Below are 72,089 nucleotides of genomic sequence, written 5' to 3'. Positions count from 1 at the left end.
AAGTCATACCTTTCATCACCTGGAAGGAAGCAAGTCATACCTTTCCTCACCTGGAAGGAAGGAAACAAGTCATACCTTTCCTCACCTGGAAGGAACAAGTCATACCTTTCCTCACCTGGATGGAAACAAGTCATACCTTTCCTCACCTGGAAGGAAGGAAACAAGTCATACCTTTCTTCACCTGGAAGCAAACAAGTCATACCTTTCCTCACCTGGAAGGAAACAAGTCATACCTTTCTTCACCTGGAAGGAAGCAAGTCAAACCCTTCTTCACCTGGAAGGAAGGAAACAAGTCAGAACTTTCCTCACCTGGTAGGAAGGAAACAAGTCATACCTTTCCTCACCTGGAAGGAAGGAAACAAGTCAGAACTTTCCTCACCTGGAAGGAAGGAAACAAGTCAGAACTTTCCTCACCTGGAAGGAAGGAAACAAGTCATACCTTTCCTCACCTGGAAGGAAGGAAACAAGTCAGAACTTTCCTCACCTGGAAGGAAGGAAACAAGTCAGAACTTTCCTCACCTTGAAGGAAACAAGTCACAATTTCCCTATCTGTTGGACAGGTGATTCATCACTGCCAGCATGGAGATTCTGGTATCAAGGTGGTAGAGCAGACCAAAAAAAAAAAAAAAAAATCATGGATACTATCAATCAATAAAAAGAATAATTCTGAAACAATCAAACCAACCAACCAACCAACAACAACACAACAAAAATCACCGAGGGAAAAGAGAAAAAAAGAGAATGACAAAAGCTGCAAAAAAAACAACAAATCCTTTCTTCTCGTTCGTAAGAAGAAAAAACAATCTCAAAGACCAATCTTACGCGGACAGGTCGAGGCGGGCAAAGTTGTGCAGCAGGCCATACTTGAAGTTCTTCCCCATGCCTCTGTCGTCGTCCCCCCCAGTTCCCCCCCTTGCCGATGCCTCTTCCTCCTCATCTTCCTCTGAAATGAGATGAAACACACAACTTTGATGGTCCATAAAAACGTGGACAAGTGTCTTTCAGCTGAATGTAGTACACGAAACATTTACACACACACACTTGAAATAAATATGCGTAATATAAAGTACCGGACTGAACTCACTCCTTTTTTCTTTCTTATTCCCCTTCCACCACCCAACAAACTAACCCTATGCAACCAACCCACCTCCCAAGCCCCTGTCTTCCCCTCCCCCTCTCTCCAATGCAGGAATAATACGGCATGCTCATCTAACCCTTCTTCTTCTTCTTCTTCTGTGTTCGTGGGCTTCAACTCCCACGTTCACTCGTATATACGCGAGTGGGCTTTTTACGTGTATGACTGTTTTTACCCCACCATGTAGGCAGCCATACTCCGTTTTCGGGGGTGTGCATGCTGGGTATGTTCTTGTTTCCATAACCCACCGAACGCTGACATGGATTACGGGATCTTTAACGTGCGTATTTGATCTTCTGCTTGCATATACACACGAAGGGGGTTCAGGCACTAGCAGGTCTGAACATATGTTGACCTGGGAGATCGTAAAAACCTCCACCCTTTACCCACCAGGCGCCGTCACCGTGATTCGAACCCGAGACCCTCAGATCGAAAGTCCAACGCTTTAACCATTCAGCTATGGCGCCCGTCTCATCTAACCCAATATGATCAAAGTGCACATTATGCAAGAACACCACTAAAAAAATATGCTGGTAAATACATTTAGTAATCATGAAAAATATGCAGTCCGTATCACATAAAATATAGTAGATAAATCAAATCATCACAATCTTGAAAAGAATACACACATAAATGCCAAGCAGCATCACAAAGTCGCTGGAAAATCTCTGACCCCACCCACATCTGTTTTTTCTTTCTTGATGTCTTCCATGTCTCTCTACAGCAGCCAGTTGCATTGCTCGGACTGAAGAGCCAAGTATGGTTGTAACCCGCTACTAACTGTGTGTAGTATGGGACTGACCAATGGTGTAGTTCGGTCAGCGTAGGCATTTAGTCATGTGTAACTGTCAAAAAGTTAGAACCAAGCAATGCAACTGACACCTGGTTGACTTCAGAGATTTGTTGTGTCCTTTGTGTACATCTGCTAGAGATGAACTGCACTTTGTAATTGTGTGCTCAGTGCATGCAGATATGAGGCAAAAATAGATTTCCTTTAAAATATTACAAACGTCAAGTGTTTTTTTTAGGTTTATCTTGCTTTTGATATAAAAAAAATTAATAATTTGATTTTTGATTTTGCATTGCAGAGACCTTTAAAAGAAAGTATACTTTGTTGAGAAATGACCGTGTTGAAATATGCATGCATGTATATGGTTAACATGTGGGGTCATGCCTTCTTCTTGAATAAATCATATCTCATCATCTTGTTCCATGTCAATTAGACCAGTCTCTACCATGCATACATCACAAAAAAAGATCACATATACCATGAAAACTGGTATATTTGTGGATAACCAAATCAATCTGGCATTGACACACGTTCAGCAGCTGAATTTTGAATTCATAAGGGATAAAATACAAGACAAGACCAAACATGCACACACACGCATATACACACACACACACACAAATCTCTCTCTCACACACACACACTAAAAACAGATAATTCAAACAGAAATCTCCCATGAAAACTTCCCAACCTGAATCAGCCTCGTCTGGTGCCTCAGATCGCTCTGGGGCGACTGGGCGTCGTAAGGGGCAGACAAGTCCATTCTTATCTCCCTTGCTCATGTACACTTGAATGAGACTGGAGAGGTCCGTGAACGATAAAGGCTGCATGTCTCCCTCAGACTAAAGGAAAGAAGAAAAAAATCAACAATATACTCTAGTGTAACTCAAACAACATAAAACTGATTTTTGACTCACTTGTGTAAACAAAGTGAGTCTATGTTTTAACCCGGTGTTCGGTTGTCTGTGTGTGTGTGTGTGTGTGTGTGTGTGTGTGTGTGTCTGTGTGTCCGTGGTAAACTTTAACATTGACATTTTCTCTGCAAATACTTTGTCAGTTGACACCAAATTAGGCATAAAAATAGGAAAAATTCAGTTCTTTCCAGTCATCTTGTTTAAAACAATATTGCACCTCTGGGATGGGCACAAAAAAATAAAAAATGAAGCCTAATTATATGCAAACTGCATTTACTGTTATATTTATATTTTTTGTATTCTCTAAACTTGGCACTTTGATCTGATATTCTGACACAACAAGAGCAGTCATTATTATAATTTTTTGTTCAAACAGGAACTTCTTCTGCTAAGCATGTAAGTTTAATTTATTTTGCAAACGTTTTGGTGCAGATAGTAAAGAAGGGAAATTACTCTGTAATTAATGATTGGGGACTTAATTTGCTTTAAACTGATCTTTCTCATCTTAAACATTACATTTTGAAATTATACTCAATACATAAAAAGCTTGGATTTAAAAAAAAAAAATTTTTTAAAGTGTATCACAAGTGAGTCTTGAAGGCCTTGCCTCTCTTGTTCATTTGTTGATTTTGCTTTTCTCTTCAGTCATTCCCGGTTCTAATCCCGCTCTCACCCTTTCTCCCAAGTTTGACTTGAAATCAAAATGAGCGTCTAGTCGTTCGGATGAGACAATTAACCAAGATCCCGTGTGCAGCACGCACTTCACGCACTGGAAAAGAACCATGGTAACAAAAGTGCTGTCCTCTGGCAAAATTCTGTCGAAGAAATCCACTCTGAGAAGTACACAAATATATGCACGCACTCAAGGCCTGACAAAGCGCATTGGTTTATGCTGCCGATGCAGTGATGTCTCCTTGAGAAACTGAAATTGAATCTTTCCTACATGGGAGCTAATGCAGTTTGATCGAGTCTATTATTGCAGCTTGTAACCATGTGCCAAGACCACACAGCCTTTTGCCCACAATCTCTGAGTAAATTGTATGACTCAGCGCAGAGTCCTGAAGACCAGTCTAGCTCTTGGTACTGAACTTTCTTTGAAACAGTATAAATTTTTTTTTAAACATTTGAATAAAATCCAAATGAAATCTCCCCTACCCCCCTCAACCTCCCCCCACCCCCACCCCCCAAAAAAGACAGAAAAAGAATCAAATGTACCTGAACTGAGAGGCGGCCATCTTTGTCCGGTAGAATTCGGTACTGGTGCACTCTCAGTTGATATCTGCACATCATTAAAACAAAAGAAAAATAAGGAAAAATTGCTTGTAAAATCTGCTATCAAAATACGAAAAAAAAAATTGTTACATTAGTAAGTGACTGTAGGGCCTCATGCTTCTGCACAAAAAAGCAGCAAACTAAATGGGCAGTGTCAATGTGAGCACACATGTGAATGTTTACAGTAGAGATTTCTCAACACACAACATTGTTGACAGTTCTCCAGAATTGTTCCCCACTTTTGAGAGCTGCTTCCTGCTTTGGCTACAGACACTGCTGTTGGAAATCAGAGATCGCAGTCATGTTGGATCGGCCATCACATGCTTTGGGTCCAAATGAACACTGCAACTGCCATGTGGAGGATGTAGAAAGAAACTGTGCTTATTCTGGAGCTATTTTGATTCTGACTTTGCCCTCTTTTATTACATAAAATGAAACAAGAAACAACTCTACTGTGTGTAAACTCACAGAAATGTATCTTTTGGCTCAAGGACATGCTATATTAAACATAAACAGCGCAATCACTCCTCGAACATGACCACTCATTTAAAATGTGTGCAACAATAACTTAATCAATAGAACTAATGCAAACGTGGTTAAGAAAACCACAACACATCATTTTTATTGAAGTATAATTGATAACAATAATAATAATGATATTTATACAGCGCTGAATCTTGTGCAGAGACAAATCAAAGCGCTTTCGCACCAGTTGTTCACACGCACGCATAACTCCAAAACTGGAGAAACTGAAAACAAGGAAGAGGCGGGGAAGGGAGGCTATTTTGGGAAGAGGTGGGTTTTAAGGCCGGACTTGAAAGAGCTGAGTGCGGAGACCTGATGAAGTGAAAGAGGAAGTTCATTCCAACTGCAAGGTCCAGAGACAGAGAAAGAATAGCGGCCAACAGTCAAGTGTTTGAATCTGGGTATGCGTAAACAGAGTGGATCCAAAGCCGATCGTAGAGAGCGATATGGAGTGCAGAGGTGAAGGCAGCCACAGAGATAGGAAGGTATCAATGTATAAATGACAAAAAATATATAAGCAAACAATCATTTCCTGCAACACATAAACTCACCCACTCACACACATACACAGCCAGTCACCTTAGTTTTCTTCCAAATCAAGTCCTCTCACTGTACCTTTTTACTTTCATGCTGTGCTTTTGGCTTGGTGGGAATTTTCACCTGACACACATGTGATTCTTCTTCTCTGTTCATGGGATACAACTCCCATGTTCATTCATGTGGGTCTTTATGTGTATGACCGTTTTCACCCTCCTATGCTGTCAACCACAGTCTGTTTCGGGGTGTGTGCATGCTTGGTATGTGCTTGTTTCCATCAACCACTGATTTCTGACATAGATCACAGGATCTTGAACCTGCGTCTTTGATCTTCTGCATGCATTTACACATGAAGGATGTTCAGGCACTAACAGGTCTGCATATCTGTTGACATGGAAGATCGGAAAAATCACCACCCTTAACCCACCAAACGATGCAGCTGGGATTTGAACATGGAAACCTCAGATTGAAAGTCCAACTCTTTGACCACTTGGCTGTTACACCCACTGACGAAGAGATGAAATCTGGTGAGAATTACAGGGTCAGACTCTACCAGTAATTTTTTTTCTTTTTTGTAGGGGTGGGTGGGTGGAGAAGGGAGGTGGGAAAGAGGGTGCCTGGGGTGGAGATGGTGAATGGTGGGAGTGGGTGGGGGTGGGGGAATCACTGATGGATTTCATAAGCAATCTCAGTAGCGCTGTGTTTACCCAGCATCAATAACTTCCATGTCTTGGAATTAGCACAGACTTTCAAAATACTTGATGCCAAGCAAGCTTAGCACCGCTACAATCACTTTACCCAGCCAACTGATATTCAACTGAAAATAAACAAAGAAGAGGCAACTGTTTTTTTAACGGATGTTTTACATAGCATTGTTTGTTTCCAGAATGTATCACACATATCTCTTACCAATATACACAATTACTCACATGATCTCTTAAAAAATAATGATAATAAAATAAAAGAAACAAGTTTAAATATTTAAGCAAATACTGACATAATGAAATCAAATGAAACAGAAAAACACAAAAAATGCCTCATAACTATAAAACATGATGAACTTCAAGCTGAGTTTTGACACACACACACACATACAAAAAAAGAAAAAAAAGAAAAAGAAGAAGAAAAAACAAACAAAAAACCCCACCCCAAAAATACTTACAGAACACACAGCACATAGGCGTTTTCGACAGTTTCACTGTCCCGAACCAAGAAACTCCCATCTTCCAGTGCAAGAAGCAAGAGTTCCTCAGATCGCAGACGGGAGATCCCCTTGTGGAAAAACGACGAGTTTGGCATTCTCCCCGAGTTCCCTGGCCCTCGCGCTCCTGCTAGCCTGCCATTGGATCTGTCAAGGACAAATACTTCATAATATTATAACATTAATAATGGTGAATCTGTCAATGACACCGACTTAAAATTATAACAAAAACAATAATGGTGAATCTGTCAATGACACTGACTTAAAAATCATAACAAAAATAATGGTGGATCTGTCAATGACACAGACTTCAAATTATGACAATAACAATGGTGGATCTATTAATGACACAGACTTCAAATCATAACAACAATAATAATGGTGAATCTGTCAATGACACAGACTTCATATCATAAGAATAATAATGGTTGTCCCTCCGTCTGAAGGAAGAAGTGACTGTGTTGCTATGCGCATGGGAATAGCCCTGCAGGCCAAGTCTGGATCTGCAGAGTCGTGAGCACACAGGTATTTCAAAGTAAACCAATAACAATAATAATGATAATTACAACAACAACATAATAACTATAATAACAACAACAATGAAAATTATGTTAATAATGTTAATTGCAACACAAATAATGATGATGACACTGATGATGAGAACCATAATAACGATAATGATAATAATAGCTATCGACAAAATCGTGAGAACATAAAAAGAACAGCCACGACAAAAACAATTACATCCTGTTATTGACAAAAACAAAACAGCATTATCCTGAACCCCATTCACTTTCTTCCTTTAACACTGCTGGAGAATAAATATTAAATACAGATGTAAAGCAAATACTCAGTCAAAAAACTTTAACACTTCTGGAGAATAAATATTAAATACAGATGTAAAGCAAATACTCAGTCAAAAAACTTTAACACTTCTGGAGAATAAATATTAAATACAGATGTAAAGCAAATACTCAGTCAAAAAACAGTCACCATCTGTGTTGCAGAATAAAAAACAATCTAAAATATTGGTATGATGAGACCATTAAGAATTTGTACACATTACATTTAATCGTTAGGTTTTATTTTGCCAGGTATTACAATACATTCTAATTGTAGTTCTGATTTGCATCAGTTTTAAAAGTGTCAGTGTAGAGTCAAACTATCTGCACATGAGGTATCATGAAAGAACTATTCTCATTATTTAGAAATGCTATTTTATTTATGTATTCTTACATATAATATCTGTCCTAACAGTCTGCTATGCGAGTCAAAAGACAAAGTTCTCTTCTTTTTTTTCTCCTTCAGAATATGAACTGTTCTCATTCCTCAAAACTCTCTGTCTCATTTCTGTGTGTGTGTGTCTTTCTCAGTCTACACAACACCTCCTCCGAAGGCTGCAATAATAACATGGTGTTAAAAGTTCATAATTCCTACAATGGATGCAATGAAAGGTTAAAGATCCCATAATCCATATGAGTGTTCAACTGATTATGGAAACACGAACAAACTGAGCATGCAAACTCCAAAAATGGAATACTGCTACTATTTTCATGAGAAAAAAGGGGTCCATAAGCAAAAGCCCACTCACAGAAATCTTTAAGAATGAATGTGGCAGTGACAAAAAACCACAGACTTTTTTTTACAGACTAATTTCTGCCATTTTTTTTTCTTTCTTTTTTTTCACAAAGTAATGATTTAAAAAACAACAACCTTGAACATAAACAAAGTTAAAAAAAAAAAAAAAAAAAAAAGAAAGAAAGAAAAGAAGCATTCTGTCAACAATCTGAAAATAATGAACAAAACAGATGTATGCATATGTGTATGTATACATATGCATGCTCACACACATGTACACACACGCAAAACACACACACATGTATGTACATGCACACAACACTCACATTAAAAATGTTGGGCTTCAGAAAATGGTCAGATACATGGAAAAAGAAAAAAAAAGGGATGGAGACACAATTAAGGAATGGAACTGAAACTGCAAATTACACAATGGAAATAGAAACAAGAATACATTTTCCTGGTGTCACACTAAAATTCAACTCAACTTGGTTTTTTGCCATTCACACACATGTATATGTTGAGGTTGACCATCACATATACCTTCAATCCCAAAGTCATTGCCACAATAGCAACAAACAAGTATACATATCTCAAATTCACTTCCACTCTCTCTCTCTCTCTCTCTTTTCTCTCTTTCCAATTTAATTTTTTCCTAGCGGAGGGAGAGTTGAAAAAAAAAAAAAAGAAGGAAGTGAGAGAACGAAGACTGCTTCAATCCTCCTATATGTCTTCATATCTATTCATTGATGTGTTTATTTATTTATTCCTTCAATATTTTTTTTGGTGGACGCGTATTTCATTTCTACCCATCCCTCCTTTCCTGTACTCATTTATGAATTCATCTACAAAGTCACTCATTTATTTTCTGCCTCTATCTGTCTGCGTTTCTTTTTGTTTTCCCCTTCCTTCATTATTTCTTCGTAATCTTTAAATCAGTAATATCACATCACACCTTGGAAAACTTTCTGCATTATCATTTTATCAGTAATATTTACGTTATACCTTGAAAAACATGCCCACGTCACTGTATCCTGCATCAGTCCAAAGTGACAAAGTCGACAGGGTGACAGCTAATTTTCATTCATTCATTCATTCATGGAACTACTGAAAGCACTGCATATGAGAATTTGCATGTACACATTCTCTGTACGTGTTCATAATCACACAAGAACACATCACTGCTTCCTCATCCAGGGCGCTTGCTTCCTACTTAATGTTATCTAATTGTCAGATGGGAACTGAAAATGTGTGTCCCACATTTCTGGCCTGTTGCTGTTCTTAGCTGATAAGACTGTGTGTAGGGCTGTCATTTTGCTTGAAATGTCCTTTCCAGTCATATTTCTTACGTGCATTTTTTTCAATGAAATACTGTTTTTGTGTTTTTTGTTTGTTAGAGATTGTTATTTTTTCTCCAAAGTTCAAATATAATATCATTTATCAGTCACTGGTTTGTATATATTTACAAACCAAACATATTTTTCATATAAGCCAAACATCTGTTATGTATATATCAGTCACATATTTTCTTTCTCAGTATTATTTTTTCCAAAGATGTAGTTCTATATCTTTACATTGTACAGTCAAAATATTTTATCAGTCACACATTTGTTTTTGTTTTCTTAAGAGCCAAACATTTGTATATCTTATTATTATTTGCATAATTTGTATAATTTGTGTATGTGTGTGTGTCTGTGTGTGTGTCTGTGTCTATCTGTGTGTGTGTCTATGTGTGTGTAATCTAAACATTACATATCAGTCATATATTTGTGAACATTTTTTTTCTCCATTTTCAGTCACGGTATAATTTTACACCTTAATTCCTTCAACCAAAATAAAAAAATGAAAAAAACACACAAAAAAACATGAGATAGAATATGAAAAAATTGCCAGGTTTATGCTTAAGTTCACAGGACTACTAGATAAGCCAGTAGAAGAGATCCGTGGAAAAAGCATTAGCAGAAAGGTGCTGGTGAGGTGGGGGTGTAGGGGTGTGGGAATGGTGAGAGGAGTCATCACAAGCTGTGGTGACTGTCGCTGGCTCTGGTTGCAGCCAAACACAATGCCTGTCTCTGTCTGTCTCCAGCACAATGTGTATCTATGTGTGTCTCAAACACAATGTGTATATCCATGTGTCTCAAACAAAATGTGCGTCTCAAACCACAATGTGTGTCACGTTTGTTGAGAAGCTGGGCTTGAGGCTGACAAGTCCTTTGGGGGTTGTTCCAAGTTTGTTTTGACCTCTGGAATTTGATCTCCCACCAAATTAAACAATTTCCTTTTCCTTTTTTTCCTCTTTTTTTAGCTGACCCTGGGACCCTGGGGTAGAGTCCAAAGCTAGTGAGAATCACAACAGCAGCCTCTGAATGATTCATTTTTTTTCTTCTTATTTCTTTTTATCATTAACTTATTCTCTTTGCATTTGACTCATTCAGAATATATCTTTCTGTTTTCTCAGATTTCCCCCTCAAACTTTCATATTTTTTTTATACTGCAATATGTTTCTTGAGTAGATTTTATGATGGTCTTTTAATGACTAACATATACAAGCCTGTTTCCAGAGAGACAATATCAACAAGAAACCTACTAAAATTGACACAAGTGTTTATGTATCGCAAAAGTGAATTAGATGAACTGCCAGTACTTTCAAAGACATTTCCTAGATGTTGGATCACTGTCAGCACTAGCACACACATTTTCAAACATGGAAATCCAACCCATGTTTACAACATCAATTGCACACACACACACACACACACACAATATACACGCATGCATGCATATACACACAAACATATGCTCACATGCATGCACACACACACACACACACACACACACACACACACACACACACACTTTTGATATTCACTCTTGAGAATAAAGCCCGAGACATTTTTTTTGGCATATTCATGAGCTGCATCTCTCAAGTTCATGTATTCCTGGTTGTTGGTTTTTTTTTTCTTCCAAGGAAGATTCTATTCTTTCAATCTTTCAAAAGTTTACAGCATGTTTCTTTATCCAACACAATGAAAGGACAAATTCAAATACAGATTTAAAGCACCGCATTATGATGAACTCTGAAAACAAGCAAAGATAAGAGGCATCATTAATGTATCTTTCCTTTCGTACATACAGAAACGAGGACTTTCAATATACCTTTCCTTATATGTATACAAAATTAGAAACAATGAACAAAGAAGACAAGGGTTCTGTGGTGTGTGTGTGTGTGTGTGTGTGTGTGTGTGTGTGTGTGTGTGTGTGTGTGTGTGTGTGTGTGTGTGTGTTTGTTTGTTGTTTTTTTGTGTTTTTTTTTATGAAAGGTTGTTCTTAATCCTTTCAATTAGGCATCTATACTCCGTGTTCAAGGGTGTACACAGGATGTGTTCACATTTTACTGGTTCACCAAAGATTAAGACGCAGGCATGCTACATGCTAATCTGGGTGACAGGAAAAATATCAGCTCTTGATCCATTCAGACTGGAACCAAAAATCTCAACACTCAAACTCGACTGTTGTCATACATAATAATATATGCATGCCATCTATGTTGAGCTCAGATGCACATACTATATCCTGGTATCAACCATGCCTTGGAGACAGATAACATATTCAGTGACAGGTGCAAGTTTATAAAACCAAAGACATACATGAAAAGGACAGACTGACATGCCCAGAAATAATCTAAATCAGAATTAACAATTGGAATGATAAAAACTCTTGACATAAAAAAAGCTACATTAATTTCCTTGTGATGGTTGTAAACATATGCACCATTAGCTTAACTAATAAGAAACTTGTTACACACAAATAAAAAAAAATGACATTAACATTTTGAGAAACTTTACACATATACATACACATCCATGATTACATTTACAAAAATCATGTTTATTCAAATCCAGTGCTATGCTCTCCATTCTCTCTCTATGACCTACACATCAAACCCCAACCAAACCAAGCCACATTCGAGAAGCATGAATGTTCCTCCCCTACTCCCTCACACACACACACACATACACACACACACACACACACACACAAACACGCACACCAAGTGCAAAACCTGCACTAGTTCCCACCAACACATTAAACACTTGGCTCACACAGCTGCTTGTAAAACAAATTGTTTCTGTTTACTCAGCACAACATGACAGCCTGTATAAGTGTGACACTCTTGAAATTCAAGTCTCATTCCATTTGAATTTTTATTCTCTCAACAGCAGTAAGTGACATTTACCATTACACTCCAAATGGTGCATTGAAACAAAGCAATTAAACTGAAAGTGAAAAGCAGACCAGACTGTATGGTTAAAACGAGTGTCATCAAAATGGTTCAACAAAAGGATAATTGCAGAGCCAGTGGTTTTTGTTTTGCCCCCCTGGGAACAGAACATTATCTGTTGTTTTATGTTGTTGGTTTTCTAGGTGTACAGGAGTATATAGCCAGTGATCTGTTGCTGTTTTTTCTTTTCTTGTTTCTTTTATTACTTTGGTTTTTTTCCCCACCCTATCTTGTATGTTGTTTTAGTGGCATTTCACCTGTGCCACTCTTCCCAAATCCCCTGCATACAACTACACCTATGATCATTCTGCCTCAGCTCCAACAGTGCACAATAAACTAGCTGTCAATGTTAGGCTGTCTTGTGGCTACACACCTTCACGTGGGTGTTGTTTTGTAGTGTCTGTGATTGGAAACTTTCTGATGCACCACCTTGAACAGGTGATGCACAGGCCATGGAAAAAAGCAAGTCTTACAGTTTCATCCAAGCATTAAAAAAGAAGAAGAAGAAGAAGAAGAAAAAAAAAGAGGTCATACCTCACAGACAAAAAGATGGCTTACACAAAGATCAATTATAAAATAAAAAAACCCGGGGTTTTGAATACATTCATGAGTTATATGACCACACACACACACACACACACCATCAGAACATGAGTTATATGACCACACACACACACACACACACACACACACACACACACACACACACACACAGAATTAATTGCTGCTCCACTGTTACATAGTTCAGTTGGAGTGTCCCTTAAGTGTGACACAGGCTACAGAATTATTGTGTTATTTTCTTACAATTTGTTTACTGATGTTATAATTAAACACTTACAGGATGTTGACTGCACTGCTCAAATTAATTCATATATTGCCTTTGTGTCAGTAAACAAGTCAACAATTTCCTTTCTTTTAGAAAATAAAGTATTCTTGTATTTGGTACTGGTCATTATAAAGTGTTTTTTTAAACAAGATATTTGTGATTTGGTTTGAACACAGGACTTTCCAGATTCCTAGGGGTTTTTTTGGCTTGCTTTTTTTTAAAGGATGAGGAGAAATGGTGTGTGTGTGTGTGTGTGTGTGTGTGTGTGTGTGTGTGTGTGTGTGTGTGTGTGTGTGTGTGTGCCAGAATTGAATATGGGATTATCTGATTTAGTTTTGAAGATTTTTTTTTTATACTAGGCCTGATTCATTTAGGTTAAGCTTTCAGTTTCAGTTTCACTTTCTCAAGGAGGCGTCACTGCGTTCGGACAAATCCATACACGCTACACCACATCTGTTGAGCAGATGCCTGACCAGCAGCATAACCCAACGCGCCTAGTCAGGCCTTGAGTGCATGCTTACACACTTGTGCACCCATGAAAGTGGATTTCATTTTACGTAATTTAGCCAGAGGACAACACTCTCGTTGCCATGGGTTCTTTTTCAGTGCGCCAAGTGCGTGCTGCACACGGGACCTCGGTTTATCGTCTCATCCGAAAGACTAGATGCTCAGTTTGATTTTCCAGTCAAACTTAGGAGAAAGGGCGAGAGCGGGATTCGAACCCACACCCTCACGGACTCTCTGTATTGGCAGCTGAGCGTCTTAACCATTCTGCCACCTTCCTCCTTAGGTTAAGCATGGCAGTACAATAGCAAACTGCCCTTCTACTGGAATCCTTGAAAGTTTAATACTGGAGCAGTAAAATCTTGTATTCTCAAAGCACAATAACATAAATAATGATTCCAAAATGTGTATGATTTAAAGTTAAAATTATTTCTTAATTAACAAACTCTGAGTTTTAACCTTTCATTTTTCACTTAAAAATAAAATGAAAATGAGTCAGCTTTCCAGCAATAAAAATAATATTTTTTTTTTTTTTGATCTTCAAGATCAAAACATTAAAGCTGAATCTTAAAAATGACCAAAAATTATCATCCCGTTTATTTTTTTGCATGTTCTTTTTTCCTTTCTTCCACTTAAAAATCAACAACTATCATTCATTTAGTACAATATAAGGCCAAAAATAAGAAACTGACAAACATACACAGGAAAAGATTTGTGAGAAGAAACTAAAGCACTGGACATATTGTATAAAATGTGCCAATGTTACTCTGGTAATAGCTTACTCTTTGAAAATTAAATACAAATGAACATGAAAAAAAAAAGACAAACAAAACCAAAATATCAATTCAACCATGAGCAACTGACTTGATATAAACAAAAACACAACATTTCCAAAAGTGAGAAAACACACCATCAACTCATGCCCTTTGTGCAAGGTTACAAGAGAATGACGCACTTCACATGCAAACTCACCAACAACAGTGTACAGACAAAAAACAGCAATAAAAAAAAAAAGAAAAAAAAAAAGTACCAGACAAATACCATGCATGTTAGTGCATGAGAAATGAGACAGATCTTCATTTCATGATAACAGCTGAAAGAGGAAGTAACGTGACTGAACTGAGCGCTAGAAGGAAGTAAAAACACTTAATCCAATAACAACAGAGTCTTTGGAAAGAAATGTACCCATATGCAGAACACCCTCACACAAGAGCAGCTAGGGTTCCCCACTCACAAAGCGCTAAAGCAGGGGAATAACTGTAACAGTTTAAAATAGTGTAGAAACATACACATCACCTCTCTGTCTCAAATCCAAACGTGCACTGAAAATATAACTAAAAAACCAAACCAAACAAAACAACAACAACAACAAAACTTCATAGTCTATTCGACAATATTTGAACTTTTGTACCATTCTCCACATGCAGCCTTGCACAAGATATGAAAGTTACTCAACATAGATTAAAACCATTGCATCACATAAAAAGAAATGAATATTAAGTCAAAAAGAACCACAACAACAACATATCAACAGAATGCCCAGAAATGCTTATTGCTCTGCTAAAGTCATTGAGAGCATGCAGATCTAACATTAAAGCAGCCTGGCTCGTAAGTTCTGTAACATTCAGTGAGTAAACTGACCATTGCTCTTGCATAACACAGACAAAACAAACTGTAAGCAATAGTCACAAACCCCATTTCTCTGGTCCATCGAGTGAAAGCTAAAAGCAGGAGAGAAAACAGCAAAGAAAATTATTGTTCTTTTACAACAATGTACAACCACAAGCTTTTGTAGTTTATGAAATGTTATTGTAAATTTTCTGTAATACACAACATGTTTACATATCAGTCAACATTGAGCTACAATGAAAAGAAGACAATTAAGATGATAACTTCAAGATACATCTTTTCATAGACTTTTTTTTTTTTGGTCACAGTTTGTAAGACATAAGTAAACTCACACTGCATAACCACGCTGTTGTCAACAACACTCAGTAAAGCTCAAAGTCACAAGAAAGGTTCAATGTCAATCAAATTTAATATTCATAAACATAAAACAAAAAACTATATATATATATATATATATATATATATATATATAAAGTCAATCAAGTTTACTATTCTATATCTACAATTAACAAAACACTCTGCTAAAACAGAAATTAAATCTATCTGAAATTAAAAGCAGCACATACACATAAAACATAAAAAAAAAAAATACACATAGCTCTGCTGCAATGTTTGTTTATCCATTTGTTTGTTTTTGACATTCCCCAACATCCCCCCCCCACCCCCCCCAAAAAAAAATGGCTCCACGCCTGTTGTTTTTTACGTTCAAACAGAAAGACACAAATGGCTCCACTCTTGTAAGTTCCCCCCCCCCCCCACCCCCACCCCCCCTGCTCACACAGACATACAGTTGTGACACTCATACATGGCTCTACTCCTTGAAGCTTAAATTTATTTTCTTCTAAATTTCAGGTCACACAGCCACACACACAGACACAAACACACATGTGATTCCATTCCTTTGAGTTTTTGTTAATTCAGTTTACACACCATGGCTCCACCTCTTTATTATTTTGTTGTTGTTGTTCATACAGACATAAGCACATACAAACACACATGCATAAAATATTTTAACAAATTCTGGCGTGAATAAAACCCCACATTTTGCTAAAAGGTCTGTGGTGTTACCTGCACCTGTATGGGAACTCCAAAGAGCACAATTTGATATCGATCATACTGATCTGACCAAAGATGACAACATAAATTTACTTACATCACATGTACGAATTCATTTCGAAGAGAAATACCCTAATCATCTAAATATATTTACAGACGGCTCTGTTTTAAACAATAGAGCTGGTGCTGTTTTCGTTATTCCAGACCTTAACTTTCAAAACTCATTTCATCTGGGAGAGAATAAGTCCACCTTCACAACTGAACTCATAGCAGTTCTAATGGCGTTAAATTTTATGATATCCTTTCCAAAAACTATACTTCAGATTCTATTTTGTGTTGATTCTAATCTAAATCAGTTCTTCACACTATCAAACTTTTAACAGAAATGGTTAGGTATGAAGTAATGAACTCATTGAAATCAACCATTTGGTTCACAAACTCTCACTAAGAGGCTCTTACATAACCTTTTGCTGGATTGTACTTGTATTTTCTCTTTTTGTCACAACAGATTTCTCTGTGTGAAATTCGGGCTGCTCTCCCCAGGGAGAGCGTATCGCTATACCACAGCGCCACCCATTTAAAAATTTTTTTTTCCTGCATGCACTTTTATTTGTTTTTCCTATCGAAGTGGATTTTCCTACAGAATTTTGCCAGGAACAACCCCTTTGTTGCCGTGGGTTCTTTTACGTGCACTAAGTGCATGCTGGACACGGGACCTCGGTTTATCGTCTCATCCGAATGACTAGCATCCAGACCACCACTCAAGGTCTAGTGGAGGGGGAGAAAATATCGGCGGTTGAGCCGTGATTCGAACTAGCGCGCTCAAATTCTATCGCTTCCTAGGCGGACGCGTTACCTCTAGGCCAGCACTCCACAGTGAGCAACGCATATGCAAGAAACATTACAGATATACTTGGTTTTAAAACAATTCATTTTCCATCTGCAGATCAGAGAAATGATTTCTCTCTTATGAAATTATTTTGGTAATACCGTAATGTTTTCCAATGAAACTGTACATTTTCTGTGTATATTTATGTAACTCTGAGTTACCAGTGTTTTTTTTCTTCAAGCTGAAATTTTGACCTTTGGACTTTTTCTACCATGGTGTAACATTCCTGTAGTGAAAGCAAAATATTTAAATCTAACTCCTTCATGGAACTTTTTAGCTCCTTTTTTTTTTATAGCCAAAATGGCAACTTTTTCTTCATAATAAAAACCACAATGAGAAGGAGTGATGGCCTAGAGGTAACGCGTCCGCCTAGGAAGCAAGAGAATCTGAGCGTACTAGTTTGAATCACGGCTCAGCCGCCGATATTTTCTCCCCCTCCGCCAGATCTTCAGTGGTGGTCTGGACGCTAGTCATTCGGATGAGACGATAAACCGAGGTCCTGTGTGCAGCATGCGCCTAGCGCACATAAAAGAACCCACAGCAACAAAAGGGTTGTTCCTGGCAAAAAATTCTGTAGAAAAATCCACTTCAATACGAAAAACAAATAAAACTGCATGCAGGAAAAAATACCCCAAAAATGGTATAGCGACGCGCTCTCCCTGGGGAGAGCAGCCCGAAAAGAAATACAAATACAAATATACATAACAGCCGATTATATACTAACTTGCCTTATGTTAAAGTCTCACATCCCTGAACTTAAATCATCTTCAGTGTTGACAATCTTCAGCAGTCCATTGCTAATGTATGACTTTTTCAAATCCTTGTTTCCATTCATGTTCATACCTTGTTATGTACTATCAACCCCCCCCCCACCCCCCCACCCCCCAAATACTCCTTGTGACCCCAGTACACTTGGTAATAAAAACACATTCTATTCTATTCCATTGTAAATAGCCCAGTTGGTTTGCTGTTATAGTTGTTAGTTTTTCATTAAAAAGATGTTATATTGTTATGCTTTTTTTTTCTTTCTCTCTCTCTCTCTCTTAGTTAAATCAATCATTTTCTATATGTAACACACACACACGCACGTGCACACACACACACAAATGCTTTCACTTACTCTTATGCGTACACAGTAATTTCTTTTCCCCCCTCGATTTTTTTCCTACACTCGTCTAATATCACTTACAGTGAAAAGACATTAAACTAAAGAATGAACAAATTCATAAAAAAATAATATACATTATACACACAGTTTTTCTGCCTTCTCTATTTTCTGTAAAGAAACAAAATATATTAACAAAGTATATTTTGGTATAACTGTGGTGTGTCAAGCCTTCCATAACTACACATCAGCTGGTCTGTCGCCTGATGAAAGTATTCAATATAAATTAAAAACTCAGACCAGCCACAATGGATGTTGGTATTTTTGTTTTTTATTTGTTTTCTCATTATACACATATGTTGTGCAGGTCTAGACTTACATGTATGCACAACACACACACACATACACACAGTTATATATATATACATATATATAATTATATATATATATATAATTATCATCTTACGTATATGTAATCCACACCCATATCATACACACACACACACACACACACATATATATATATATATATATACATATAATTATCATCATACGTATATGTAATCTACACCCATATCATCTATCTATCTATATATATATATATATATATATATATATATATATGTGTGTGTGAGTGTGTGTGTGTGCGTGTCTGTGTGTGTTATAAAAAAAGAAAACGAAAACATCGACACCCTTCACATTTGAGACCCAATATTGTGTTGGCCATTATGCCTACCAAGCCCATACTTAAGGTTAAAAAAAAAAAAAAATTATATATATATATATATGTTTCTTTGCGACTTATATATATGCTCTGCTTTATTTTCTTCTTCAGGGCTGGAACTGAATCAATACATACCAATATATCTGCCTGTACTTGTTTTTTTTTTCTTTCTAATATGTTGTTCTATACATTTGCACACATTTACATCTCTTTCTAACACACACACACACACACACACACACACACACACGCACTCATCTATAAATGAATTACTACCAAGCCACACACACTCATATTCAAACATTAATTAGATGGTAGATCTAAGATCATTTCATAAAGTGACAAAACACATGCAAACACATGTATAGACAATAAAGTTTGTGTATTGTGTATTGCATATTATATATTGCAAAGACATAGTCACACTGACAGAAAAAAAACAAAAAACAACTGAAACCATACTCACAACAGCGAAAAAAACCCCCAAAAACCCAAAACCGTGGATATGAGCTCCATAAGTATTAAGTGTTTCTCTGTGTGCGTGTGCGTGCGTGTGTGTGTGCGTGAGAGAGAGAGAGAGAGAGAGAGAGAGAGAGAGAGTCGTTCTGACACCATTAACTCTTGAACTGTACATCAGATGGGAAATGCATTTTGGTCATCGAAAAGCTGCTCGATTTACAACCGTTAACATTAAGCCTCGCTAGCAGATGAATGGATCAATGATGTCATTTTGATAGCATTGATTAGCATCCAAAAATCGATGCGTTTTCAACGATGCTGCTGTTCAAAGTAAAACTAGTAATGCATCTTTTGTGTGACTAACACCAAGATCAATGTATATTTCTAGAGTGATTGTAAGCAGAAGCGTTTGAGCTGTCAATATCCAAAGTATTGGAAGAAAACGCAACTTGCCTCACAACTTGCAGTCAACGATCTTTGTACAAATGCAGACGAGTCCCGACTTCCGTGTTGACAAAATTGGACAGAGAGCTAGTTCTACTCCACGGCCTTGACCTCCATATTTCCGTATTATGATTGTATTTCAACATGGTTCCTCTTTCTGATAAATGAATCAAAAGTTGTTACATAGATACGAAATATTTTCATACAGCATAAACGCTGTCTGTACAAAGTCAATTTTCTTCATACGAAAACATCACAAAAAGTTGACAGAGGCGTAAATATGGCGTCGAATGGGATACCTTGGAAAAGCGACATTCTACAGCAGCTTAGAAAACGAAATAAGCAACAGACAAGTTCTTATGCAAGCTTGATATTAGCAAGTATGTTTCATATTTTTCCTGTGGCTCTTTGAAACTTTTATTCATTTGCTGTTGTAAAGCCAACACCGTAACCGTGAAGAGCGAATGATTATGACTAATGTTTACGTGAAAGTGATGTTTGTGTTTGTAACAGCTTACATTAAAATCGATCAGCCGTATCATTGTAAACGTAATGGGTTCAGTTCCACGAAAGTAATGATTTTGAATGGAAATTAAACTGAAAAAAGTCTAAATCAGTGACTTAAGTGAGAATGTTCCTGCTTATTTTTTTCTCTAACATTACAAATAAGCTGATTATTTTATTTATTACTGGTTAACACACCACATTATGATTTTATGACACTAAAATATTCGTGTGGTTAAAACATCCTTTAAACACCACCATATACATTATGTAGAATTTAGAGAGAAACTGTGACAAAGTTAAAACATTAATGATTAACTATACCAAACAAACTTTTCTTTCAGTGTTTGTTATCTGCCACACTGACAGTGACCAGGGTGGATTGAGGAGACAGTATGGCTACAAATAAATCTGTACACTGCATGTATAGAATGTTAACAACATTTTTCAGGTGCTTACCTAACTCTTGGATTGGAAAGACTTCTTGTTATTATTTATTTATTATAAGTATTCTGTCCCCCTTACCAATACCATATTATGAACTTCTGTTTCATTTGCTTCATTATTGCCCTGTGACCGATTGGCTTAACACCCTTTAGGTCCAGTTGTTTGGGGCTGTGGTCTTGCTTTGTGGAGGGTGGTGTGTAGGGTCCTACATTTCAGGATTTTTCACAGCTCTATATTAAAGTTAATGTGTCCCAACATCCACCAGTCAGAAAGCTTATTGTTACTTTCATCTGTGAGGAGTCGATTGCACTCTTTATCATAATTACTGGATGTTTATTGACACTACTTCAAGAGGACGCTTTCAGAATGGCTGATAACAAAGCACAACTTGGTCTTTGTGACTTGAAACCGCACTTTGTCATGTTGCAAAAACTCTTTGTGATTTTGTCACCCAAGAGGCTGTTAAAGCTTTACAAGTCATTGAAGGCAGTGAAGTTGGTGCTTGTGGTGACAAAATCTTGTCAGATGGTTCACTTGATGAGAATGAAAGAGAGAGTGATGATTTTTAGAGAGGATGGGGTTAGTTGTGGGGCTCCTCAGCTAAATTCTGCAATAAAAGGAGATAAGGCCATGAATAGCTCTGTGGCTGACATTGAGTTTATTTATATTTAAAAAACAACAACAAAAAACCACCCATTATTCAGGGCAGGGACTGAGGGAGGGAGAGATTGACAAAAAGGGTGGAGCAGTGGAGCAGTTTCGTTTCACCATCCTAATCAGTCTCCCCCATACATGTTAGTATGTGCGTATCTATGTGTGTATGCATACATGTGTGTGCATGTGTTTGTACATGTTTGTATGCTGAGGTTTTGCATTGTCAGTAGTTGAAGGAATGGAACACACATTCACGGGCATACCCACACAGAACTAATTTTGAATGGAAAACAGACATATTCTCTCTCTCGATCTCTTTCTTTTTCTGTCTCTATCTGTATCTGTCTCTCACACACATACAGTGATATACATGTATACAAGTTCCCACTCTCACATGGAGTTGAAAACACACTTGTACACACACTCGCACACACACACGCACACACACACACATGTGCACGCATGCATGCACACACACGCGCACACACACACACACAGTGACACACACACAGTGACACACACACAAACCATCACTGATCACACTTGTACACACACACATGTACACACACACTTGCATTAAAAATAATCGACTTAGGGGGTGTCGGGGGGTGTTGATTTTGAACAGAATGAAGGTAGAATCAAATGTCGAAATGAACCAGAAATGGTACATAAAGAAAATGCTTAAAAAGTTTAAAATAACAGATTGTAAACCCAAATGTACTCCCTGTGACAAAAGCTTGGTTCAATGATTGCAGTGGTGATGATCCAGTTGATCCAAGAAAAGACTGTGAAATTGTTGGTAGTTTAATCTATGTGATGGTATGTACTAGACCAGATATTTGCTGGATGGTTCCCATAATATCTCAGAACCTATCTAAGCTGAAATACTGAGATATCCGAAAAGTACTCTGGACTATTAGTTGTGCAACAGAAAATATGCAGTTAAAGACACTTATACTGTAGTAATAGAATACAATGACTCCAGTTGGGCAAGATAGACGTGGTACTTCTGGTTACAATAACCAGTCTGACCAGAAATAAACATTTTATTTCCTGGAAATCAAGGAAATAGACTACTGTGGCATTTCGTCATGCGAGGCTGAGTACCTTGCTGTAGCAGCTACAGTCCATGAGAGCCATATCCGCCAGTTATTGAGTGACATTGACAGCAGACATCATTATGATCCTGCTTTGATCTTTGAAGATAACCGTCCATGGGACATTTGCCTTTTCAGACAACCTGATAAATCAGCAAAGGTCAAAGCGCACTGATGTCCAGTATCACTTCATTTGTTCAGAATTGAATAGGGGTAAAATTTATCCCGGTTGTAATTATTGTGATTAAGTGGGATTGTTGGATGAGTGATCTTATAATTAGGAATTTACTTGTTAGACTCAAGGGTTACACTCCTTTGTATTGAGATTTGGGATTGAATCAGCAGTGGGTGTGTTTTGCTAATTGTATGAATGAACATATTTTAATTTTTTTTAAACATTGATTTACATTGTCACAAGCACTTATAAATGGACTAAGCGGTTGACTCCTATGAGTACAGATTGTTCTGAACTTGACGCATACTATGAACAATGAAGGGACAGGGACTTCCCAGAAGCAGATGAGATCACCATAATTTTAGAGAGTGAACCACTTCCTGGTTTGCTGTTTTGGAGGGTGAAATGAATGCATGAAACTTGATTTTTTATTTCGTTTTATGTGAAATGTTTATAAAAGTGTGTGAATCACATTTCTTTTGTCAGGAGGAGCCCTGCGTGCGTGCGTGCATGTGTGTGTGTGTGTGTTACCTTACATTGATCAGTCAGGCGATACAACTGATGAATTTATTATAAAAAAAAAAAATAAAAATAATAATAATTTTAAAAATCAGTGACTGAATGAGGAACCATGCACAACAAATAGGACCAGCTGATGGTGGACACTGGCTGTATAGTGAATCCCAATTATTATATTTATAACCTGGTTTTATTGAATTTGGAAATGGAAGTGCTGGAATCTGGCAGAAACACACACACACACACACACACACACACACACACACACACAGACTGACAGAGTCACAAGACACACTTTATCTCAAATCTTTAAACATGCCATGATTTTGAAATGGTGTTTTAACAGAACTGAATGGGTAGGAACAATCAAGATGTGGTTAATCAGCATTCACATTCAGAAAGTTGAACTAGGACCTAGTTTGATTCATTCTTTGGAAATTTCCCTTTTTAGTATATGTAGAAAACTTTTGCTGTGAATGACTCAGTGAGTTAAGTTATAAATCGAATAAATGCAGTTTCAAGTTTTCAAATCACTGACTATCATTATGGGAATGCCAACACAGTGAAATAAGATAATTAGATATTACGGCAAATTAAGACAACTTTATTGTCAGTAAACTCACAATCACAGAAATCTCGATGATGAGTCAGTTGATAGGAATTATTATTATTATTAGAAATTAAGCATAGTGCCTGAAGGTATATCTGATATAACATATCTTTGTATTATTTCAGATAATAAACTTTTGGAGCTGTCAACCACACTGAAGGGAAAAAATTCACAGCTTCAGACCGACTATGAGCGCCTCAAGGCAGAAAATTTTCAGCTGGCTGTCAAGGCTGACTCTGGGTAGGTGACCTCTGGTGGCACCCTTTGATTCTCAGTTTTTTTTTTTGTTTGTTTTTTGCTTTCATGTTCTCTGGGTAGGTGATCCTGGTCGCACCATTTGACTTTCACAGATTCGATTCTTTTTCAGTTTTTGGTTTTAATATACTCAGGGTAAGTGATCTTTTATTGCGCCATTTGTCTTTCGATTCTTTTAGTTTGGGTCTAATGGGCTCTGGGTAGGTGATCTTTGTTCGCACCACTTGACTTCCAATGATAGAACAGGCTGGTCATGGAGAAGTCGCTCAGCTGTACAGTGTTATCACAGTTATGTCATGCACGCACTGAGGAAGGTCAGGGTGACCCTGGTTTTTACCCCATACCACTTGTTGATTTCACGCGGTTCCCTGGCAAACTCCACATCCCGTATCATCCTGCCGTCCCTTTAACATGGATTGGCAGGCTGTTTAATACCCCTTGACTGACGTAAACGTATTAGACTATGTATTAGACTATTACGTATGTGCATAGTGACGTCACTGATGACATCATCAGGAAAAGAGAAATAGCTCTGGAAGGCTGAAAATTCACACAGTTCATCTGGAGTGGGATATCTCCAGACCATTTTCTCAGTTTTAGGCTTATTGTTTTGGATAATGTTTTATGACCTGAAGCACCACTTTGTGCTGTTTTCCCCCTGGCACTGAAGGGGTTAAGACCGCAATTTTGCTGTGATGGGTTTGTGTGGGATTCGAGTCTCATGCATGAACCATGCAAGTACAATGAGAACTTCAAACACATTCACACACACACACACACACACACACACACACACACACACACACACACACACACACACATCCACAAGCATCCATACTCACACACACACACACACACACACACACACACACACACACACACATACCTTGCCCTTTCCCCCACATCCTACCACACACACACACACACACACCACTAGATTCAGAGATAAATTAAATGATATTCAGCCAAAGACAAACAACAGCTTGGTCAGCAGATTTACTTTAATAATTCAGAAAATTGAAGAGAAAAAAAACAACGTGTTTATATACTGCCAGCATCTGTCTCACCACACTACTACATGAGTGACATGCGCTACAGCTTCACTCAGACTAGATCACAAACTCTGTATTGTTACTGGGTAACTTGATTCACTTAAAAGTTCTGGTGTGTTCATCTGAGTTGTTAAGGTACAAAGGCTTATTCATGGGACTGTAACATATCGATTTCCTGATCATGGAAAGAAGAAGAAAGTAATTGAAAGTGAACTGAAAATCAGACTTTGCCAACACAGAGACATGCACTTTTGGGGAAGGGTTGTTAAGAAACATTGAGGGTAGCAGCTTTGTTAACACTGTCATTCACCGTTGTCTGAAATGTTGAACGTGGGAGGCTAATTGAAGTGTTATGACCTTCACCACTGGTTGTTGCTCTGTTGCTGCTGTTTGACTTTAGCCACCTGACTGGGCATGGTTGAGGGTGATAGCATAAAGCATTTCCTTAATTAATTAATTCACATCAGTCATTGAAATCACTTTGTTGATTTACATCAAACATTGAAATCGTTGTTATTTTTAGGCCAGTTTTCTTACATATGTCTGTCTTCAGTTTTGAAAGGTAAACTGACATAGACTAAATGCAAGCAGATGTGACAATTTTTCACAGTTCAAAGTGATAATGGATAAATCCAGTGAGTGAAAGTGAAAAGTTGTGGCAGCATCTATTCACTTGTTTTGCCAACAGTGCCTTGAGAACATGACAGAAACAATCAAACAAGACGCAGTCACTCTCAAAATATAACTCACAAAATGTATGTCAATCACGCCTCAGTGCAAGCGTTGTTGACACTTGTCCAGCAGTTTGCATTAATGTCATCACTAACTTTACGCACAAGTAAGCACAAGAAAATTGTTTCTGAAATGTCTTGAAACATTTTGCTGATAGTGTTATTTCTTTTAGATTTAATCCAAGAAGAAGAAGAAGAGAGAAAAAATAATATGATGGAGGCATTCGCAGACATTGAGGCTCCATCCACAAATGCTGCACAAGAGAAAACTTGAGAAGCTGAACCTGTGATGCTTTAAAGTTTATCTGCAGCTGGGGAGCCCTGGCCAGTGAGCTGCAGACAGACAGGAAAATTTTGAGACTGTCTCACAGAGATGAGAGAAATTAAATTGGAAACATTTTATGTAACGAAATAACTCCCCTTCAGATTCGTGATCTCTCTTCTTGGCCTCTTGTGGCCACAAATGACTGACTGTGAGATTGGAGGAAGTTATGAATGTTGTTTACTCTTCTTGGTGAAGATCTTTCTGTTGCCTCTCTTCCCCTTTTCTCTGTCCTTGTTGTACGGTCCCGACTTTGTACATGACTCATGAGTACCACTGTCACACCAAGGAGTTTTCCTGGGGTATTATTTCCTCTTTTTTTCTTTTTCTTTTTTTCAAAGGATGCATACTTTAGTTATGACTTCTTTGATATGATCAATAACACTGAGAAGTATGAAGGTGGTGGAGGTGGTGGTTTTGGATATATGCCCATGTGCAGGTATATGGGAGGGGGCAGGTGAGGGAGAAATAATGACTTTGTCTGAGTGTGTGAGAGACATTGTGGGTCTCTGAGCAAGTACTTCATTGCCAGTTGCCCTATATGAATGAGCACACTTGATCTTATGTTATGTACACATGTGTTGTGACATGTGTGTTTGATATTTATGTCAGAAACTCTTTGTGACTGTGTGTATACTTGTATATATGTGGTATATGTCTCTGTGGTTGTGCTGTGCTCTCTCTGTGTGTGTGTGTGTGTGTGTGTGTGTGTGTGTGTGTGTGTGTGATATCTATCGCTGTGTATACATGTGCTTAATATTTTGAGTGCTAGTTTGTCCCTCCTTTGTTTTAGGACAGTTGTGTGGTACTTGATGTATGCATGCATGCGTTTATCTCTGCTTCAAGTCACAAGATGACCACATGGGATCGTGAAAGCTGAGAGCCACGGCATGTCTGATTGATGAATTGTGCCTGTCACAATGAGTGACGAATTGTCTCTGTCACAATGAATGATAAAAGGTTTTCCCCAGTGGATACTGAAGACACAGAGGTGTAGGGACAAGCTTTGCATGTTAGGGTTGTGACTGGGCAACAGGTTGTGTCAAAAAGTAATGTGTATTTCACTTCACTGTTTATTTATTTATTTTTTTAAGTTAGAAAAAAGCAGGTTTTAGAATGAAAACAAACTGAATTTCAGCAGTAGCAGTCAAGTGTGGTATTTCTTTTGCAGTTTGTCATTACACATGTATTTGTTAACCTGTAATGAGTTAACCAGACTATTTTTTATGAAAAGTATCATTAACTGTAACGCTTGAGTGTGGTATTTGTTTCAAAGTTTGTTTTTACTCGGGTATTAATTAACCATAAAAAATATTAGTTGATGATGGAATGCCTTCAGTCAGTATAACTGTGCCCGGTCTTCTTTTGATTTTTTTTTTTTTTTTTTTTTTTTTAATAGGAAAGAAAAAAAGGCATTAGTGTCTGGACAATGGATGTGGTGGTGTTGATTCTAACTCATCTAAGCTCAGTGCGTTTGTTGGGGAAGTTTGGAAAACAGTCTGGAAAAGATGAGATAAGGTATGTCTTTCAAAAGACAAAGTCAGATATCTCTTACACTAGTCATAGTATTTTGTCTTTTTCTCCCATCAGTGACCATTAGTCATTGCTCTGACTAGTATGTTCTTATCATGATTGTTGGGAATATTCATGTATCCATAAAACAATAAGCATTGAAATGGATTACTAGAGCTTAAATCTGCACTAGAGCTTAAATCTGCATAGTTAATATTATATATATATATATATATATATATATATATATATATATATATATATATATATATATATATATATTATGCGCGCGCGCACACACACACACACACACACACATGGTTTTCAGCCAACAGCAGGTCTGTAAACGTGTTGACCTGAGAGACAAAAAAACCAAACAAACAAACAAACCGAAACCATGAGATGTCCACCCATAACCTCCAGGCATTGACACCCACATTGAACTCCAGACCCTCAGATTGCTGATTGAGAAGTCCCAACCCTTTGACCACTTGACTGTCACACCCATTGCCATTTAACCTGATAGCCTTCTTGGAGTGTCGGTAGTGTTGACAGGTCTTCAGATTATGACACTTCATTAGGTTCATGGGTGCAGAATTTAAAAAAATAAAATGAAAAAAAGCAGTTATGATTGAATATTACTCAATACATTACTATTATTACCTAATGTATTAATCATCATTGCCATGGCTTGATACTGATTCAGGACTGAAATAGCATAATGTAAATGATATGAAAATGTATGTGTTTTGTTATGTTTTATTGTAATTTATTGAAATATATTATGTATTTTATTTTTAGTATCATTGCATTGGCACATAACAAGAGAGACTGAAAGTGTTGTCTGGTAATTTTAAGAGAACAGAGACAAAAACAGAAGGGTGTCGTGTTCATTTTCAAACTTTCAATATTTTCATATTATTACACTTCAGAACAGACATTTAAATTTGTATATATATGTCAATTTGCAGTGGACAGGGAGGAGGGGAGAAAACCCATGCGTTGGAGCAGAAACTTTATCGTCTGCAAGAGGAACTCACAGAGCTTCACAAAAAACGCGGAGAGGTGAGATACAGCTGGCCCCATTCTCTCTCTCTCCCTCTGTCTGTCTCCCCCCTCTCTCTCTTTCTCTCTCTCTCTGTGTCTCTGCCCCTCTCTCTTCCTCTCTCGCTGTGTCTCTCTCACTATATCTTTCTGTGTGTCCATTGATGTGTATCCTTGTCAGGAAATCAAACAAAAGACAAAGAAATCAAGTGTTTTGTAAATAGAATTTTAAACTTCATTTTGGAAGCCTGAGGTAGACTAAGATTAGCAGAGAATTCAGAGGAGTTTCTTTTGTTTGTTTTCTTCAAGAACCATTCAGATTAAAATCAGTCAGTGAATGAATCAAGATGACAGTATTACATTCTCACTTTTCCATGTTAATGATGTATGAAACATGTTGATGTTGCAGAATGCGCAGCAGATCATTGACCTGAAGAACAGTCTGCAGGAGAGGGAGAAAGAGCTCTCTATCAAAGAAGCCAAGTGAGACTTTTTTGGGGTTTTTTGTTTTTTTTGTTTTTGGTTTGTCTTTCCATGAGTTTGTTCAGACTTCAGCCGCGAAACATTTGCTGTCTCATTTGGAACTGGGACAGTGGGTGTGTTGTGATTGTATCAATAGTCCACTCACTTTGTGTTTGTAAAAAGGTGGTTTTTTTTGAGAGTGTGTTGTTCGATTCTAACAGAAGAGAGAGAGGAGCAGACAGGGGGATATAGGATCAACTAATCATGCACTCACTCACTCTCTCCTCACATCAATAGCAGGGCCACATGGAGTGGTTTTTATAGAGTGTTTACTTTACAATACAGCACACAGTAAAAAGTTCACCCTACACCTAAAGCAGCACCTATAAGCAGCACACAGTAAAAAGTTCACCCTACACCTAAAGCAGCACCTATAAGCAGCACACAGTAAAAAGTTCACCCTACACCTAAAGCAGCACCTATAAGCAGCACACAGTAAAAAGTTCACCCTACACCTAAAGCAGCACCTATAAGTAGCACACAGTAAAAAGTTCACCCTACACCTAAAGCAGCACCTACAAGCAGCACACCTGGAACACAAACACACAACCAAAATCCAGGTCAGGTAAAATCTCAAAATATCCTGACATCACTGACATGAAAGGCCTATACCCTCTCAGCACCTTTCATCACGTGTCCACCAGTATGCACTCCTCTCACACATAGATCTATGTGAGGAAATACAAGCTTCATCAAGCTTACCTGCCACCAGCAGTTACATACCAATTACCATACTGTGTACAAAACATATCACTGACCAATACAACCTTGTGTTCCAACTCGTGTTACCAATCATTCAGCTAAACTGTGTATTACCATGACCAAACAAACCTCTTTGTCTTCACAAGGTATACCACCGACACAAGTACATGTAAGGAAATCATTACTTCCAACATATCTCTGGTAAACAACAATGTGCCACAACATAGCACTGACCCTCAGTGCTCTCATAGTTTACCAACTCATTAATCACATACAATGTTCCTTCCCACTTTGTCTGAACAAAGTAAACCACTGACACACAGCACAACTCTTACACATGTTACCACAACTACCAACAAATCAAACATGTGTTCCACAACACTTGCTGTTGCCCCAATGTGCACACACACACACATGAAAAACCCTCAGCACAGGGTTATCCTATAGATCTGTTCAGTTCACACTGAACCAACACCACCTACTATATACAAAACAAGTAAGTAATACATCAAAAATACAGAACAAGATATCTGCAACCAAATAGAAGGGGGGTGGGGGGTGGGGACTCAAAAGATTTAGGCCAGTACTTCTCTCAGTGGGTAGCTTTCACACATTAACCCCTTTTCTTTCCACAAGCCACAAGATCAACTTAAACTGGCTGTCCACCAACACAAAACATAGTTTCCCAACATAACTAAGTTATCAACATAACATAAAACCATTACAAGTCATGTACTCACAGCCCAACAGGGATTTCCTTGCTCCTCACATCACTGATCAGTCAGTCACCCTGTGTCAGTCAGTTCTTCTGGGAGACAGCTAAGAACTGGCTGTGCTGACTGGTTTTATCCCTCCCCACAACATACTGTGTATACTAATGCAAGCTCTTATTGCTGTTCAAAAGCTTGCATAGTTATTGCTCTTGTCGTCTTGTGTGTGTGAGTGTGTGTGGATGCATGCATGTTTTTTTGTGTGCATTTGTCGTCACTTTACCCTGAAGATTAAAAGAGGAAAAAATTGCAGAAGTAAAAACAAAAACAGCCATCCTACTACGCAAGGGATACAAATTTTATAACGAACATTCACAGGGCAGAGTAGTTGTTACCCATATCTGATGACTTTTGGGGGGTTTTGGGGTGGGGTTTTTTTGTTATGATAAAGTAAGTAAATACCATTTAGATTTACAGAACAAATATGTTCTTGTGTTTTCTGTTTAGATCTAGTATGATTAGCTTTGGTTTAGTCACATTTGTGACTTATTTATGTGATAGATGATTTATCAGTTGTTTGACAATGTTGCATAACACACAACACATTTACAGACTTACAGTTACATGTTCTTTCCTTTCAGTTTCAGTCTTAGTTTTAATTGCTGTTTCTTAAGTAGCACTTTGCTACTTGTTTGTCAGGTATCCTCCAATACCAATGCCTAGAGGTAATGCGTCCGCCTAGGAAGCGAGAGAGAATCTGAGCGCGCTGGTTTGAATCACGGCTCAGCCGCCGATATTTTCTTCCCCCTCCACGAGACCTTGAGTGGTGGTCTGGACGCTAGTCATTCGGATGAGACGATAAACCGAGGTCCCGTGTGCAGCATGCACTTAGCGCACGTAAAAGAACCCATGGCAACAAAAGGGTTGTTCCTGGCAAAATTCTGTAGAAAAATCCACTTCGATAGGAAAAACAAATAAAACTGCAAGCAGGAAAAATACAACAAAAAAAAAGGGTGGCGCTGTAGTGTAGCGACGCGCTCTCCCTGGGGAGAGCAGCCCGAATTTCACACAGAGAAATCTGTTGTGATAAAAAGAAATACAAATACAAATACCAGGCTGTGTTCAAAACCTTCCTTCATACATAGGTTGTTACCAGGTTGTGTTCAAAACCTTCTTTCATACATAGGTTGTTACCAGGCTGTGTTCAAAACCTTCCTTCTTACATAGGTTGTTACCAGGTTGTGTTCAAAACCTTCCTTCTTGCATAGGTTGTTACCAGGCTGTGTTCAAAACCTTCCTTCTTGCATAGGTTGTTACCAGGCTGTGTTCAAAACCTTCCTTCTTACATAGGTTGTCGGGAATAGAGAGTCAGAGGAATGTTATTGTAACTGTAATGTGAGATGATATTGTTGACACAAAGATGTGAAATAGTAAAGCAGACAACTGGCCAGATTTCAGTGTGGGGAAAACACCCATTTGTTTTTTTGTCAGCTCCTAAATATGTAATGATTTTTTTCTTGTTTTAATTAAGAATTTAATCTAATGTCATTTGTTGAAAGTTAAGTTCAGTGACTGATCATAGTGTTGCCATTTCTTAGGAAATGGTGTCACAGTTTTTTCTTTGTTCACTGTATTTGATACATTGATGTCTGCATTTTGGGGGGAGGGTGGGGGGTTGTTTGAATGTTTTGGAAATTGTTTAGTTTTTTGTGTCTTTATTTTGAGCATCTACTGTGTTTCTTGTTTTTAAAAGCATATGATTGAGGGGTGCAGTCTAATTAAATGGTGAAGCAGATGGGAGATAAAGTATAATTAGAAGAAAGTGGAAAGGGGGGGGGGGGGATATTACGGTTTAGGAGGAGGGATAGTCACAAGTAACAAACGCTTTTTAGTCTTTCTTCCCTCCCCACCCCCCACACCCCTCCAGCCCTCCTCTCCACCCAGATGTGTGGCATCCTTTTTGATCAACAAACCATAGATGCAGTAACCAGGAAATGAAGGGAAAGTGATGATGGAAACAAACTGGCTGTGGCCTTGGGGCTTTTTAGGTTTTTGTTTGTTTGTTTTTTTGTTTGCTTGCTTTTTGTTTTTTTTTGCAGTGTTGGCTTGTGTTATATGTTCGCTCTTCTCACATTCCTGGTATGTTAAGATGAGGTATTGTACATGAACAAAACAAAACAAAGAACAAAAAAAATTGAAGAAAGGCAGATGTGAATGATTTTAACAGGGCATGTGTATCATGTTCATGTTTATAGCCGTGTTACTTTAATATATATATATATATATATATATATATATATATAAAGATGGATCTGATGAAATAACATAAATGTTAGCTTTGCTTTCTTCTGTTTTTTTTTTGTTTTTTTTTCTTCTCTTCGATCATTTGTCCATCTTCTTTTTGCACTGTCTCTTCTCACTTAAGTTGATAATTGCTGAGCTGATGTACAGAAGGGAACAAACAAACAAAAAAGCCTTTAGTTTTGTGGTCAAATGAACTTGATGTGGAAAAAAAAACTAACGCATCAGACTTCTGCTCTTATCTTTTGCATCTGGTATCTGGTAATTTTTGTTTTGTTATATAATGCTAATATTGTGTAATAATGTGTTGTTCTGATATTTGACTTGTTTAATTCTTAACCACTCTTTAGACAGCTATATTTTTTCAAGAGAACACATGAAATCAAATTCCATATCAGGTTATCAAAATCACAAAGCACACGGTTGGGATTCCATCAAATATCCAATGATGAAACGCAGTGAAAGGTACTTCAAAGATTGCTATATTAACACATTGACTGCTGCGTCAGCCATCACCAGATTTCAAATGATGATTGGTTCTTGGACCCATTGTGGGCACTTACTGTGTCACACTTCTGACAGACAAACAAATTATTTGGAGTGAAGAATCATTTATATTGTTACTTATGTCGTCGCCTAATCGTTCAAAGCCCATGTTCAGCAGAAGACAGTAAATGCTGTCCCTTAAGCACTGCTACATGTACGAAAAGCCCTTTTTTTGTCTTTTCTTTTTTTAAACAGACGATCCATTTTCTCCTCTCTGCCATATGCTTCCTTTTTGTTTCCGGTATTTCTTTAGCTGTATTGTTTTTACATTTCCTATGTTTGTAATTCACGCTACAATGTATGAATTTCTCCCTGCCTAGAGAAATCTGTCACATCTTCAGTATTTGTATATTTGTACATTACGAGAGAACTTATTTGATATAAGACTTACTTGTTTTCCTTCATTCATTTGTTCTATAACATTTTCAAATAAGATACTGTTGAAACCAAAAAAAATTACATCCATAGCGGAGCTTTTGAAAAAAAGAAAAAAAAGATTTCTCTGTTTTATTTCATGTGTGTGTGTGTGTGACAGAATCCTGGATGCGGAGAACAACTTAATGGCGATGAGAGGGGCGCAGAAGAGCTTGCAGAACACCATTATTGAACTGGAGGCCACCAACCAGGTTAGGAGGGTCAATGGGTCAGCTGCATTTAGAATATGGAAATGTGATTTGCTACCCGTATCTTAAACACCAATAATCATGTCAATGGGTTGGCCGCATTTAGAATATGGAAATGTGATTTGCTGCCCGTATCTTAAACACCAATAATCATGTCAATAGGTCGGCCGCATTTAGAATATGGAAATGTAATTTGCTACCCGTATCTTAAACACCAATAATCATGTCAATGGGTCGGCTGCATTTAGAATATGGAAATGTAATTTGGTACTCATATCTTAAATGCCAATAATCATGTCAATGGGTTGGCCGCATTTAGAATATGGAAATGTGATTTGCTACCCGTATCTTAAACACCAATAATCATGTCAATGGGTTGGCCGCATTCAGAATATGGAAATGTAATTTGGTACTCATATCTTAAATGCCAATAAAAATGTCAATGGTTTGACGGTTTTTATAATATATGGAAGTGTAATTTGGTACCCATATCTTAAACGCCAACAATCATGTCAATGGCTCCACCACATTTGAAATATGAAAGTGACGGGCGCAATAGCCATGTGGTTAAAGCGTTGGACTGTCAATCTGAGGGTCCCGGGTTCGAATCACGGTGACGGCGCCTGGTGGGTGAAGGGTGGAGATTTTTACGATCTCCCAGGTCAACATATGTGCAGACCTGCTAGTGCCTGAACCCCCTTCTTGTGTATATGCAAGCAGAAGATCAAATATGCACGTTAAAGATCCCGTAATCCATGTCAGCGTTCGGTGGATTATGGAAACAAGAACATACTCAGCATGCACACCCCCGAAAACGGAGTATGGCTGCCTACATGGCGGGGTAAAAACGGTCATACACGTAAAAGCCCACTCGTGTGCATACGAGTGAACGTGGGAGTTGCAGCCTACGAACGAAGAAGAAGAAGAGAAGAAATATGAAAATGTAATCTGGTAGTCATATCTTAAATGCCAATAATCAATCATGTTAATGATTCGGGTGCATTTAGAAAATGAAAACGTAATTTGGTAGCTGTATCTTAAATGCCAGTAATCATGTCAGTTGCATGGAAATGTAATTTGGTACCTGTATCTTGAACGCCAATAATCATGTCAGTGGTTCAGCTGCATTTAGAATATGGAAATGCAATTTGGTACCCGCATCTTAAACGCCAATAATCATATCAATGGTTTGGCTGCATTTAGAATATTGAAATGTAATTCAGTACTGGTATCTTAAACGCCAATAACAGTGTCAATGGCTCGGCCGCATTTAGAACATGGAAATGTAATTTGGTACCGGTATCTTAAACGCTAATAATCATCCATTGAAAGAGTACAGAGAAGACCAGCAAAATGGTTATTAAAGAGTGTCAAAATAGGACCTGTCAAGACAGACTGAAACCGCTGAATGTATGTGCATTGAAAGGAAGAAGAATCCTTATTCAGACCTTCGAAATATTTGATGAATTAGAAAGTAATTGACGAGCGCAATAGCCGAGTGGTTAAATTGTTGGACTGTCAGTCTGAGGGTCCTATGTTTGAATTTTAGTAACAGCGCCTGGTGGGGAAAAGGGTGGACATTTTTCTGATCTCCCAGGTCAACATATGTGCAGACCTGCTTGTGCCTGAACCTCCTTCGTGTGTTTACACAAGCAAGATCAGATACGCACATTAAAGATCCTGTAACCCACGACAGTGTTCGGTGGGTGATGGAAACAAGAACTCACCCAGCAAGCACACCCCCAAACACAGAGTATGGCTGTCTTCATGGCGGGGGTAAAAAACAGTAATACATGTAAAAGCCCGCTTGTTTGCATATGAGTGAACATGGATGTCGCAGCCCACAAATAAAATGGAAGAAGAAACGCCAATAATCATGTCAATGGTTTGGTTGCATTTAGAATATGGAAATGTAATTTGGTAGCTGTATCTTAAATGCCAATAATCATGTGAATGGGTCAGCTGCATTTAGAATATGAAAATGTAATTTAGCGGGCGTAAAAACGGTCATACACGTAAAAGCCCACTCATGTACATACGAGTGATCATGGGAGTCGCAGCCCACAAACAAAGAAGAGGAAGAAACACCAATAATCATGTCAGTGGTTCAGCTGCATTTAGAATATGAAAATGTAATTTGGTGGGGGTAAAAACGTTCATACACGTAAAAGCCCACTCGTGTACATATACGAGTGAACATGGGAGTTGCAGCCCATGACCGAAGAATGAAGCAGAAGAAGAAGAAGAAACTTGCTTTCAGACATGTTTTTTTCACTGTTTGCACCAGATGCTGAAGGATGAGCACCAGGCCCTGCAGCTGGCCTTCACGGCGCTGGAGGACAAGTACCAGAAGGCCCAGGACGACAACCGAGAGCTGATAGAGCGCTGGATGGCCCAGAAGGCCAGAGACGCTGACATCATGAACGAGGAGAACGCCGTCTTCATGAGGTCAGTGCTGTGAGGGTTGGTGGTGCAAGAGGGGTTGGAAAGGGTGGGGTGGAAGGGGAGACTGTGGAGGCCTTTCACTTAACAGTTTTTTTGCTGTTGTTTTTTTTTTTTCCTTCTGCTTGGGGCTTCCAACCTCCTCTTTTTTCCCGCATATTTCTTTTTTTTTTTCCTTCTTCTTCATCTTCTTCATCATCTTCTTTTTTCCTTTTTTTAGGGAAAGGATAGGGAAGAAAGGATGGAAAAATGTTACGTGTTCCTAGTGGGGGTGTTGGTGTGTAATCAAACGTAATTTTGATTACACATCCTATGCCATGACCCACTGGTAGGCAAGTATCTTACATTGAACATGATTTATAAGAAATAATTTCCTTTATGTGCTCAAAGAGGGAGATATTGTAATATGTAGTGCACATGTTAAAGAATAATTCTGTTCAATTTGATTTGATCCACTAACACTTAGCCATTGCTCTTTTAAGCAGCTTGGAAGCAACGGTAATAAGAATGATTGTAAAGTCGTAAAGTAACATGCTTATAGGCATTATCTTATGAACACACACTCCCAACAGAAGGTTGAATGTTTTACTTGATGTCTGTGATGTATGGCACTTATTTCCATGTTGTTTTGTCATGTCATGCCCCTGTTGTATGTCATGTCATGTCTGTGTTGTATGGCATGCCTGCATTGCATGTCTTGCCCTTGTTGTATGACATTATTGTACATCATGTCGGTGTTGTATGTAATGTTGTATATCATGTCATGTCTATGTTGTATGGCATGTCTGCATTGAATGTCATGCCCTTGTTTTATGCCATGTTCATGTTGTACATCATGTCTGTGTTGTATGGCATGTCTGCATTGAATGTCATGCCCTTGTTGTATGTTGTATGTCATGTCTATGTCGTACAGCATACCTGCATTGTATGTCATATCCATGTGTCATGTGTGTGTTATATGTCATGTCCATGTTATACTTCATGTCACTTGTATGTCATGTTGTACTTCATGCCTCTGTTATACTTTTTGTCAGTGTTACATCGTCCTGTTGTACTCTGTGTTGTACTTCGTGTGTCTGTAACATTTGATATTGTACTTCATATGAATGTTGTACTTCATGTTGTTCTTAATGACAGTGTTGTACTTAATGTTGTTCTGCATGTCAGCATTGTACTTCATGTCATTGTTGTTATTATGTTGCTTTTCATGTTGTACTATACATCCATGGTTGTATATCATGTTGTACTACCTGTCCGTGTTGTAGTGAGAGCAGCGCGAACTGTGTGTGCAGGAAGCGACAGGAGAAACTGCGCAAGGAGCTGGCCGATGCAGCGACAGAACCTGTAGCGCTGACTGAAAGGTGAGGGGTTTGAACACTGGCCTTGCACTCTTCTCATGTCGACTTGTAATTGACTGACCAATGTCATTCTGATTTTTCGGTCAGGTCAGAGGCTCTCTCTGCTACTGGTAACCATGTAACCCAGTACTGGTAACTTGTGGTTTGGGGGAAGTAAACTCGACAAGAAAATCCAGTCTGGAGAGGGGTGGGCTCAGCCAGATTTGTCTTGCCCGAGGCACGTGGCATCATCGAAGACCTGGAGGAATCTGGTGAACAGTCCTTCTGTGTGGTGCCTCAGTGACTCTTCACAGGGTCAGGGAGAAGTGTCTTTCTACTCATCTCAAGACGATGATGATGACGATGATAGGGATATTTATATATACTAAGATAGTGCCTATCTTCGATTGGAGACCAAGCTCGAAGCGCTTTACAAATACGGAGTCATTTGCACAACAGGCTGCCCACCTGGGTAGGGCCGACTGACAGCTGCCATTGGGGGCTCCTCATTTGTTTACTGTGTCATTCAATCAGGTTTCAGCCACGCATACATACCTACTCATACAGACATGTAACATTTTAATGTATGACCGTCTTGTTTATCTACCCTGCCAAGACACGCTGTCATGTGTTCTTGGTGTCTTTTTTTGTTTGTTTGAAAAAGTAAAAAAAAAAAAAACCCCAAAAAAACCTGACAAGTAACTCAAAAAGGAAAAAAAAATAATTGCAGTTTCCAGCTTTTTGTCTCGTTATAGTCTGTGTCTTTGAATCCATCTTCCTGTCTGTCTTTGTCAACCTTTTCCGTCCGCTACTTATGCATCTGGTGTGGTTTGTTGTTTCACCTGTATCCTGCTTCTTTTTCTGTCTTTCCACTCCCCCCACCCCCATGTCCCACCAGCTCCTCCCTCCCTCTCTGCTTTGTCTGTTTCTTGCCACAGTGGTCCTCTCTGTCTGTGTGACACTGACAGTGAATGTTGGTGTGTGTTTCTTTCCATGATTGAACGCCTTTTTGCGTTGAGTGATATTAGATGTGTCGTGTGTGTGTGTGTTTGTTTGTGTGTGATATGGGGTTGGGCATGGTGGTTAAAGGGGGATATACAGAAAAAGGATAAACTAGACCAATGGAATCAACAATTTGTAAAAATATGTGTAACAGCAATTAACAACAATAAAATGTCAATATCAGAAGGTCGCATCATAGAAACACTCCTGTTGGACGAAGTAACAGGGATTCAGCACTTTCAGTCAACAGTAATTGGTTGGACATTATTTCTTTCATGTTTTGTTCTGAAAATGTTCTAACTTTACATGACTTTGGAAGTAATCTGACACCTGGTGCGTGCGTGCGTGTGTGTGTGTGTGTGTGTGTGTGTGTGTGTGTGTGTGTGTGTGCAGAGACCGAGTAGAATTACCAGTGACACCGGTGTGTACCATTGCCAGCGTCCCCAGCCGAGCACTGTGCAAATTTGTGAGTTCCCATGCCGTTGCCAACGTGGCATTATCTTTCTGTGTATGTGTGTGTGTGTGTGTATGAAATATTTTGAGGAATTTTCTCAGCTCCCATAGGTATAGCCTTGAAAGTTTGTTCTTTATTTAATTAATTTGTCTTTTCACTTTGAATGATATTCGACGTGTCATGTGTGTATGTGTGTTGTTGGTGGGGATGGGAGTGTGTGTGTGTGTGTGTTTAAAGGGGGATATACAGAGAAATGACAAACTAGACAAGTGGAATCAATGGTCCATAAATATCAAAGTATAAAAGCAATTTACCACCACAAGAAAACAACAACAACAACAAGAGAGGCAAGGCCTTCAAGACTCACTTGTGATACACTTTAAAAAAAAAATCTAATCGTTAAAATGTGTTCTGTATTTGTTATTATAAAGAGTTGCGTTAAAAAAAAAAATTAAAAAAAAGTCCTAACCAGATTCGAATTATGTCCCCTAGCATTAATTACAGAGTAATTTCCCTTTTTTACTCTCTGCACCAAAACGTTTGCAAAATAAATAAAACTTCCATGTTTGAACAAAAAATGATAATAATGACTGCTCTTGTTGTTGGGTCAGAATATCAGATCAAAGTGCCAAGTTTAGAGAATACAAAAAATATAAATATAACAGTAAATGCAGTTTGCATATAATTAGGCTTCATTTTTTAAATTTTTTTGTGCCCATCCCAGAGGTGCAATATTGTTTTAAACAAGATGACTGGAAAGAACTGAATTTTTCCTATTTTTATGCCTAATTTGGTGTCAACTGACAAAGTAGTTGCAGAGAAAATGTCAATGTTAAAGTTTACCACGGACACACAGACACACACACACACACACACACAGAGACAACCGAACACCGGGTTAAAACATAGACTCACCTTGTTTACACAAGTGAGTCAAAAACCCAACACCTACAACGAAAATGAAACAAAGGAGCAATAATATCTGTAGGTCTTATCGTAGAAACACTCCAACTGGACTGAAACAGGGGATCAGCAGTTTTGAATGATAGTAAATGATTGGACGTTATATCCTTTATTTTTTTTATTCTGAAAAGTTACAAACTTTACCTTTTGAAAGTTTGTTTCAGCCAATGGGAGTTTGAGCTGGTTTTGAAGGTTTTATTTCATGATGACAGTGTGATTTGATCTTTTCTCTCATTTTCTTTTTTTTTTTTTTTTTTTTTTTTTTTTTTCAAGAATTCATTTCTGAAGTCGATTGAATTATAAGACTGCATTTAATGTTTATTATTTTATGGCAAACAGCAGCTAACAGGGATAGAGTCAACTTTTATAGTTTTCCTTTTAATTAGATTGTTAGCTTCATTTTTCTGATTAAAAGGGATTTTTTACATTATCTTAAATGTTTATCATCAGACACACATTTGAGGTATCCTATAAAGGTTATCAGCTTAATTAGTGTTGTTGGTTACAGCGCAGCGGACTGCTGTGAACCATGTCACTGATATTATCAGGGCTGAGGTTATCGATCTGAGATTGGCTGTTGATACAGATTTATGTCTACAGCACATACACATTTACGAAGCATGAGATTATTGATACAAATGTTACCATTTACCAGCATTTAGAGTCATCCTAAAATAGCAGTTTTATAGAGCATTAAATGTTTGTCATCTTACGGCAGTGTGACAGCTTTGCAAGTTTATTGCCAGTCTGCAACCTTCCCGGGGAAAGCAGCCTCAACTTTCACACAGAGAAATCTGTTATGATAAAAAGCAACACAACACAACACAACACAACATAAAGCAACACAGTGCAACACACTGGAACGCAGTGCAACGCAACACAACACAACACATTATTAACAGTTTGAGCTAATGAATCACCAGAACACAGAATACAAGCTTTATCAACCATTTCCATGATTTTGGGCCTATAAAGTGATGCAGCATATAAAGCGCAACACCAAATTTTTTTTTTAAAGTTATTTTGAACATGCATAAGGCACACACATCCAATACAGTTTAAGCAGACCCTCAATACGCGGAAAAACCTGACTCTCACCCACCTTATGTTGATACTGATGGTCTGATCCCCTCAGGATGCTCACGATGGGGAGGTGAACGCCATACAGTGGAGTCCCTCTGGACGCTTGTTTGCCACGGGAGGGGCTGACCGAAAAATCAAACTGTGGGAGTCCATGACAGGTGAGGGAGTGGGGAGCCTGTGTGAAGGGTTGGATCTTTGTTGTGTGTGTGTGTGTGTGTGTGTGTGTGTGTGTGTGTGCAGTTTTAGTGATTTCAGTCACTGTGGTTTCATTTCTTTTTTTTTTTTTTTGTATTATTCTATTCCTGCAGTTTGTATGTCTGTATATTTACAAATAAAACAGTAACATATAAAATGCAAACATATACCTTGTTATTTCTTGAATTTTTGTGTCAGTTTCTCCATTATTTTGTAAGTGTGTGTATTTACAGATATGGCAGTAACATTGAAAGTAAATATTAATCAGGTTTTTAACTCTTGGTTTCTGTTTTCTTCCTGAAATATTTATGTTGCTGCAGTACAGAGCAGATTTCGCTGATATAGATGAATCTGGGTCATGCTGGGTGGAGCTGACTGTTGCTAACCCATCTGCTTCACACAAGATTCCAGCTTTACGAAGCCCACTGACAATCGTAGAATGTTTTACCTTGCTCCCTGCTACTTTCTCCAATGTCTAATCATAGATTCATTCACCCCAAGTTCGTGTACAGTGGCTTGGTTCCCTTTTTCAATGTCCAGGTTGATCACCTTCAACTTCATTGCTGCATTGTAAGCATTTTGTCACATTTTCAGCATGATGGAAGTGTGAGGGTAAAAGCAATGTTGAACTGAATGTTTCAGTGTGTGAAATTTTGGAAAACAAATTGTGAACAGTTAACACTTATTACAGCAAGCTCATTTCATGAAGAATTCATGAACAGTCAAAACCTGTTTGGAGAGCTAAATTGAAGTAAGAACAGACTGGAGAATGTGGCATTAAACATACATGAGAATGCTGCAAAACACGCAATCGGAAAAATCCACAAACAAGCTGCAGTCGATGTTTTAGCTGCAGAGGTCAAAGTTGAGGGGGAAAGTTGCAGCTCATGGTCTGGATTATACTGTAGTTTACATTGAAACTAAACATGAATACCTTATGTTGTAACAAAATATTAAATATGAATACTACTTTGTGTTGTAACAGTCTGTGACATGATGCATGCTTCATGTTTTTACAAAATATGACATAATGAAGGGTCATGACCCTGAAGTCCTCATATTTTGTCAAATTCCTTGAACTGCAGTTTTACCCCCAAATATGAGGCAAAGTAAAATCAGTCATACTCGTAAAAGCCCACTTGCACATTATATTCAAGTGGCTTTGGGAGTTGCAGCCCATGTATGCAGCCCATGTTTTCAGTTGTATACTTTCTTTGTTTTGAAAACAGTTCATCAGTTGTCATCAATTTTGTCTTCCAATCAGATAATTTGTTGACAGGTCAGTGTAACAACCGAGGTGTTCTTCTAGGCAGCAATGCTGGCATCATGTCATTAGAGTTTGATGATGAGGTAAGTGTGTGTGGGTGTGTGTGTGTGTATGTGGTGTGTGATTTGTTTTTGTGTGTGTGTGTGTGCGTGTGTGGATGGATGCATTTGTGTTGTTTGTTTATGTGTGTGGGTGGGTGGGTGTTTGTGTAGGTGTGTGTGATTTATGTTGTTTGTGTGTTTGTAGTGTGTGTGCGCACATTGTGTGCTGAGTGGAATTTTTTCAGCTTCCTGTTAATGATAGTGTTTTGTATTCTAGAGGCAGATAAACATTCCATTGTGTTTTGTATTCTAGAGGCAGATAAACATTCCATTGTGTTTTGTATTCTAGAGGCAGATAAACATTCCATTGTGTTTTGTATTCTAGGGGTAGATAAACATTCCATTGTGTTTTGTATTCTTGAGGCAGATAAACATTCCATTGTGTTTTGTATTCTAGGGGTAGATAAACATTCCATTGTGTTTTGTATTCTAGAGGCAGATAAACATTCCATTGTGTTTTGTATTCTAGGGGTAGATAAACATTCCATTGTGTTTTGTATTCTAGAGGCAGATAAACATTCCATTGTGTTTTGTATTCTAGGGGTAGATAAACATTCCATTGTGTTTTGTATTCTAGGGGTAGATAAAGACTCTCTGTGCGTGCAAGAGAAGAAAGAGATCAGTGTTTGACATTACCTTTCACTTATCTGTCAGTATGGTGTACCACTGGAGGCAAGCCACTCTGATGTTCATCTTGTTTTTTAAATGCAGCTTTAGCTGTACCTACTTAACCGACCTGTGCAAACTACTACCCGCCTATGTGGAGAAAGCGAAAGTAGCTTCAGCCCTTTTCTTGTGTATTGTTTATGTGTTTCACACCACAGATTAATGTCTCTCAGTGAAGGTTGATAAAGTATTTTGTATTCTTTACATATGCGTGTGTGTGTGTGTGTATGTGTCACTTGTGTGGGTGTGTCACTCGTGTGTGTGTGTGTGTGTGTTGTCATTTGATGATGGCACTTACCATGGGGGATATGAATGTGTTGTGCAGGAGACCCTGGTGCTGGCAGCGTCCAATGATTTCGCCAGCAGGGTGTGGTCGCTCGGTGACCAGAGGTTACGGGTGAGTCGAGTACCGGGCAGTGAGGCCTCTTAGTTTTGAGGGCTGTGTCCTTGCGTGGGTGCAGACACGAGTTCTGTATCGTCTGGCTGTGTGAGGGATGAACCAGGGATGACACAGTCAGGGAAGTTTGGAAAAGCCTTTGGAGAAAATGAGAGATCCATTTCCCGGGCTGGAAATGTCTTGGGGGGGAAATGTGTTCTGCCCTTCAGGATCTGGAAAAAAAAGTCTTTGAATTTTGACTGCACCCTTGGCCAGAACCATTCAACAAAAAACTTCATGCATGAAAAAATAAAATAAATAAATAAATTAAAAAGTCTAAAAAAAAATTTTTTTTGCTTCCAACAAATTGTGGTTTCATTTAATTTTATAATTTATTTGCATTGTTATACTTTATCATATACATTTTCTGTTACAGTGCTAAATCTATAAAAAAAAAAAAAAATTAAATAGTGCTTCCCTCAGCGTGGTTTTGGGGGTGTATATGGTACTGGTGACCCACAAAAGTGATAACAGTTACACATTGTAATTTACGTACATATTATATTTTGTCACAACAGATTTCTCTGTATGAAATTCAGGCTGCTCTCCCTGGGAGAGTGCATCACTGCAGTGCAGTGTCTCCTTCTGCCTTTTTTTCTCTTTTTACTTTTCTTTTTTCTTTTTACTTTTCCTGTCAGCAAGTATGTTTTGTTTCTTTATCAAAGTGGATTTTTCTGTAGAATTTTGCCAGGGACAAGCCTTTTGTTGCCATGGGTTCTTTCATGTGCTCTTAAGTACGTACTGCACACAGGACTTGGGTTTTAACACCAAATGACTAGCTCTCAGACCACCGTGCAGTCTAGGGGAGAGGGTAGTAAAAATGTGGTTGGTCTGTGGGAATGGAACCTGCGGACACTTGCTTCCAAATTGGGCACATTACCGAATCACATCACAGAAGTGTGTGTGTTTGATTTGCATTACCAATAGGTCACTGCTCAACTGTACAGGGGAATGGTGGTGACAGTGTGGTGATGGTGATGCAGATAGTATTGTGGTGATGATGATGAAGATACTGTGGTGATGATGATGATGATGATGATAAGTCAAATGGTGGTGATGGTGATGATGAGAACAGTGTGGTGATGGTGATGGTACTGTTGTGGTGATGATAGTATGGTGATGATGATGATAATGATTGGTGATGATGATGATAGTGTAGTGATGATGATAGTGAATGGTGATGATGATGAACATTTGTTGATTGTAGCAGTGTGGTGATGATAATGATAGTGTCATGATGATGATTATGATAATGTGGTGATGGTTATGACGATGACAGTGTAATGATGATGATGTTAGTGTGGTGGTGATGATGATGGTGATGATGATGATGATGATGATAGTGTCGTGATGATGATGATAACAGTGCAGTGATGATGATGATGTTATTGACTGTGGTGATGATGATGATGACAGTGTGTCAGTGATGATAGTGTAGTGATGATGATGACAGTGGTAATTATGACGATGTTGCAGCACACACTAACAGGACACAGCGGCAAGGTGCTAGCGGCCAAGTTCCTGAGTGATACCAGTAAGGTCGTCTCCGGCAGTCATGACAGAACCCTCAAAGTCTGGGACCTTCATAGTCGGGCCTGTATGTTGCCTTCTGGGCTTTGTGTGTGTGTGTGTGTGTGTGTGTGTGCTTGTGTTTGTGTGTGTACATGTGTTTGTGTATGTGTGCTTGTGTTTGTGTATGTGCGTATGTGTGTGTGTATCCATGTGTGTCTGTGTGTAAGTGTGTGTTCATCTTGTTCTTTCAAATATGCTTTTCAAAGGAGTGTATGCTTGGGAAGCAAACAAGTAAATGTTTGATTGCAGATCTGCTCACAGAACTGCAGAGGTTGTTTTTAACAATAGCTTTCAATAATCTCATCCTGATTGCTTTTAATTTGCACCTGCAGTACTTTTGGTACCTACAGACACGGTCCCCAATGAAGTCAAAGAGAATGCTGAATATGTAAACAGAAGGGAGGCAATGTAGTATGGGGGACCACTATAGCAGCCGCTTTCTAAAGTCTCCCTTGGGTGGAGTAGTGACTAGTACTTTGCATTGGACAGGAGTCAGACCCTTGTCTCCCTTGGGTGGAGTAGTGACTAGTACTTTGCATTGGACAGGAGTCAGACCCTTGTCTCGCTTGGGTGGAGTAGTGACTAGTACTTTGCATTGGACAGGAGTCAGACCCTTGCTGGAGTCTGCGGCAGTGGGTCAGGGTATTGCATGTTTGATTAAACATAATTTTTGTGGTAAAAATTTCCTTTACCAGCCAAAAATGTCAAGGTGATATCTTCAAGATAAGAGTGACCACTTCCAACCCCCAAAATCATGAATAAAAAAACATGACAAAAGAAATGAAAAGGTGATTTGTGTGGGTCTACCAAGGTGTGCTGCAATGTGTGTAATAGAAAGGAAAAGATGATTTGTGTGGTTTGACCAGGCTGTGCTGCAACGTGTTGCAGGTGTGAAGACAATATTTGCTGGGTCCAGTTGCAATGACCTTGTGACCTTGCATGGTAACCACATCGTCAGCGGTCACTTTGACAAACGGGTTCGGTTCTGGGACACGCGCAGTGACACCAGCACCAACGAGATCATGCTGCAGGGACGTCTGACTTCCCTCAGTCTGGCTCCAGGTTGTGTATTGGAGATGTGTGTGTGTGTGTGTGTGTTGGGGGATGGGGGGATTGGGGTGGATGGGGTTTGTGTGTGTGTGTGTGCAGGGGTGTGTGTATGGGGGTTTGTGTGTCTGTGTGTGGAGAGGTGTGTGTGTGTGGAGGGGTGTGTGTGTGTGGAGGGGGGGGTATGTATGTTGGGGGATGTGTGTGTATGGTATTTAGTGTGTGTGTGTGTGTGTTTTGTGTATTTTGGGTGTATGTGTCTGTGTGTTTGTGTTTTGTATGTTGGGGGATGTGTGTGTGTGTCTGTGTTTGTGGTGTTTGTGTGTGTGTGGTGTTTAATGTGTGTGTGTATTGTGTATGTTTGGCGGTGTGTGTGTGTGTGTTTGTGTTTGTATGCCTGTGTTTTTGTGTGTTTTTTCTGCGTTGATGGACTGTAATCAGTGTTAACCCCTTTGATTCGCTTATTTTTCTTCTTTGTTTCATGCACTTTAATTTTTTCACTTTTTTTTTTTTTTTTTTTTAATTTGTAGGCTTTTACTTGCATGAATATTTTTACCCTTTTGTTTAGAGGCATCCGTGCTGAGTAATGTTTTAGAAGTATTGTTAGCACAGAATATTGACCAACAAATCAGGAAGTAATGGTGCAGATTGAAGTAAAGATAGATGGACAGTAGCTGGGTAAGAAATATGGTGGTATGATGATCACAATAGATTTGAAAATGTGAACAACAATGCTTATATAAAATCAGATTTGAAAGCGAAAAAGACTACCCATCACATGAAATCAGCCATTACCAATGGTGATGAATACGTTAACATAAACAGGTTTGATACTGAGTTGAAGACAAAGATAAAAGTTGGCGTCACATGAAAATAGTAAATATTTGTGTGGTCAGAAGTAGAGTGTTGGCCTAGAGTTAACACATCCTTGGAAGCCAGAGAATCTGTACAGGATCAAATTCCACACTTGCTACAGTTTTTTTTGTCACTCTGCTAGACCTTGGGTGGTGGTCTGGAAGCTAGTCATTTGGATGAGACTGAGATGATAAACCAAGGTGCACATTTAAGAACCCTTGGCGACAAGAGAGTTGTTCCTGGCAAAATTTATAGTAAAATCGACTCTGATATACATGTGTGGTATGTTTGTGTGTGCATGCATGTGTGACTGACTGGCTAAATCCGGACTGACTGACACAGGAAATGAACGATGAGCATCCAAATGCAGAGCTTGTCAGTCGGCTCCACACAGGTTGGAGGCCTGTTGTGCAAATGGCTATTTGTAAAGCAGTTACAGCTTGGTCTCTGACCGAAGGTTGCAAAGAGTCGGTCAAGTAGCAGAATTAACCTGACTGTGTTTTCGCTGTGACAGACCGCAGCCAGCTCCTGTGTTGCACACGGGACGATTCCATGAAGATTATCGACCTCAGGATGAACCAGGTCTCAACCACGTTGGTGTAAGTCATCTGCATCAAAACTGTTGTGCACGTTTGTGTATGTGTTTGGTAAATGTATGGGTATTTGATGAAATGTGGGTACATTCTTGTCTTTAGTGAATGTGTGAGTATTTGATGAAATGGGTGCATGTGATTGGTGTACATCTGTGTGTGACTGTGCTGAAATGAATACACACACACACACACACACAAAATATTTGTTTGTTCAAAGGTATATTTCCAACAACAAAAATGTGAAATTAAGTTGTAAAGCCTGCTTTCTTGCATGAATAGAAATACGGACAGGGAAATAAGATCCATTTTGGTGACTTGCTCATCTCTTGAAGAACAGCCCAAAGTTCACACGCAAAATTTGGTTTGTGAAGAAAAAAAGTGAATGCAATGCAGAAAAGTCAGTATTATATTATACTCAGTGTCAAAAAATGTTGGTGGTTTGTTTATAAAACATGTTTGTGTTGCTGCGGCGTTGATGTGGGTAACAGTCGTATTTGCTGTAAGGATGCGTTTGAACAGGAAACGCACACAAAAGCCCGTGATGATACGATAAAAGAAATATCCAAATTTTTAATCTACAGACCTTTTTCAGTGATGAACGACTATAAGGATGTGAGGAAAGTTGCAGCTTCTTCTTTGTGTAAACAGTTAGCAATTTGCAGTTACTGCTTTAGTGTTGGCGTGCCAGACTTTATGTTCTTTGTGTGTTTTGTTTTCAGAGCTGATGGCTTCAAAGTGGGCAGTGACTGGTCAAGAGCAGTGTTCAGGTAGTCTTCTGTGCATGCATTTTCCTGTGTGTGAAGTACAAGTAATGTATACTTTGTCAGTGGGTACATGCTCCAGTATGAGGCCACACGTGATCATGTTGTTGTTTCTTTATCAGTGTTTGCTCAGCAAACCACACAAGCACAACATATCCACATTAGATATTCATACACCTGAGTGCTGACTTACAGAGACATCACCCAGACATGCATGCACACACACACACACACACACACACACACACACAGGTGTGCGTATGCACACACCCTTCTCATGCTCACACACACACACACACACACACACACACACACACACACACACACACAGGTGCATGTATGCACACACCCTCTCTCATGCTCTCTCTCTCACACACACACACACACACACACACACACAGGTGCGCGTATGCACACACACACACTTTTTACTCACACCCTTACTGACCCATGCATCCACCCGAAGACACATCTTCTTCTTATCCATTGACCCACACAGACAGCGCTACAGGAAGAAACTGTGCAATGTCTCTGGACTGACTGACTATAATACATCTTTATTTATCCAATTGGAAGTTACATATGCTTTGAAAGGCCCATCACTCACACCACACAGTCTCTCAGCCCAAAGTCGAGTCTAACATACAGACTGTTGTTTCTGTGCTGCAGCCCTGACGGAACCTATGCACTGGCAGGCTCCAGCGATGGAACTCTCTTCATCTGGAACATCAGCAAGAACAAGGTGGAGAAGACGCTGAAGGAACACAGGTATGTGCCCTCCCTGCCACTCCCCCTCGCCCAGCCCCCACCCCTCCCAACCCCCTCCCCCCAGCCCCCTGACTCTACCCCTTCCTCCCCCTCCAACCCCACCTACCCCTTCCTTCATCCGTCCATCTTTTACAGCTGCTTAGTTTTTACCTGGGAGTGTGCAGAAGATTGTCCTGAGAACAGAATGATTTATTTCCCTCCAGAGGCTGGGTTTTCTTTGGACGGGTTCAGAGGTTCTACAGTTTACGTAGAAGGAAGTGTATGATCCTTGTATATGTTTATACGTTCATTGATTATTACACAGTAAATATTCATTGATTATTTACAAAGGAAATGTTTATTGATTATTTACAAAGTAAAACAAAGTATTCAAAAGTTGATAGACTCAATAAAAAGAACAAAAAAATTTGGAAAAAAGAAGCTTTTTTTTGACAGGGCCTGTGCTGGCCAAGAGCATCAGCAGTCAGAAAACCGGCGCATGTTATTTGTAAGACACGGACATTGAACAGCAAGATGTATTGCCACAGTTTTTCAGTGGGTGTGACTGTAACATGGTCTGTGCATTCACAAATTGAGGCAGGAAACAATTGTTTATAAAAAAAAAAAAAGAAAGAAAGAAAAAAAAAGAATGTCACACTCATGTTGGCCCTGGAGAGGTGCTCTTTCTTTATGTTAAAGATAAGGTCCAGTGCAGTATGTTTGGCCATATACAAGAAGAATAAGATTACTCATTAGTTGATACTTCATTTTTCTTTCTTTTTTTTTTCTCCTTCCTTTCATACTGCTTCTACCTCCAGTCTTCTGGAGATAATATGAGGTTTTTCAGAGTCTGTAGTTTAAAAAAAATATTCCTTCACCTAAAACATTTTGGGAGGAAATGAAGCTTTTTGAACCAGAATTTCATAGTTCTTGTGTATATGTGTTCTCACTTGGTGTTTGGCCATACCAACCAAACCACGGGGCCATTTTTAACAGCACAAGGATGTCCAAAACTGAATGTGTCATTCTCACTGATGGAATTATCTGTACACTGCATGCCTGAGATGGTACAAACAGGGACCTATGGTGTAGTGGCTGTACCATCTATGAAAACCATAGTTTGGTGTCATATACTGTACCATGTCAAACTGATGCGGTTTTTACGGCTGGTTGTTCGTGATTCCAAAGGTCTCGGGAGGGTGGAGACCAGTTTTGGACTTGTCCCCCCTCAACAAATTCCTCCCCAAAATCAAATTCAAGATGGACACACAGGCACAGATTCGGGAGACCATCTAACAAGGCGATTGGGCTACCTCTATCGATCTGAAAGATGCTTATTTTCATATCCTCATCCATTTGGCTGAGGGGGGACAAGTCCAAAACTGGTCTCCACCCTCCCGAGACCTTTGGAATCACGAACAACCAGCCGTAAAAACCGCATCAGTTTGACATGGTAAGTATATGTAACACCAAACATGGAGTATAATACAAACTCCTCCTGTTGCATATATATCTGAACACCTTATAGGACAGATATATCTTTAAAGAACCACACCCCTGCAGGCCTCAGCTACCCCCCTACCCAGATCCCCATTACCCCTCCCCCTACCCCTCACACCCATTTTCTAGATCTTTGGTAGTGAGTTCAGTTCTCCTTTTTTCAGTACAGACAGTAAACGGATGCCCTGTGCACAGCATATCCACAGCATCTAAGAAAAGAACTGCTGTTTACAGAATAGTTGCTTAGTGAAATTCTGTGCTCAGTTCACTTCAGTCAATACACGGCAATGCATCTTTACATGTATGCAAGAACCTGATGCCTTGAAGTGAAATGAAATTGGTTATATTGCTGTGCTGTGGCCGTGTGCTCTCTGCAAGAACAGCTCAAGTAGTAGTGAAATTGTTTATAATCTTTTCTGATGATGAATGAAGACCATATTAAATCACATAATTGACTGAGTGGTTGATCGATATGTTTTTAACAAATTCTTGTTTTGTGTTTGTAACTGTCAGGATGTATGTGTGTAATTTTTGTGGTTGGAATTTAGCCATATGCATTGGAGACTAACATTCTGGTCCTCTGTTTTTTTTTTCTGTATATATACGTTTGTGAGTTTAATCTTTTTCTTTTGTTTAATTTCATCCCTCTAAAAACCTTTCATATGTTTTAACTAAACTGGTCGGGTAGAATTTGAATATATGGACAGGTAAATATAGAATCTGGAGAGAAACATCATTCACTCAGTGTGTTTGAACGGAATGTGTGCATACATGTGTGTGGATGCTTGATCTTGTTCAGTGTATGGTGGTAGATGTTGCAGTGTTTGACTGTGTATGGATGCTTGATCTTGTTCAGTGTATGGTGGTAGATGTTGCAGTGTTTGACTGTGATTGCTGCCTATGAGTAGCCATGAGCATAACACCACAATGTTTTTGTTTTGTCCCCCCCCCACCTCTTCAGCCATGCCATTCTGGCTTGCTCCTGGAACCCGAACGGTTCGTCCATTGTCAGCTGTGAAAAGTCCAAGAAGTGCATTTTATGGTCCGACTTTTGACCTGCCTGCAGGACCTTTGACCTTCCCACCTTTGACCTTGGTGGACCTTTGACCTCAGCATCACCTTGACATGCAGCAGCAGCAGCAAAAAAAAAAAAAAGAAAAAAGAAAAAGAAAGAAAAAAAGAAAAAAAAAAGAAAAGAAGAAGAAGAAAAAAAAGCTGCTCTGGACTGGTATATAAACTTTTAAACTTTTTTTTTTTCAAAGCTGTGATGACAACTGCTGTTCATAATCATAAATGTGTGTGTGTGTGTGTGTGAAAAGTCGGGAGAAACAGAGGGGGAGAAAGAAAGAGTGGAAAGGAAAGGAGGAGAGAGAGAGAAATATGAAACAGCAGGTGTGTTTGTTTTTTTGTGTGAAACATGAACAGTCATGAATACAAAATGTGTATCATTCTATGTACAAGAGCTGCAAGGTATTTGGAAGGAGTGCAAGAAAAGTGGTGTGTTTTTTTTGTGTTTTTTTTTTGTGTGTGTGTGTGTGTGTCTGAAAATGAATTCCAGATTGTTTGTGTGAAAATAAAGTGTGAATGTGTGTATGTCTGTATGTATATATATGACCCTAAACATGCATGTTTACTGTTGATATATGCTGTGTTTGTGGTGTGGTGAAACCATGGAAGATGGATGGTGTGTAAAGTATTTCATTTTGTTTATCTGTAACAGGGGAACACACACACACACATACATACACACACACTCACAGACACACACACACACACACACACAAAAGGAAAAAGAAAAGAGGTAAAGTTGTGATAGTGATTTCATAGTGAAAGAAGTTGTGACTTGTGGGAATTTTGTTTTGTATGCTTTTTTTTCTTTTCCTTTAGATGCTTGTTTTTTGTGTTTATTTATTTGTTTATATATTTTTATTCTAAATACCTTGAATGCTGTACATTATTCTTCATCTTGTTGTTTTTGTTACAAGTAGTGAAACACGGCATTGATAGTCCACCATTCCTACACATATAAGGAGGAAGGCTGTAGAAGGGTGAAGACACTTATTTGCCATTAGAGTGCTTGTGAGGGTCTGGGTTCAAGGCGTGTTCTCGCCCTTTCATGCAGCCTTGATTGGAAAATCAAACTGAGCATCTAGTCAATCAGATGAGTCCAGAAACCGAGGTCCCGTTTGCAGCACACACTTAGCGCACTGAAAAAGAACCCATTGCGACAGAGGAGTTGCCCTCTGGCAAAGTTATGTGGAAGAAATCCATCTGATAGGTACACAAATATATATTCATGCACTCAAGCCTGACAAAGTGCGTTGGGTCATGCCACTGGTCAGGCATCTGCCTAGCAGATGTGGTGTAGGGTACATGTTATAGTCAGTCCTTGGCTTCAGCAACGCATCTGTCCAAATCCAGATCCAGTGATGCCTCCTTCAGAAACTGAAATTAACCCACATGCACTGAAACGTGACATTGTATGAGTTGATCAGATCCCAGAAATGCAGTCGCTTCCACAGTGTTCCTGTCCGCTGAATGGAGTTGCCAGTAGTTGAGTTGTACAGCCCGCTGACCAGCGCCTTTAGAATCAGGTTGTTCAGGGCTGGGGTCATAGTTTGGTGAAGGCTTTCATGTTTGAGGAGGTGAGTCCCAAAGTTTTAAATTTTACCCTGTTGCCTTGTAGATGTACATCTGAACCCTGGGGTGTATGTATACATGTACATGTGCATGGCATCAGAGTTGTTGACAGATTATCCTGGCAGCTTACCCTTCTGTTCCCCGCTGTACAATAGGTGTTAGGTGTTTGGCGCTTGATGTTGATGTTGATGTTTTGTTATTGTTGTTTTTCCCCATCATTCCAGACCACCTGTGATGGAATGTGAGTTTCATAGGTAATGTTTTTTTTGTTGTTGTTGTTTTTGTGTGTGTGTGTATGCCCCAGAATATTAGACATTTTGTTTTTCCGTATTGTAAAGATTTTGAATGATGATATAGGTGATGAAGATGCTTCTGTGGTGATCCATGTTGGTTTGGGACCACTTGACAAGGCTGTGGCACTCATAATGTATTTTGGCATCAACCAGGCTTTGAGATTCAGACACCTGCAGTGTTGGTAAGAAAATATCAGCATCTCTCCCAAGGAAGCAGCAGTGAAGTGGATGACCCTCGATTGTATGGTCCCAGACTTCCCATTTAACAATAAATAATAATTCATAACTTTTCTGTGGCGCAATATCCAGTACTAATGCTGCTCAAAGCACCATACATCATCGAGCCAGATATAAACATAACATAAAACATGACAATAGCTCAATCCAATGCGTTCACAGAATGAATAAAAAAGCATGATCCACCAAACAATAAAAATATCAAGTAAATAATGCTGAGATTAAAAAGAAATACATTCCTTAAAAACACATTTTTTAGACACACACATACATTTGAGCCGTCACTACACTCAGTTCTGACAGTGTTTGAGTCACCCATTGCCCACCCCCATCCCCCCCTCCTCAACCTCAACCTCAACCTCAGGCCTATAACTACAAAGTAGTCGTTGGGGGAAGCCTGAGGACCGCAGACGCAACCTCCCTTCTCCATCTGTCTCTTGTCGGCAGCCGCTGACAGCAGCTCACGTGTGCTGAGTCCGGTCCATTGTTTGATGTTCTCATGCCAGTTCTTCCGCTGTCTTCCTCTTCTTCTCCCGCCCTCGATGGTGCTTTGCATGATTGTTTTGGACAAGCTGGTGTGTCGAGTGTTGTGCCCAAACCATATCAGCTTGCGTCTCGTCACAGTTGAAAGGAGAGGTTCCTGAGGTCCAGCAAGGTTCTCAATTCTGCTCCGTACATGTTCATTGGTCCTGTGCTCGATGCAGGGAATTTGAAGGAGCTCCTCAGGCATTTGTTCTCAAAGGCCTGGATCTTCCTTTCAGTTTCGGCCGTCAGTGTCCATGCCTCGCAACCATACAGTACAATGGAGACTACCAGGGCTTTGTAGAGTTTGAATTTTGTGGAGAATCGGATGTTACTTTTCCACACTCTGTTCAGTTTGGTCATGGCTGCAGTGGCTGTGCCAATGCGAATTCTTATTTCTGCTTTGCTGCTTCCATCTTTTGTCAGGGTTGCTCCTAGATATTTGAAGTTCCCGACATCTTCCAGTTGTTCTCCGTTCATGAAAATAGTGGCATGGGCCATGTTCACGCTGTTTACCATAGTTTTGGATTTATCTGTGCTGACCTCCATTCCGTAAGCACCCGCTCTATCAACAAAAAAACCCAAAAAAACTCCACCACCACCACTGTTGGGGTTTGATCCACATCTTCCCAGTCGTCACTCTGTGGTACAAACCACTTCGCCACAGCGGCTGGCCTGAGCTTTGTAGTTAACTAAAAGATGAGTGCTTGGTGACCAGTGGCACACAGTGACACACTGTCAGTATCTTGTGGCCTGAATTAACTGATGGGGGGTTAAGGGGGTGGGGGGGTGGGGGGTGGGGGGGGGGGGACCTTTCCTGTCTTCATGCTGCTGCTCCACCATTGCTCTTCTCTCACTGCCTGGCAGTGACTGGGTTTGTGTCATCACTGTAACATTGATCGGAGCAAGGATTTGGGCCAAAAGAGGCAGCTTTGTTCAGGTTTTTTCCTGCTCTTCACTCCTCAAATTAGCCCTCACCCCCCCACCCCCCCCCCCCACCCCACATCCCTGCCTCCATCCTGCCAACTTGCCCATCCCGAAGCAGTCTTTTTTCATTTTTTTTTCTTCTTATTTTTTTTCTTTTGGGTTATTCTTTGAAAAATCATTTATGTACTAATTTAGTTAATTATTTTCCCTTAAGTCCTGAGCTCAATAGTTGTCTAGCAGATGAGTTATAGCGTATATGAACAGAATATAGCAATCTTTGCAAATTTGAAACAGAAGCTGGGAACTGTCACTAAGGCAGGGTAATAAATCGTCATCAGAAGCATGATTGTTTCCCAATGCTGATTAAAAAAAAACCCAACATTTTTGTTATTAATGTCTAGTTGGTCAACACAATTGTGCAACAAACGAACCCTTTCACTTCGCACTCTTTTTTTCCAGGTTTCCATTTTACATGTAGGGATTGCCTATATTGCAAATGTGATGTGTACCTCTTCTTATTTATTTTTTGTTTTTGTTTTTTGCCTGGCCCAGAAAGCACGGTCACTATGTTTCAGTGTTAGCCTGTGCACACAAATATTTGTTTAATTACGCATACTTAACCGTGACCCACAAATATTTGTTACGGATGGTTGTTGCAGACAAATGTATGTCATTCAATATTGAGCAGAAATGAAGAGAAACAGCAGTTGTGGGACACTTGTGAGATTGGAGGACATAAAAGCTAGATGGACAGTATACAGAATGCATAAGTCTGACGGTGCACAGTTGTGGAGTAAAACGACGTATTGGCAATCTGCCCTTACGGTCAAGTTGTTTGTGGCTGTGGTCTTTAAACAGTGTGAAGTATTTATAATGGCAAAAACAGCACTGGCAGTAATAATAATAATAATGATAATGACCAGAGTAATAATAACAGTTTACACCTGTGTACTGCTGTATTTCATCGGTTTCTGGTTCATTTCATTGCATATTAAAGACATCTACAGCATATATGTTGGGATTTTTAATTGGACACAAATTTCAGCCCACAATATCTGTGTTGGTGAGGTGGTCAGCATTTTTTAAATGTTCAGATTCTTTGTGCATGGACAAAGACACATTTCCTATCAAGACTCAGGGGGTATGATCCATTGTCATTCATTGCATGGCTTTATATACCCCAGCATGCTTTTTTTTATTTGTCTCCATACACGTTTTTGAAGACTTCCATGACATTTGCATTGTGTGAAAGTTCTTTCATGAGCTTATGTGGTGTTATGTGTGAGGAACATGATGATGACATACACTTCTCAAGGCAAGTTAGCCATGATGTGAAATTGCAATGGGAATGTTTCATATTCTACACAAACCTGGCTGCCATGTGATTCATACAAATTATGGGAGTGACGTTTGAATGTGTGAATGTTTATGTCAGAATAAATAAATGGAAGAGCTCAATTTGTCGAGTCAGACAAATTGTGACTAACATGATGTGTGTGTCACCGTCAAAAGAGTCAAGGATGATTAAGTGGAAAAGCACTATTGTGTTACAGCCAACTGCATATAAATTACTTTAAACATTTATGCTGTCATTAATGTGAGTAAATGGATATCATCAAATGGATCAACTGTGCTGTACTTAACTGCATACAAATGCAACTTGCATTCAAAACTGTTAATGTCAACATAAGGGGGAAAGCACGGCTTTGTTGTGTCCACCTGCATATAGATGTGATTTGATGTAGATGAAGATCAAGACATGAATGTTAGCATTAAAAAGACAAAGACATGAATTTGTCATTTGCTGGTAGATACGCTGATTGATTTTGGCATGTAAAAGACAAAGACATGAATTTGCCTGTTGGTGGCAGTTATGCTGATTGGTGTTGGCATTTGAAAGACAAAGGCATGATATTCCTAGTTGGTGGTAGACATTCTGATTCCTTTTTCTTAGCTTCCTACTCTGCCTCACAATGGAAAGCTGGCATGGTGAGAAGATCAGATGTTGTCCTCTTGTAAACATTACTCTATCTTCATGATGGAGAATAAACTTTGTCATAAGCATTACTGCAGCTTTTACATGATCTCTCCTGTTTGGTGATTGAATCCTAATTTCTTGCCATGTAAACGGAAATTCTGTTGATTTTTTTTATTTTTTATTATTATTTTTTTTTTAATGTTAATGTGGGGAAAGAGGTAAATCGAAAAGGAAGCGCAAAACAGAAACTCAGAGCATTCTCCGTGGTCCTGAAAGGGGAGACAACAGAGAAGCAGTTGTGAAAAAAAAAGCAAAATTGGAAGATGTTCCCTGATTTTACCAAACCAAACATAAGAAAAGCAATACCTTGGCTCCAGCAGCATTTGCTCGAGTCCTGTTTGCCAGCCATCAGTTCCATGCACACAGAAAATCAAATGCATGCGTTAAAGATCCTGTAATCCATGTCAACATTTGGTGGGAAATGGAAATGTAAACATGCCCAGCATGCACACCCCCTAAAACAGGGGTATGCGTGCCTGCATGGTGGTTTTTTTAAAAAAATGGTCATGCACATAGAAGCCAACTTGTACGAATGAGTGAACATGGGAGTTACCGCCCACAAATTTAGAAGAAAGAAGAATACTCCTTGCTTGTTTTTTGAGCCATCTTGAAAAGAGAGACACTGTTGATAGCTGGTGGGATTTACATGGTGCATGTTTTTTTGTGTGTTTTTTTTAATTTGTTTTGCTTTTAATGAAATAGTTCATTGTTGTTTTCAATTACAGCTCTGACAGTTACTTCATGGCACAAGTGATTTTTGTTTTCCATTTATCACAGTCCATGAAGAAGAACTATGATTTGACATGATTACACCTCTTAACAAAGTGAGTCTTCTTTTACAGCTACAACTAACTGGGGTTTGGTTATTGTTGTTTTTTTGTTTTTTTACTTTGATTATTTTGTATGGTTATTATTAATACTTGATAGTTCTGACAGTCAATGTATGATGAAAATAATTGATTATTCTGGCATTGTTAGATATGATTGTCACTGTACAGTTAAATATTTTACCTTTGTTTCTCTGAGTGATGTGGGTTGCTGTTCAACATGTTTATTCATGGTTTCATGAATATGATGTTGCCCACCATCCAGACACTGAAACACTGCAAAAAGTACAACAAAATCAACCTGAGCTCACCATCAGCATGTATGTTAATGCTTGTCACATGTATGTTTAATGGATGTCGTATGATATTAATGGTTCCAGGTGGTAAGTCATATTTGTTCAAAAGATGTACAGTTTGTATGAGTCTCATCATTCTGGTGTTTGTTGAAAAAGTGTGTGCATTAAACCCCTCCTTTTGTTTTGATGGTTTCAAGTGATGTGGAGCTAAAATAAGATTGGTTTGCAGAGAGTTCTGTCATTTGTTTGAAAACGATTTCCATAATCATGTTGGAAGGGACACAATCCAATTTATCCAGCCAAGACTCATTTCCCCGATCATGTTGGAAGCGACACAATCTGAGTTACCAGCAAACACACACACACACACATACATCACCACGTACTCAAATTCCCAGTTTCTTTCACAGTGACCAAATGCTGCAAATGATGTCACAAATGCAGACAAGTGCAATCAGCACTGATAAAAAACAACCCCCAAAAAGATCCCAAAACAAGCAATGAGCATGTTGAGGACACGGATGTTGAGAAGCATTGCATGTATCATTTAACACATTCACAACACATACTGAAGATAATCAGTGTTTTCATTGTGCATGCAGTAAAGCAATTTGATGATTATCAAAATGTCCACTCATTGCTTCAATGATTGACAAAGACAATCCAGCATATTGCTTTCAAGGATTGACAAAAAGAATCTTAGGTATCTTGCTTTCAATGAATGACAAAAAGAATCCAGTATGCACATATCCTGTACTTCAATACGGGAAAGGGAATTGTCAACTGGAACTGAACTCTACACTGAACATGACTGCATTTGATTGTGTGTTCATCAAAACATTGTGTGTAAATTGAATGCTGGGTTCACTTGTTCAAGGGCAGCATTTGACTTGAGCTGCTAAGAGATCTTATATTGCTAATGTCCCGCAGAATGGGATCTCTTGGTTGGTTGGTTTTTATCATACTCGCACACCATTGTTTTGTAGTTGTTTTAAAAAAAAAATTTTTAATGTTTATTTTGCTTTTGATGTTATTCTATAACATTTATTATAATGAATATTCTAGGTAAGCTAAAATTAATTTCTTGAAAATATGATAAACGATTTAGCTAAGGTCTGCTTACAAAGGACGCTTATTGCTCGTTCCTGTTATAGATTTGATTTTCTGTTTCTGCAGAATGTTTTTACTTTAATGATAGTTTGTTTGCGAAGGATATTTATTGCATGTCCGTGCTGTATTTTGAGTATTTACGTGTCAGAATGTGTTAACCCCTAGGCTGCCTATATGACGAGATAACTCGTCATGGCAAGCATGTACGCTTTGCTGCCACAATGACGAGATAACTCATCATCGAAATATTCTGACTTTTCCCTGCTTTGCGTTCAGTTCGTTGACAAAAGTGCTGGTAGCTTTAGCTTGGGGAATCTTTCTGGATTCTATTCATAGCTAGAAACCCCACCTACGTCATGAGGCAGTCCTTTATTTGAACGTTTTGGTTGGGTTACTGTCCCAGTGTTTGCCTGGCTCCTCTCCTCGCTCGCTCAACAAAATGTCGGACTGACGCCGTGCTTAAGACATGCGATCGAAGCGAACTAAATCAACCAAGATTGCTTTCTTTTGCTGATACTCAGAAAGAATTGAAGCGTAAACTCGAAGAAGACCGTGATGAACATTTATAGGATGATTTGATAGAAAATAAAGGGAGCAATCAAGAGAGTGGCCAAGATAGACTATCAGTGAGAGATGCCGGCTGTGCAAACCTTGGCAGACGACCCAAAGTGACTGAATTATTAGCAGGGCAGTGTGAGTGATTTTCTTGGCACTCAGCCAACGCGGTCTGATGAGAACTGGATAAAGTGACTGTGTGAGAGGGGTGAAGAGGAGGGGGGGTGGAGACTGAGGGGGCGTGGTCTCTCATCCACATTATCACTTGGAGAAGTCACAATGCATTGTATATCGATTTCTTTTTAATTTTTTTTATTGTGGTTGTTCTAGTATGATTTTGTGTATGCAGATATCCATTGTCCAGAAAATATGATATTTTAGTGCAAATTACCTGACTAATGTTAGTAATGAACAAGTTGAAAATGTGACAAAAAACAAAACATTATTTTGAAACAACAGCATGTCACTAAATATATATAAAATGGGAAAACTTCATGTGTTTTGTGTTCTTTATTCATTTACCTTTCAGAAAATATATACTTTTATAACAAAGAGCACAGAATTTTTTGAAAATGTATACCCGTTTTTTTGTGAAAAAACCCTGGCAAATAAATTTCACTTAAATCTTATTTTCCTGGCAGCGAAAGGGTTAACCAGTCTGTCTTTGAGGAGATTTATTTTCCTGTTCCATTTCCCAAGTCAGGTGTGAAAGGAGAAAGATATAAATATCAATAAAACAACACAAACACGTTGCCAGTAAGTCTGATGGAGCATGTATTTCATAGCAGTGTGTTTCACAAATTAAAGGTTTTATCTAGGTTTGAGACAGGATATGCCATTGGCATTTTTGAAACAAAAGATTTCATTGGAAGTTCACTTGGTAGAGTTGTGATCCATGTTGTCAGGGACTTGGAATTGTTGCTGCAACAGAATGTCATTGGAACACTTAGGGTGATGGTGTTTCATCAGTTTTTTTACTTGACAGAACAGCGTTCCTTGTCTGGAATTGGAATGACTATAGGAACCAAATTCATCAGTAATTTATTTATCAACATTTTTTTTTCTTAAAGAAATGTTTTTGATCATTGACGGTTTTGAAACACAGCATTTCTGTTTTTTGGAGGTTTACTTCACAAAGCTGTATTTCATTCGCCTGCAGTGAGGGCGAGGGTCTGTTTTTGAAACAGAACATATCACTGGGGCAATTTTAGAAGAAAAGTTTTCCGTCAAAGGTTCATTAACAGGGGGTGTCTTTTGTGTCCACAGCATGGCTTAAGATCCACGTGGGACTGGTACCGGTGATGTTGGGTGTCTCCTGTTAGCTGGTTTGGAAACTGATGATCGGATGTATGGATGTGGTAGAGAAAGTGATTTTAAGTGTGTGGTCTATTCTTGCATGTGTGTTTGCGAGACTGTTTGCGAGCATGTTAGCGTATGTGTAAAGAACATGCGTGTATCTTAGGTTTGAGTTGTATCTGTCTGAAAGTCTGTCTGAACTCACATTCTATCAAAATTTCCACACCAACTTTTTCATACTTTCTTTGTTATTGCTTTCTTTTCCTTTTGTTGAAAAAAAAAAAAAAAAAAAATTGATGTTGTTATTGTTAAAATGAATACTCCAGTCTCAGAGGACATTATTAAAAGCAACACATCTTTCTTCCTGCATTACTGTACGCAAACCAGCAGTGTGTGGGGGAAGTAAGTGTGCCTGTGCTTTCCTTGTGGAGAGAAAAGCACACAGCTTGTGACAAAGCAGTGAGTTATCAAGCTTGCGACGTACAAGCCAGTACGGGCTTGAGTTCTGTTCAACTGTTAACCTTCTTGTTGCTGTTATGCTTGTCTTAACTGTGCAGACATTGTACACACTTGAAAGTTTTGTGGTTTCAGTGTGTGTCTTGTATGATAAGACATTGTACTGGAACGTGTTCACCCTGTGGATGGATATATGTATACATAACTGTGAAGAAAGTATTGATGAAAGAACCATTGTTGTTACCTCCGTGGTGTGAGCGTTACCTTGTACGCTTACTGTGGTTTAGCTGCCAGAACGCTTGAGACCTGTTTGGAAAAGAGGAATAGTTTTGCGGATGCAGTTTTTTGTTGTTGTGGTTTTGTTTCTTTAACCCCTAGGCTGCCTATATGACAAGAAAACTCGTCATCACAAGCATGTACGCTTCGCTGCCATAATGACGAGATAACTCGTCATTGAAATATTCTGACTTTTCCCTGGTCACTTTAGCTTGGGGAATCTTTCTAGATTCTATTCATAGCTAGAAACACCATTGAGGTCATGAGGCAGTCCTTTATTTGAACATTTTGGTTGGGTTACTGGCTGCAGTGTTTGCCTGACCCTTCTCCTCGCTCGCTCAACAAAATGTCAGACTGACACCGTGCTCAAGACCTGTGATCATGGTGAACTAATTCAACCAATATTGCTTTCTTTAGCTGATGCTCAGAAAGAATTGAAGTGTAAATTTGAAGGAGAAGACAGTGATGAACATTTATAGGACGATTTGATAGAAAATAAAGGGAGCAATCAAGAGAGAGTGGCCAAGATACCACTATCAATGAGTGATGCCAGTTGTACAGCTGTAGCAGGTGACAGAAAGTGACCGAATTATTAGCAGGACACAGTGTGAGCAATTTTCTTTGCACTCAGCCATCGCAGTCTGATGAGAAGTGGATAAAGTGACCGTGTGAGAGGGGTGAAGAGGAGGGGGGTGGAGACTGAGGGGGCGTGGCCTCACATCCATATTATCACTTGGAGAAGTCGCAATGCATTACTGTGGTTGTTCTAGTATGATTTTGTGCATGCAGATATCCATTTGTCCAGAAAATATATTTTAGTGCAAATTACCTGACTAATGTTTGTAATGAACAAGTTGAAAGTGTGACAAAAAACAAAACACTGATTTCAAAACAACAGCATGTCACTAAAAATATATAAAATGGGAAAACATCATGTGTTTTTTACTCTTTATTCATTTACCTTTCAGAAAATAAAAAACTTTTATGGGTCTTTCTCCAATAACAAAGAGCACAGAATTTTTTTAAACTGTATACCCGTTTCTTGTGAAAAAACCCTGGCAAAAAGATTTCAAGCAAATCTTATTTTCCTAGCAGTGAAAGGGTTAAGGGGGTTGTGATGTTTGAAGGTTTGTTGGTCTTTTTCACTGTGAGGTAGGGGTTTTTTGTTGTTGTTTTTTCGTATGGTTTTTGACCAGTTTAATGTTAACAATATTCATTATTACTTTTTGAAATGTAACCCTGAATTATAACACGGGGGGGTGGGGGGGGGGGGGGGGGGGGGGCAAGTGATTGGTGGTAATGAAAAATGAGTACACAGCCTTGAAAAAGATTGGTTTTTGGGTGTTGATATATATGATTTACTGACACTTAAAAAAAATTTTTTTCAGGTTATAATTTACTGACACTTCAAAGAAAAAAATATTTTGATTTGGGGTATAAGTTCCTGACATTTTATAGAATTATTTTTGGATTCGGGGTTAACAGAATAGGTTGTGATGGTGGCGAAGTGAAGGTCTAGGACCCCGACCCAAGGGCAGAGCAAAAGAGAGGCCCCTCCGGGGGTGAAGGTAGCTAGGATGTCCCACTGGGTTTGCTGCTGCAACAATGAAATGTGATGAAGGCAACAGGTGAGTGGCTAAAGCACTGAACTTTCAATCTGAGGGTCTTGATTCAAAACCAGGTATCAGCGCCTGGTGTTAAAGCGTGGAGTGTTTCTCTGATTTCCCAGGCCAGCCGATGTGTAGACCTGCTATTGGCTGAACCCCTTTCATGTGTATACTCGTGCACAAGATCAGTTACACACATTAAAAATCCCATAATCTCGGTGAGTCTTGGAAGCAAGAACATAGCCAACATGCACACCCCTGAAAATGAAGTATGGTTGCCTTTAAGGTGGAATAAAAAAAGAAGAAGAAAAAGATCACACACATAAAAGCCTACTCTTACATACATGTGAACATGGAAGTTTCAGCCCAGGAATGCAGAAGAAGTAAAAGGAAAGACTAGTGCTCTTTGTTGATATCCTTTACCTGGGAATATTGTCTGCCTCATCACAGTGAGAAACAAAAAAAATACTGACAAACATTGAAGTTTAAAGAAGTGCAGAAAGGTCTGTACATGCCTCAGTCTTTTTTGTCTTTTTTTTTTTATTTGTTTGTTTGATAATTGTCAGATGACACTGTATTTTATTCCCATTTGCTTTATAGTAAGCTTGAGAATGAACGTATTTTGTTTTGTTTTGCACTGTATTCATTTTGTATCGTATTGTAATTTTTTGTCACAGCAGTTTTCTGTGACGTGAAGTAAAGGAAGCTCTCTATTGAATGAGTGTTCAGCCCCTCTTTAGAGCCACTCTTATTTGTTTGTGTTTCCTGTCAGCATGCATGTCTGACTCCCAAAAATGGTAGCTTATTCACCAGTATTCCAATATGTGTAAATTGTCTTCACAAAAGAAGACTTGAGGTTTGTGAGTGTGTGTGTGTGTGTGAACATATGTGAGCATGTGTGTGTTTAAGCACACATGTGTGCACATGCATCGTCTGTGTGCATATGGAACTGTTTTGGGAGTAGTACAAAGGAGCCTGTAAAAATGGATGCAGATGTACCTGCATGTATTATTTATACCACTGTGTGTGTGTGTGTGTGTGTGTGTGTGTGTGTGTGTGTGTGTGCAAGTGATTATATGCTTGTGTGTGTGTGTGTGTGTATGAATGAATATATGTATGTATGCGTGGGTGTGTGTGTGTCCACATTTCATTTAATCGTGATCACACCTGTAAAAATATACATTGTACAAATGAACCTTAGTATATACAGTGTTTGCAAGTACAGTGTGCCTTTCTGAATGTGATTTTACCTGTGTAAGTAATCCTTTATGAGTGTTTATTTGTGCAAAATACACTTAATAGGGGGGGGGGTGCATGTGCGTGCATGCATGCAAGTTAGGTCACTTGGAACTCAGCGTGTGTGTGAGAGAGAAATTAAATGGAACCTGTATACATATTTATGTCGTACGTTTTTGCGGAATCAAGACCACATGTTTTCATGTCAATAGCAACATCACGTTATCAAGTATGATTAAGCGTAAACATGTTTGATTGCCAATCAGGCATTGTTGAAATGCTGCATGCATTTCACTGAAAGAAAAGTAAAAGGATGACAATTTTGTGTGTATGACCATGAAATCCACACCAAAAAACCAAGGTGAATAGTTGCACAGTGTTGTCTGATCACATTGTTGAGTGAACAGTGCATGTGTTCTGAATTAAAGCAAACAGCCTGCTTTGGTGACTACTGTGTGGGCAGAGTGTGATGAAGAAAGGATATTGCCATGGTGTTCTCTGTTCATTTTCATGATGAAACATATGAAGAAGATATCTATTGTGTTGAATAAATTATCATGATTTTTGCTTTACAGCATTCAGTAACTGCTTGTGTGTGATTTATGAGTGGATGTTGTCTTGTGATATGATGATGATGATAACAGTGATGATTTATTTTTAAGCCTTTTTAGTAGCACTTACCCAACCGCTCAAAGCTTGTGACATTTATAACAAACTGGACTGGACATCCAGATGAAATTTGAACATACACACACCAGCCAATGCACAAACACACACACACACACACACACACACACACCAGCACACAACACACCAGCGCGCACACATACACACCAGTGCACACACACACACACACACACATTTGCTGAATGAACACAGAATGGTGAGTGTGTGTTTTTCTGTTCATGTGTGTGACTGTGTTTATGTGTAAGAGTCTGTTAAATTGTGTGAATGGTCGTAAAATGTGCGTTTGTGCATGCTCGCACGCGCATTTACCCGGTCAGACATTACTTTGGTTAAATATTAAAACCAAGGGGTACACACACACACACACACACACACACATCGGGCCGTGGGCAAATCGGCACGCTCCCAAGCACATAGGAGTGAATGATCTTTTTATTTATTTTATTTTTGTTGGCAATTAAGTGAATGAATGGGTACAATATAATAATTCAACATAATTATTATTCAATGGTAGATCTTGGAGCGAAATATGTCGTTTTGATTACTTCTCGAGTTCGTTATAAGAATATCTCAATTTCATCACAAATGACGAACTACTTTATTTCGCTCTCAGATCTACATAACGTAGATCTAATGTTTGGATCAAGAAATGGTTGGAGCAACACAGAACATATGAGAAACGAATATTTCTTTCTTTTTATAAACCATCGGACCTCAACCATAACAGTATCGCGAAATCAAACTGATGATTGTGGATACTCAAATGGAAGAAGAAGAAAAAAGAAGAACAGATAAGTCAAGAAAACGGCGCTTCACGGAACCATGTTTTATTCGCAGAATCAATCCATTTTCGAACTCGGCGAGTTATGGTTTATCTGTTCGAGAAGTCATTTGTTACTTACACTGCCGGGTCATTCGACATTTATTTTATTTCATTTTTTATTTAACTTAATTATTTACGTTTAGTTATTCTCTCTCTCTCTCTCTCTCTCTCTCTCTCTCCTGTCTCTAACATTAACGGTGGGGGAGTGTGTGTGTGTGTGTGGGAGGGTTACGAAAAAAAATCTCAGCAACCAAAGGAATGCCAAGAAAACACGGCGAAATTTCCGCCTCAAATGAGTTGTTTGGTGCCACACACACAATTATACATGATAAATGGCCTTACTTCGCGAGCTTGCACACACACACACACACACACACACACACAGTTATTTAGATTCAAGGAAAACAAAGTATCACCGTGTGGGATGATGGAGTACCTGAAAAAAAAAGTGTTCAGGATTGTTTTGGAGGACGAGACAGACAATGACTGATTTAAAATAGCGGTGAATACAAGGTTTACATTGTTGAAATACTGAAAGCTCTTCCACCGCGTTTTCTCTCTGTTAAATTTGGGGGTGGTGGAAATTCTGCCGTCGGCAGAAGATACTTGCATAAAGGTCAGGTGTATGTATAAGGGTCAGTGCCAGAAATAACTTCAAAGCAAATACTGATCCTTTACTTACTCTTTGTTCAAAAGTAAATTTAGTTCTTTAAAAAGATGCATGGAATCCTCATACTTCCGTGCCCTAAAAATGAGTTTGGCGGCTAAATTTTTGAACTGGTTGGACTGGTTTGAGGAGTTTCCGTGGAGAGCTAACAAGAAGAGATTGGTTGCAGCCGCCTTGTCCAGACAAAATCAATGTTCTAACTAATAATTTGGCTGCATCATTCTGTTGTGAGGCATTGGCGAATGGAGTTGATGCGTCTGGTATGCTGTGATGCGTCTGGGTTCAAAGTACGCCTTTGCTGTCTGTCATATTTTGCCTGATGCTGTGTTAATTGATGCTTAGTGAGATTCTGATCAAAGCCATAGACACTAGAAAAAATTGAGATACTAGTGTCTTTGTCAAAGCCAAGGTCACGAACTTGATCTGACATCGAGAGGGCCGGAAGTGTTTTTGTGTGTGTGTGTGTGTTGGGGGGGGGGGGGGGGGGGTTGTTGTTTGTTTTTTTCCCCCCAAGACACAGACCTATATTAATTATAGGCCAGTACACTAGTAGTAGTACACGTCCCGATATTTCAGATCATTAGAACCGCGTTGCACGCGCCCACGTGATCACCACATGACTCAGTCTCGCGAGGGGAAGTAAGGGAACCGGGGGGGGGGGCAGTATAAAACAAAGAGAAATAATAGAGTTTTCGTGAAAGCACCTTCGTCACCATGACAAGCTATTAATACGCCACCATGCTCCAGCGAGTTGTCAAAAAACACACGCGTTCCAAGGCCACAGTTCGGAGTGATAGCTTTGCAGCAACTGGACAGTGGTATAATTAGATTGTTACCATGTTTCACCAGTTCAGCTCTCTCGCCGTCTCTCATGCTCTGTCTGAAAGCCTGACAGTCACTCTCTCTCTCTCTCTCTCTCTCTCTCTCTCTCTCTCTCTCTCTCTCTCTATATATATATATATATATATATATATCTGTCTATCTATCTCTCAGTAACACACACACACACACACACACACACACACACACACACACACAAGATGGCGCTCCTGCACTCTAGGTCGATGCAGTTATGTCCCCACTATTGTTGAGTAAGAATATAATGTTGGTGTTAATGAGTCTTGTTCGTCTAAGGTCCATGTGGTTGTTGAATAGGTCTTGTTAATCTAAGGTCCATGTGGTTGTTGAATAGGTCTTGTTAATCAAAAGTCCGCGCTGGTGTTGAATAGGTCTCGTTAATCTAAGGTCCATATTAGGATTGAATAGGTCTCGTTAATCTAAGGTCCATGTTAGCATTGAATAGGTCTTTTTTAATCTAAGGTCCATGTTAGCATTGAATAGGTCTTGTTAATCTAAGGTCCATGTTAGCATTGAATAGGTCTTGTTAATCTAAGGTTCATGTTAGCATTGAACAGGTTTTGTTAATCTAAGGTTCATGTTAGCATTGAATAGGTCTTGTTAATTTAAGGTCCATGTTAGCATTGAATAGGTCTTGTTAATCTAAGGTCCATGTTAGCATTGAATAGGTCTTGTTAATCTAAGGTCCATGTTAGCATTGAATAGGTCTTGTTAATCTAAGGTCCATGTTAGCGTTAAATAGGTCGTTAGTCAAAGGTCCATGTTGGTGTTGAATAGGTTTCGTTAATCTAAGGTCCATGTTAATGTTCAGTGAGTCTCGTAAGACAAGGTCCATGCTGGTGTCGAATGAATCTTGTTAATCTAAGGTCCAGCAAGCCTTGGAAAGTTGAGACGAAAATAATATTCTTTGCAAAGACAGGGGTGAGAATAATTACTGGGCAGTCTCTATGCTCAAACACTTGAGATTTAGTGTGTACAGCAGCCAAACCGCTTGAAACAAAAGAATGTTCTTTGCAAATATGGACGGTGAGGAAGGGGAGGGGGGGAGGGGGGTGGGGGTGGCGGGGGGATAAAACAAAAATCAAACCCGTAACAGCTGGCAGACAGTAAGCTGAAACACTCTACACTGATGATGCTTGTTATGGATATCCTACATGTTTTGTGATAGCTGGAAATAGAAGATCAACGGTTTGGTGTTACCATCAAGTTGTTGTTGTTTGGGGTGAGGGCGGGGGGTGGGGAGGAGGGGGCGGGGGGGGGGGGGAGCGGGCTGAGGTGAGGGGGTGGGACTGACTTTTTGTTGCTTGTTTTTAAGCTGCTTTAGACCGGCTCCAGTCTGTTTTTAATCAAATACTTTTTATTGTTGGAGCTGATGTGGTGTTTGTCTTGTTTTTTGGGGGCGGGGCGGGGGAAGGGAGGGGGGGAGGAGGGGACGGGGGCGTTGTGTGTGTGTTTTTTGTTTGTTTGTTTTTTAAAATTTTTTTTACAGTTCCTGTAGTCAGATCTTTTACTGTGGTTTGTCTATTGTTTTCAGCGTAGGAGGAGTTACTTTTTCTTCCTGCTCTGTGGTTCACAATACAGAAATCTTTGCTTCTGTAAAGGCTTTTGTGTACTTAATGTCTGTCGATAATGTATGTGATCAGCAGAAGTATTTGGTTGACGTGCGCTTCTGCTGGGTCGATCTGTGCTTGAATCACTTCAGTTACCATTTTGTCGTTGCCAGTGTTAGTAATAGACATTGCATGTGCGTTCCACTAGTCTTGGACATGGGCGGTGCACGGTGTTGTGTTGCCGTGTTAGGCATAATCAGGACGACACGCGTAGGTTGATGCGCTTTTGCTTTATGTTGTGTTGCACTGAGCTGAGGAACAAAGACAGCTGTACGACTGTGGTTGTCTTTGAAGGTGCCAGAATCTGGTGTGTTACCAGCTATGAGTGGTAAATTAAGTGGTATGTGTGTGTGTGTGTGTGTGTGTGTGTGTTTGTGCTCTCTCTCTCTCTCTCTCTCTCTCTGTCTGTCTTTCTCTCTCAATTTCTCTTTTTCCTTTTCCAGTCGTTCTGTCGTTCCATGTTTTGTATTAAATGGTACATTACTCTGATTGTTTACAGCTTCCGTGGTCATCTTGAACATCACAAGTTTGCTGTGTGGCTATTTTTGTAATAAGCGACACATATTTTTATATCATTCCGTTGGTTTCATTACAGGACTGACGGGCGCAGTAGCCGAGTGGTTAAAGAGTTCGACTGTCAATCTGAGGGTCCTGGGTTCGAATCACGGTGACGGCGCCTGGTGGGTAAAGGGTGGAGATTTTTACGATCTCCCAGGTCAACATATGTGCAGACCTGCTAGTGCCTGAACCCCCTTCGTGTGCATACACAAGCAGAAGATCAAATACGCACGTTAAAGATCCTGTAATCCATGTCAGCGTTCGGTGGGTTATGGAAACAAGAACATACCCAGCATGCACACCCCCGAAAACGGAGTATGGCTGTCTACATGGCGGGGTAAAAACGGTCATACACGTAAAAGCCCACTCGTGTGCATACGAGTGAACGCAGAAGAAGAATACTGGACGATTGACTTGAGACACAGGCATGGAGGAAGTGTGCAGCAGGAGTGGTTGTTCTGTCTCTTGTAGGCCACACTGTGTTCTTCTCTCCTCTCTCTCTCTCTGTCCTCCCTCCCTCCCCCCTCTCCCTCTAAGCCCTTCCTACCTCCTACCCCCAACCAGAGTCTCTCAGCCACTTCTGGCTTCAGCTTGAAATGGAACTTCTTGGGAAAACTTGCATTCATTTTTTTCCCCCTTCTTCTGAAATGAAACTTCTTACCTCATATTTGGCATTGATTTAGATTCATGTTTGACATTTCATTTTTATATTTCCATTTGTCTAATTAGAAAAACAAAACAAAAAGGTCAGCAATATGTTAACATAGGCCATGGTTTACAGTTTCATGTTACATGAATTACATTAAACAAAGGAGTTAATTGAGTGATAGTAAATGTGATCATTTCAAATATTATGTAAGTGAAGAGGTGATCTGTTTATGCAAAATATTGGAGTCCATAATTACAACTAGTAAACCTGAAATAGTTTTAATAGTTGTTTTATTATTATTATTATTGTTATTATTATTATTATTATTATTATTATTATTCAGCAATAAGCTGGGAAATGATCTTTTTGTTCATCTACATAACTATCTTCATGGTACCTTCATATTTAGTCAAGAATGGATAACATACAATTGAATATTTTTCTTTATAATGTCTTTCTTTTTAAAATGCACATAAAATCTGTTGAAAATCACCAAATAATGACACTTTCTATTGTACACAGTATTGTGAGCATTACTGTTATACTGTTTGTTTGTTGTTGTTTTTTGTTTTTTTGTTTTTGTTTTTGCATGTTTAAATGTGTTGATTCAGTGTCATTCATTAATGTAAACAAAAAAAAATCTGTGATATACATAACATATAGTTTTGAACAAAAAAGGTTGATTTTAGATAACTGGTCTCATATAA

General features: G+C 39.0%; 2 protein-coding genes across 2 annotated transcripts in view; one reads left to right on the top strand and one right to left on the bottom strand.

Annotated features, from left to right (window-relative positions):
- Window positions 1-15,278, bottom strand: part of LOC143289091 (phosphatidylinositol 3,4,5-trisphosphate 5-phosphatase 2-like) — a 65,656-nt gene extending 50,378 nt beyond the window's left edge. Inside the window, exons 1-5 of the mRNA XM_076597939.1 lie at window positions 15,255-15,278; window positions 6,336-6,521; window positions 4,055-4,118; window positions 2,617-2,767; window positions 823-943 (exon numbers count right to left, since the gene is read on the bottom strand). Coding sequence (XP_076454054.1) covers window positions 823-943; window positions 2,617-2,767; window positions 4,055-4,118; window positions 6,336-6,521; window positions 15,255-15,259 — 527 coding nt within the window. The 5' untranslated portion in view covers window positions 15,260-15,278. The remainder of the gene's footprint in view (window positions 1-822; window positions 944-2,616; window positions 2,768-4,054; window positions 4,119-6,335; window positions 6,522-15,254) is intronic.
- A 4,868-nt stretch (window positions 15,279-20,146) lies between these two features.
- LOC143289090 (autophagy-related protein 16-1-like) lies at window positions 20,147-55,260 on the top strand. Its single transcript, XM_076597938.1, has 17 exons — window positions 20,147-20,247; window positions 23,999-24,113; window positions 28,717-28,810; window positions 29,199-29,272; window positions 34,106-34,196; window positions 36,481-36,641; window positions 37,928-37,996; window positions 39,368-39,440; window positions 41,527-41,632; window positions 42,949-43,019; window positions 44,029-44,100; window positions 45,616-45,736; window positions 46,600-46,773; window positions 48,128-48,212; window positions 48,926-48,973; window positions 49,637-49,735; window positions 52,176-55,260. The coding sequence occupies exons 1-17, from the start codon at window positions 20,148-20,150 to the stop codon at window positions 52,267-52,269; spliced, it is 1,647 nt and encodes a 548-aa protein (XP_076454053.1). The 5' UTR covers window position 20,147; the 3' UTR covers window positions 52,270-55,260.
- The last annotated feature ends 16,829 nt before the right edge of the window (window positions 55,261-72,089 follow it).

This window comes from Babylonia areolata, chromosome 13 (assembly GCF_041734735.1).
Source record: "Babylonia areolata isolate BAREFJ2019XMU chromosome 13, ASM4173473v1, whole genome shotgun sequence".
In the NCBI taxonomy this organism is placed as follows: Eukaryota; Metazoa; Mollusca; class Gastropoda; order Neogastropoda; family Buccinidae; genus Babylonia; species Babylonia areolata.
Note: the sequence above shows the minus strand (reverse complement) of the source record. Positions and strands in the feature narration are given on the sequence as shown.

What these genes read in the sequence shown, in the direction of transcription:
- LOC143289090 (XM_076597938.1), top strand. Translation starts at nt 20,148, where the DNA reads ATGGCGTCGAATGGGATACCTTGGAAAAGCGACATTCTACAGCAGCTT. An exon ending in CCTGTAGCGCTGACTGAAAG is followed by an intron (nt 37,997 to 39,367) that starts GTGAGGGGTTTG and finishes GTGTGTGTGCAG; the next exon opens with AGACCGAGTAGAATTACCAG. An exon ending in ACTGTGGGAGTCCATGACAG is followed by an intron (nt 41,633 to 42,948) that starts GTGAGGGAGTGG and finishes ATTTGTTGACAG; the next exon opens with GTCAGTGTAACAACCGAGGT.